The sequence below is a fragment of the Ahaetulla prasina genome, chromosome 7, assembly GCF_028640845.1.
Source record: "Ahaetulla prasina isolate Xishuangbanna chromosome 7, ASM2864084v1, whole genome shotgun sequence".
Lineage (NCBI taxonomy): Eukaryota > Metazoa > Chordata > Lepidosauria > Squamata > Colubridae > Ahaetulla > Ahaetulla prasina.
This window is the reverse complement of record NC_080545.1, coordinates 17,568,835-17,640,923: the sequence shown is the minus strand read 5'-3', so window position 1 is coordinate 17,640,923 and position 72,089 is coordinate 17,568,835. Positions and strand designations below refer to the sequence as shown.

The 72,089-nt window shown below is 41.2% G+C and overlaps 2 long non-coding RNA genes across 5 annotated transcripts; one reads left to right on the top strand and one right to left on the bottom strand.

Annotated features, from left to right (window-relative positions):
* Window positions 1-41,228: 41,228 nt before the first annotated feature.
* On the bottom strand, window positions 41,229-43,625 carry LOC131202514 (uncharacterized). The gene is made up of 7 exons (XR_009156167.1): window positions 43,511-43,625; window positions 43,243-43,345; window positions 43,034-43,140; window positions 42,828-42,908; window positions 42,494-42,575; window positions 41,890-42,011; window positions 41,229-41,799 (listed from the first exon to the last, which is right to left on the bottom strand). It is a non-coding gene; the product is annotated as an uncharacterized LOC131202514 (long non-coding RNA).
* Window positions 43,626-51,729: 8,104 nt separating this feature from the next.
* LOC131202513 (uncharacterized) lies at window positions 51,730-57,532 on the top strand. Of its 4 annotated transcripts, XR_009156166.1 has the most exons (8): window positions 51,730-51,995; window positions 53,271-53,367; window positions 53,737-54,007; window positions 54,655-54,750; window positions 54,948-55,029; window positions 55,249-55,377; window positions 56,083-56,215; window positions 56,877-57,532. It is a non-coding gene; the product is annotated as an uncharacterized LOC131202513 (long non-coding RNA). The 4 variants fall into 4 exon arrangements; XR_009156164.1 differs by lacking the exon at window positions 54,655-54,750 and having other exon boundaries at window positions 51,733-51,995; XR_009156165.1 differs by lacking the exon at window positions 55,249-55,377 and having other exon boundaries at window positions 51,734-51,995.
* Window positions 57,533-72,089: the final 14,557 nt, after the last annotated feature.

The window sequence follows — 72,089 nt, the reverse complement described above, 5'->3', positions numbered from 1 at the left end:
ATCTTGTTTTAGGTCTCTTTCATGGATGTTTTTTTATCGTGGGATCCATTCTATGACTCCCTTGGTACACCTGCCATCAGTTCTTCTTGCTCTGTGACCAGCCTATTTCCATTTCAATTCTTTTACTCTTGATGGCATCGTATCATATTTGTTTTCTAATCCATATGCAGGTCTTTCTATCTTGTCCTGTGATGCTGAGCATGTATCTATCCATGGCTCTTTGCACCACTCTTAGCTTTTGCATCGATTGTGAGGATAGTGTCCATAGTTAGTTAATAGAGAATAGTTAGTTAATTGGCTATATGTTTCTTTTGAGAATAGGTATCAGAATTTCTTTTTAATGGGTGCCATTGTGTACACTGAAAAGTGACAATACAAGTTATGTTATCTTATTTCAGCTTATTAAATGGGGTTCAATTTTTTAATATAACTTATTGCTCAGTTCCCAAAGTGAATTATACCGAGCACGTTATTCAGGAAAACTTCAAAATACCGGTACTTTGTGTCCTCTGATCTGCTTTTCCCACAATTCATTCTGTATATTTTTTTCTAGAATATTTTTAGTATAGCATCCTTCAAGGAATAATGACATAGAAGTATTCACTTAGGGAATGGAAGGATAATGTAAAGGTAATTCTGTTCTGCTTTTTAAAAAAAAGAAAGAATCCAGGTGATTTTTTAAAGTTTTGTAATGTACTCACCAAAGTGATACCTATAGGGCAAAACATGTCTACACATAGCAAATTACGAGCAATTAATACAGCCACTAATGTAGTAGTAGTAGTAACTCAATAGTAGTAACTGTAGTAACTGCTCAATAGTAGTAATTGTGAGAGGGATCTTGGATTCCTAGTGGACAATCATTTAAATATGAGCCAGCAATGTGCTGCAGTTGACAAAAAAGCCAACACACTTCTAGGATGCATAAACAGAGGGATAGAATCTAGATCACGTGAGGTGTTAATACCACTTTATAATGCCTTGGTATTATACTAGTACTGGCAAACTGGAAGTAAAAAAAATGCTTAAAAAGTAAAAAAAAAAAAGTTACAACAATCAGATGTGCGACAAACGGCTGTGCTGCACGTTCATCTGAACTTTTTAAAACTTTTTAAAGCATTTTTTTTTACTGCTGGTTCCGGCAAACCGGTAGTAAAAAAAATGATTTAACAGGTTTTTTTTAAAGTTGCAAGAATTAGCTGTGCCGCACGATCGTCAGAACTTTTTTTTTTTTACTTTTTTAAGCATCTTTTTTACTACCAGTTCCAGCGAACCAGTAGCACTTTTTACTACCGGTTTGGGCGAACTGGTCCGAACTGGTAGCATTTCACCCCTGCATTACCCACAGCTGCTGCTCTAACTCTTGAATATAAAACTCCCAAACAGATGTTTTCTCCTGACTCCCTACCTTACAATTGATTCACAATATGCACCTTCCAATTATGCTTCGTTTTTGCACGCTGTTGAAAGTAGAGGGCCTTTGCTGCATGTGAAAAGTTCCAAAAAAAAACCCTGGAAAAAAGAGGTACAGATAGTTCTTAACTTACAACTGTTCATTTAGCCACCGTTCAAAGTTACAATGGCACTGAAAAAATGTCCGTTTTGCTCAGTTTATGACCTTGGCAGCATTCCCCTCGATCATACAATCAAAATTCAGATGCTTGGCAACTTTTTCATATTTTTGATCATTGCTGTGTCCCAACGTCATGTGATCACCTTTTGCGACCTTCTGACAAGCAAAGTCAACGGGGAAGCCAGATTCACTTAATAGCCAGGTTACTAACTTAACAACTGCTATGATTCACTTAACAATTGTTGGAAGAAAGGTTGTAAAATGGGGCAAAACTCACTTAACCAATGTCTCCCTTAACAACAGAAATTTTGGGCACAACTGTGGTTGCATGTCAAAGATTACCTGTATCTCCCAGCTCTAGGTGCACGGTCTTCGAATCCCACCAAATTGATGTTGCTGAAATGCAGTGATGTGACTTTTTCTCAGGGTTTTGGAAGCAGTCCTGTTAAATCCTGTTAAGACTTCACGAGTCTATTTTGCAATTAGAGAAGTTCATATGCACGCACCCGGAAATACCTGACCCTTATCCCTCAAAAGATCCCTGAAAAATATAGCCTTGTGCCATCGGGGAATGTCATTATCTCATCGCAATGCCAATTGCAGCATTTTCTTTTTTCAGGGCAATTCCTAGAGAACACTTGGCTTATGTTCAGGATTACAGCTGTCAGAGTAAATCTTGATCACAATAGTATAATTTATTAGGGATTCAAGCATGCCCTTTGCCACATCCTTCTGCTCTGTCAATTTTTTCAGTTCTCCCCGACATTCAACATTCAAGATTCCTGGAAACCCAAGTTTATTCAGTTTCTACTAAAGTTTTATTTCTTTTTTTAGGGGCAGGAGGGGGAGGTAATCTTTATTTTCATTGCATGAGTTCATTACTCTTATATATTAAAGAAAGAGCAAGGGATAACTCAGACAGTCAAAGCAGTTGTATTTGGCTGCAAGCAACACCTTGCCTTGTTCTGGAGAGGAGTCATCCTGCCTAGCAGTCTAGTCATGAAGGTGGACTGCCTCTCTTATATAGCTGTAGCTTAGCTCTCTTAAACCACTCCTTGTAGTGATTAATTTTAACATTATAACAAAATAAACAGAGTTGGAAGGGACTTTGGAGGTCTTGTAGTTCAACCCCCTGCTCAAACAGGAGACCCTATACTTTTTTTGGACAAATGGCTGTCCAATCTCCTCCTAAAAAACCCTAGTGATGGATCACCCACAATTTCTGAAGGCAAGCTGTTCCATTGGTTAATTGTTCTCACTGTCAGGAAATTTCTTGTAGTATGCTTCTTTCCTTGATTAGTTTCCAGCCAATGCTTCTTGTCTTGCCTTCAGGTGCTTTGTAAAATAGGTTGACCTCCTCTTCTTTGTGGCAGCCCCTCAAATATTGGAACACTGCTATCATGTCAACCCTAGTCCTTTTTACTAGACTAGAGATATCCAATTCCTGCAACCGTTCTTCCTATGTTTTAGCCTCTAGCCCCCTAATCATCTTTGTTGCTCTTCTCTTAACTCTTTCTAGAATCTCAATTTTTTAAAAATATTATGATTACCAAAACTGGATGCAGTATTCCAAGTGTGGTCTTACCAAGGCATTATAAAGTGGTACTATCACTTCACATGATCTTGAGTATATCCCTCTGTTAATGCAGCCTAGGATTGCATTGGGTTTTTTTTGGCAGCTGCAGCACACTGCTGGCTCATATTTAAGTGATTGTCCACTAAGACTCAAAGATCCCTCTTGCAGTTGTTGCTATTGAGCCACGTCCCACATATTCTATACCTGTACATTTGATTTTTCTTCCCTAAGTGTAAAACCTTACTTTTCTCACCATTGAATTTCATTTTGTTACATAAGGCTCAGATGTAGTACTTTTAAAGACTCCATGTTGAGTGCAGTTTGTCAGCCAATTACGAATCCATCTGGTGGTGATGCGGTCTATCCCACAAGTTTCTAATTTACCAAGAAGTAGTTTTTGGTCTACTTGCTGAAATCCAAGTACACAGCATTTTGCTGATCCACTAATTTAGTCACTTTGTCAAAGAATGAAATACAATTTGTTTGGCACGATCTGTTTTTGACAAACCCATGTTGGATTCTGGTTATGACTTTGCTTGGTTCTAGCTGTTCTCCGATCTGCTGCTTGATTATCTTTTCCAGGATCTTCCCAGGTATTGATGTCAGGTTAATTGGTCTGTGGTTTTCTGGATCCATTCCCCCCACTTTTTTTTTTTGAAGATGGGGACCATGTCAGCTCTTTTCCAGTCCTCTGGTTGTTCCCCGGTGCTCCAGGATCATTGAAAGATATGGTCCAATGGTTTGCCAACTCCTTCAGAACTCTGGAATGTAATCAATCAGGTCCTAATGATTTGAACTCATTTAGAGTGGACAAGTTTTCTCTTACCATTTTCTTGTCTATTTTAATTTGAATTCCTTGTCTGCCTTTAATGGTTATGTTTTTGGTAGGTTGGGCTATAGTTTCTTTTTGAGTGAAGACAGATTCAAAATTAAGCATCTCTGCTTTCTCCTTGCTACCCATCACTTCTTTGCCATGTTTTCTCATTAGTGGCCAGACTTTTTTCTTGCTATTTACACTTATTCTGTTTATTTGAGTGTAATGGTTAAACTGTTGGACCTAGATTAAGAGACTAAAGTTCAAGATATCACTTGATTGCAGAGCTAATTAGGTGATTTGGGGCCAATTACTTTTTCTCGGCAAAAGCTATCTTTTATGGTGATGAAATGAAGAAGCCCTGTTCAATTTTAAGAAATGAGGCAGAAATATAAATTTACCAGTTGTGTTGGTGGATTAATTTTTTTTTTGATTTGTAGGTTTGAAAACTAAACGTTTTAGATATCTGAATATCTTACTTTGCACTTCATGTTCCAATTTCTGGAGTTGCTCCTGTCAGATGGCTGGCTAGGTGAATTATTTAAACAAAGAAGTTAATAAATATTACAAATAAAAATAAATAAATAAATAAATCTGATTGTTTCTATGTCACAGCTAAATGTCACACCTGGCTCAAAAACAGTAACTGTGAGAGGGGCACCTTGGAGTCCTAGTGGACGATCACTTAAATATGAGCCAGCAGTATGTGGTAGCAGCCAACAAAGCTAATGCAATCCTTGGTTGTATATTTATTTATTTATTTATTTATTGTTTAAATTTATATACCGCCCTATCTCCCAAAGGACTCAGGGCGGTTTACAGGCATTTAAAAAACAGGTAAATACAATCTAAAAACAGTTAAAAAACTTATTCTAAAAGCCTAAATTAAAAATATGAAAATAAAACCCAATTTAAAAACCGTAAATTAAAATCTAGCTCAGTCCTGCGCAATTAAATAAGTATGTTTTAAACAGAGGCATAGAATCAAAGTCTCATGAAGTATTAGTACCACTTTATAAAGCCTTATAAAGTAAGGCCACACCTGCAATACTACATTCAGTTTTGATCATGACATTACAAAAAAGACATTGAGACTTTGGAAAAAGTGCAAAGAGCAACTAAGATGGTTAAAGGCCTAGAGACTAAAACATATGAAGAATGGTTGCAGGATTTGGGTTTGGCTAGTCTAGAGAAAAGAAGGACTAGGGTGGACATGATAGCAGTATTCCAACGTTTGAAAAACTGCCACAAAGAGGAGGGGGTCAACTTATTTTCCAAAGCACCAGAGGACAGGACAAGAAACAATGGACGGAAACTAATCAAGGAGACAAGCAACCTGGAATTAAGGAGAAACTTCCCAACAGGGAGGACAATTAACCAATGGAATAGCTTGCTGTCAGAAGTTGTGGGTGCTTCATCACTGGAGGTTTCTAAGAAGAGACTGGACACAGCCACTTGTCTGAAATGGTATAGTGTCTCCTGCTTGAGCAGGGAATTGGACTAGAAGACCTCCAAGGTACCTTTCAGCTCTACTCAGATTGCTGGTGAGTTGAATTAGGTGGTGATGATAGTTGTATATATTTATTGTAAGGACTCAAGGCACCAAGAGTACATTTTATAGAATCATAAGGTTGAAAGAGATCTTGGTAATCTTCTAGTATCAAGACCTGCCCAAGGCAGGACTAAACATTCTAGTCAAATGGCTGTCTAATCTCATCTTCTCCTCCAATGAAGAAGCACCCACAACTTCAGGACGCAAGCCATTCCATGGATCAATTGTTCTCGCTGTCAGAAAATTTCTCCTTAGTACCAAGTAGTATCTCTCTTTAATGACCTTCTACCCGCTGCTTCTTGTTTCGCCTTCAGATGCTTTGGAGCAGTGGTTTCCAACCTTGGTCACTTTAAGACTTGTGAACTTCAACTCCCAGAATTCCTCAGCCAGGAAAGAATTCTGGGATGTGAAGTCCACAAGTCTTAAAGTGGCCAAAGTTGGAGACCATTGCTTTGGAGAATAAATCAACTCAATCTTCTTGTGGCTGGCCCTCAAGTATTGGATGACATTCCTGTCATTCCTAATCCTAGGTCCATTTATGGTATGATAAATTAGACTCAGGAACTCTTATAGTGTTCGTTGCTTTTCTCTGCATTCTTTCTAGAGCCTCAGCATGTTTTTTGAATTGTAGTGACCAGGACTGGATGTAGTGTTACCAGTGTAGTATAAAGCAGTACTAACACTTCAATTGAATTTGATAGTATGTCTCTATTGATGCAGCCTAGAACGCATAGGCTTTTTTGGCAGTTATAGTACACTGCTGACTCATACTTAAATAGTTGTCCACCAGAACATCATCATCCCTCTTACAATTGAGCCAGGTATTGCCTATTCTATATCTGTGCATTTGGTTTTTCCTGACCTTACTTTTCTCACCACTGAATTGCATCTGATTGGATAGGGCCCATGCTCTAGCCTGTCGCGACGATCCTTCTGAATCGCGAGTCTATCTTTGAAAGCATTAGCATTCCTTGCAGCTTGGTGTCATCTGCAAATGTGGTGAGGTCCACTTTTATCTCATCATCTCTAGATCATTTATGAAGGTTTTGAAGAGCACTAGGCCCAAGAAAGAACCTTGGGTTACCCCACTGTATGCTTCCTTCCATGTAGCTGTAGTTCCACTGAAAGCTGGTGAGCCAATTGTAATCCATTTGGTGGGGATATTGTCTATCACACTTTGTTCAATCTTATCAAGAAACAAGCTGTGGTCTATATACTTGTAGAACAGGGATGTCAAACTCACATCACCAGAGCGGCATCATGTGATGTATCGGGACTTTTTCCCCCTTCGCTAAACCGGGCATGGGCCATTCTTTTCATTTTCCAACTCTTAGCCATGACACCACTTTATCTTAGTAACAGTGGAAATAGTCTAGATCCCGGGTGAAACTCACTTACCTTCTCTACCGCTTCACAAATGTGTATGTGCCGCACACACAGAGGCTGAAAATCATCGCAAAAAAGGGATGTCATGACATCCACACGGGTGAGTGGGGCTTCATGCAGTTGGCCCTATCGTATCGCGCAATCCGGATAGAACCGGCTGAATTTCACCCCTGGTCTAGATCAGGGGTCTCCAACCTTGGCCACTTTAAGACTTGTGAACTTCAACTCCCAGAATTCCTCGGCCAGCAAAGCTGGCTGAAGAATTCTGGGAGGTGAAGTCCACAAGTCTTAAAATGGCCAAAGTTGGAGACCACTGCTTTGGAGAATAAATCAACTCAATCTTCTTGTGGCTGGCCCTCAAGTATTGGATGACATTCCTGTCATTCCTAATCCTAGGTCCATTTATGGTATGATAAATTAGACTCAGGAACTCTTATAGTCTTCGTTGCTTTTCTCTGCATTCTTTCTAGAGCCTCAGCATGTTTTTTGAATTGTAGTGACCAGGACTGGATGTAGTGTTACCAGTGTAGTATAAAGCAGTACTAATACTTCAATTGAATTTGATAGAATGTCTCTATTGATGCAGCCTAGAATGCATAGGCTTTTTTGGCAGTTATAGTACACTGCTGACTCATACTTAAATAGTTGTCCACCAGAACATCATCATCCCTCTTACAATTGAGCCAGGTATTGCCTATTCTATATCTGTGCATTTGGTTTTTCCTGACCTTACTTTTCTCACCACTGAATTGCATCTGATTGGATAGGGCCCATGCTCTAGCCTGTCGCGACGATCCTTCTGAATCGCGAGTCTATCTTTGAAAGCATTAGCATTCCTTGCAGCTTGGTGTCATCTGCAAATGTGGTGAGGTCCACTTTTATCTCATCATCTCTAGATCATTTATGAAGGTTTTGAAGAGCACTAGCCCAAGAAAGAACCTTGGGTTACCCCACTGTATGCTTCCTTCCATGTAGCTGTAGTTCCACTGAAAGCTGGTGAGCCAATTGTAATCCATTTGGTGGGGATATTGTCTATCACACTTTGTTCAATCTTATCAAGAAACAAGCTGTGGTCTATATACTTGTAGAACAGGGATGTCAAACTCACATCACCAGAGTGGCATCATGTGACGTATCGGGACTTTTTCCCCCTTCGCTAAACCGGGCATGGGCCATTCTTTTCATTTTCCAACTCTTAGCCATGACACCACTTTACCTTAGTAACAGTGGAAATAGTCTAGATCCCGGGTGAAACTCACTTACCTTCTCTACCGCTTCACAAATGTGTATGTGCCGCACACACAGAGGCTGAAAATCATCGCAAAAAAGGGATGTCATGACATCCACACGGGTGAGTGGGGCTTCATGCAGTTGGCCCTATCATATCGCGCAATCTGGATAGAACCGGCTGAATTTCACCCCTGGTCTAGATCAGGGGTCTCCAACCTTGGCAACTTTAAGCCTGGTGGACTTCAACTCCCAGGATTCCCCAGCCAGCAAAACAAAGCTTTGCTGGCTGGGAATTCTGGGAGTTGAAGTCCACCAGGCTTAAAGTTGCCAAGGTTGGAGACCCTTGGTCTAGATGACTATGATAGGCAACAATAGAAAGAAAATATAGTTTGCCCTAGTGGGAGGATTGAAACTCAGCTGTGAGGGACCAGTTGTCAGCATTACATATTACCACAGAAATTTGCATGTGATAATTGCAACTAAAATGAAATTGTCAAGAAGGAAAACGATTTCATAAATTAGTCTATAATCCAGTTCCACATGGAAGTAAGCTGTTAGCTAAGTGAATGTTTCTATGGAAATACTTCTCCACTAAGTAGATCTTTTATTTAAATATTACCACTATATATTTGGTTCAGCATGTTTAAGTACCCATATAATAAAGGACACAGAAAGATTTGCAGGTACACAACAGATTTGCAGCTCACATTCTTTAACTAGACAAAGTGGCCACAATCCTATTCAGATTCATTAAGTCCATTCATTTTGCTGGGTTTAAGTGTGTCTAATTCAAGTGCTTAATATGTTCTGTTGGAATTTGGTTCATAAAGAGCATTCAATTAGATTTAACTGCATTTGCCTTACTGTGAAGAGAGTATTTTATTGTGTTTGGGTGACTGATGGAATGAGAATGTATGACTAAAATGCCTAGCTGCGATTTTTTAAAACAGTAATATTTTTCCATGTGATGAAAATTAAAAATGGGAAAACATGTCTATTTTTAGTACTTCTCTGTAGTTTTTTTTCCTCTTAATTCCTTTCTTAGTCACAAGCTTCTCATTACATATGACATAAGTTCAGAATCCCTATAACAAAAAGGTCCCCCTTTCACAGCTGCAAAATTGTTCTAAATTGGCTTTAATTGTCTCCTGATTGCTTAATCTCTCTTTTGGCTTGATGTGGGGAATGTGCTTGCTGTATCTACACACAGATACACACACACATGGGGTGGGGGAAAGAAAGACAGAGACCGCTTCCCTCCCTCTATGGAAGCAGAAGTAATGCTCTGTACAATTTATTTTTGTCAAGGAAATTAATTGAAGTATGGATGGTCACGAATAATAGAAAATATTTAAAACTGCACCAATAAGATAATGCTATTTTTATTGTTGCTATTATTGATAATAATTGTGATAATTAAGAAAAATAAATAAATGCATGTCTATAATCTATTACACTATAAGTTGCTCAGGAGTGGAAACACAAAATTCAAGGTGCTTCATATACAACTATAGTGAAGCAAATATCTCCTAGGGTTACTGGCTGTCATATCTTGTGTGGTGTACAGGGATTATGTCTTTTTTCTGTCTGTTTTTTTAATGTGCATAGCACACTGAGATATATAAAGAAACCTGGCAAATGTTTGATCTCATTACCACAGCAACCATCTTGACTTTTCCCCCATATCCTATGGATACCCCTGTTGGATTCACTCCAATTTAAAGATTAAGACCATAGTTTAGTTTCATGTGGACCACTATCACCGAATGCATCTTTTCAATGAGGATAGGATTGTTAATAAATGTCAAACGCAATAACAGCCTTCATGACAAAACAATTATTTGGAAGGGGACATGCCAAACTCCGCTTTTAGACTTTTTCATTTTTGTCATTTGTGCAACTGGCAGTAACTGCATTGCAGATGGGCACACACAGGATGAAGACATGAGACTATCAGAGGTGGTATTTAGCTGGTTCAAACTGGTTCAGGTGAGCCTTGACTATACGCACTTTTGTTGGCAGGGTGATGTCTCTGCTTTTTAGTACGCTGTCTAGCTTTGCCATAGCTTTCCTCCCCAGGAGCAAGCGTCTTTTAATTTCTTGGCTGCAGTCCCCATCTGCGGTGATAAAATCTGTCACTACCTCCATTTCTTCCCCATTTATTTGCCAGGAATTGAGAGGGCCAGATGCCATCATCTTAGTTTTCTTAATGTTGAGTTTCAAGCCAACTTTTGCACTCTCCTTCTTCACCCGCATCAAGAGGCTCTTTAGTTCCTCTTCACTTTCTGCCATTATGTGCAATATAGGCAGTACTATTACTTCTCATAATCTTGATGCTATCCCTTTGTTGATGCAACATAGGATTGCATTGGCTTTTTTGGCAGCTGCAGCATACAGCTGGTTCATACTTTTTTTTTTTGCAAAACCATATTTATTTATTTATTTATCACAACATTATATACAGGAACATATATTGAAAGGAAACAATAGGACAGGAACGGTAGGCAGTTTTGTGCACTTATGCATGCCCCTTATAGTCCTCTTAGGAATGGGGTGAGGTCAATAGTAGACAGTTTTTGGTTAAAGCTTTTAGAAGTTGGAGAGGAGACCACTGAGTCAGGTAGTGTATTCCAAGCATTAACAACTCTGTTACTGAAGTCATATTTTCTGCAATCAAGATTGAAGCGGTTGACATTAAGTTTGAATCTGTTGTTTGCTCTTGTATTGTTGCTATTGAAGCTGAAGAAGTCTTTAACAGGAAGGACATTGCAATAGATGATTCTGTGTGTTAAACACAGGTCTTATCGGAGTCGCCGGAGTTCTAAATTCTCTAATCCCAGGTTTTCAAGTCTGGTGGAATGTGGTATTTTGTTGTTAAAATACTTAAATGGTGGTCCTTAATACTTAATACTTAAGTGATGGTCCACTAAGACACCAAGATCCCTTTCACAGTTACCACTATTGAGCCAAGTACTGCCTATTCTGTACCTGTGCATTTTCGTTTTTCCTGTCTAAGTGCAGGATCTTACTTTTCTCACCACTGAACTACATCTGATTAGATAGGGTCCATCGCTCTAGTCTGTCATGATCCTTCTGAATCTTTTATCTTAGTTTTTGCCTTTTTTTTTTTTTTAGCAACATGGTAGCTTTCAGGTCACTTAACGTAGCTGAATTACTGGAGCTATGCAAAACTCTAAAAGAAAAAGAGCCTTTGCTTCAGGGATCTTTGGAGTGAAAGATTTAGAAGGCAATTCACAAAGCAGTGTAGCTCACACTTCCCAACAGTAAAATAGACAGGTTTCTTTGGATTCCTGCTTTTTGTAGGCTGAACAATAGATGACCATCAGCCTCTTCAGGGGAAGTTGTCAGAGCAACACAGCCTCTCAATGAAGGAATACCATGGCCTCTGTAGCACAGAGCAATTCTGGCAGTTTTGCAGTGACCTGTTAGTGATGCTTCAAATGGGAATAGACTTCATGCATTTTATAAATATGTGAATGTATGTTTACAGTCAACTATAAGAAATATAATTTGACAAGGTGGCAAGAGAAAAATATCAACAACTAAGTCAGCTTATATAGAGCAGAGTATACAATATACTTTTGAGACCCCCAGAAAGCAAAATCATGTATTTTTCCAGTTAAAAGTTAATATGTTATATATTTTAAGAAATACATTCTCCAGAAATAACTGTGAGGTATTTGGTTGCAGCCCTCATCTGCTTCTATGAGATTTGTTCAAAAGAAACTTCCAGCCAATTGTTCTCTAAATGAACACTGCACATTTAACACCACATTTTTCAATGTACTTGGGAAATGTGGGATACACAATACAAGGGATGGAAGTCTTAGGGGTAAATATTAGAGGGAAAAGAAATGACTTTGCTATATGTATGTATTATAGGTCACCCAAGCAATGAGAGGAAATATATGAATTCTTTGTTAATCATTTAGCTGACTTATGCAGAACACACACCACTGCAGTAATGGAGACTTTTAACTGTTTTGACATCAACTGGAAAACAAACTGCAGCAAGTGGAAGTTCAAACACGTTCTTGATGTGCCTACCTGACAACTTTATCATACAAACAATAGAGGAGGGAACTAGAGGGTCAGCTATACTGGACTTCATTCTTACCAATAGAGATGAAATGGTCGAGGCAGTAGAAGATATAGAAATTTTGGGGGAGAATGATCATGTCATTCTTGAATTCATTATAATGCAACCAGGTAACGAAACCAAGTCAGACTAGTTCTAAAACAAAAAACAGTACAAGATACTTGGGAAATGCCAGAAAAATGAGATAACGAAGGCCTAAACAAAAACAGTACAACAGAGAAAGAAAAAAAAAAAAGACAGCAGACAAGACAAGTATTCGTCAAAGAAAACATCTTTGACAAATTGAGGGACAAAAATGTCACCTATGAAAAAATGGAAAGAGCTAAAACAGAATACCAACAAATAGCCCAAATCTGCAAGGGTGGAGTCAGGAAAGCTAAGGGCCCAGAACCAGCTGAGACTGGTAACTAATAACAAAAATAATTTTAAAAGTTTCTTTCAACATGTAAGAAACAAGAAGAAAGTTAAGGAAACAATAGGTCCAGTAATGGGAGCAGATGGCAAGAAGGTAACGCGCAGCAAGGAGAAAGCAGAACTGCTTAATTTCTTGTTTGCATCTGTTTTTACGCAAAAGGAAGAAATAGCCCAAGTTATCAAAAGCAGCACTGAGGGAGCTAGTACAGAAATAGAAGTCAAACTAGGTAAGGATTTAGTAAGAAAATACCTATCCACTCTGGACAAGCACAAATCACTTGGAACAGATGGTTTACATCCCAGGGTTTTGAAAGAGCAGGCAGACATAATATCAGAGCCATTGAATGCAATCTTTCAAGTCTCCTGTATCAGAGAATAATCAAGTGGAGGATCTGTGAATATCTAGAAACGAACAAAGTGATTTCTAGAAGCCAGCATGGGTTTGTTAAAAACAGATCATACCAGACAAACCTTATTGCCTTATTTGATAAATTGACTAAATTACTGGAGCTGCAAAATGCTATGGACGTAGTATACTTGGACTCCGGTAAGGCAATTGACAAAGTAGATCACAGCCTATTTCTTGGTAAGATAGAACAATGTGGGATAGACAGAACTACCACCGGATGGATTTGCAACTGACTGACCACTGCATTCAGACATGATAAAAAGGCTAGAGGCTAAATCATATGATGAACAATTGAGGGAGAATACCTCCAGAAGGATTAAGGGGACATGATAACTGTCTTCCAGTATTTGGTGGGCTGTCACAAAGAATAAGAGGATTTGCTTATTGTCAAAGCACCAGAGGGCAGGACAAGAAGCAATGGGTGGAAGGTTGCTAAAGAGAGATACAATCTAGAACAGTGATGGCTAACCTTTTTGCCATCGCGTGCCAGGAGGTGAGGGGGGGGGGTCACAGGATGGGTGGGAAGGCTGTTTTCGCCCTCCCCAGACTCGTAGAGAGGCTCTGGAGTCAGGTGAGACAGAAAAATGGGCCTTCCCTGATTCGTCCTGAGTGGGTGGACACAGACTGAGGCCAGACGGGCTACAAATAACAACCTTTATTAATGGCGCAATGTAGCGCCAACAAGAACATCTCAAATCATCAACAAGGCAGCCAGAACAGAACAGAGGGAAAAGCCATCTGACAGCTCTTTTATACGCGGGCTGTCAGATGGCTGCTCCAATAGCAGCGGCTTGGGTTTCCTGCTCTCCATCGTGTGCCAGGAGGTGAGGGGGTGACGTGGGGTCACAGGGTGGGGGGCAAGGCTGTTTTTACCCTCCCCAGACTCATAGAGAGGCTCTGGAGTCAGGTGAGACAGAAAAATGGGCCTTCCCCACCACTCCCCAGGCCCTCCTGAGGCAGGAAACAGCCTGTTTCCCTATTTCTAGTGGGCCCAGAAAGCCGAAAATAACATGAGCTCGCGTGCCCACTGATATGACTATGCATGACACCTGTGACAGTCATGCCATAGGTTTGCCATCACGGACCTAGAAGTTTTAAGTACTTCATCACTGGAGGTTTTTAAAAGTAGACTGGACAACCATTTGACCAAGATGGCCTTAGGCAGGAGATTGGACTAGAAAATCTCTGAGGTGCCTTCCAACCATATGATGATTCTAGGTTCTAGGTTTTACTTAGAAAATACAGCTTCTCTTTGGTGCATTTAAGACAAAGGATATTCTCAGTAACACATTTTTGTCTGAAAGTCAACACATTCAAAGCCAAACATGGCCAGGTTCCAAGTCGAACAATATTTTATCCAAACCAGAGAAATCTGCATACAGATGTCTTTTCTTTGTGGCTCTCAAGCAAGCTACAGCAGGCAGACGCTGATATATAGTGTTTCTAGGAAGCTAAAATTTGATAGCCGCACAAAATCCATCCTTCAGTTTATTATCAGACAGGGCCAGGCAACTGGCTCTGGCAAGAAGATAAACAAGCAAGGAACACAGCAAGGAAAACATTGGAAGCAATGTTTTCATACAATATGGTGTTTTAAAAGCGTCTAAAAATGGGAGAATTAGAATTGTGATATGAAACTGATAAAAGACACACTTTGCCACATTATTGCAATGATGTACTACTGTGCGTGGCATGTTGAGGATGGCAGAATGTGAATTTGCAGTAGTGTGCTTGAAGGGAAATAGTAATGAGGATATAATAAATAATACTAGACTGGAATACTAGAATTAGTAGAAACTTGTTATTCTGTAAACATTTGTTTCCTGCAACACATGTATGCTATATTATGCCTTTGTATTTGTATTTCTTCTAACTAACTTCCTGTAGCACACATATGCTGTATTAGACCTCTGTAAAGTATCTGGTATTTGTCAAACATATGTTCCTGCCATCGATCTGAATCCATACCAATCTTATTCCTGCTTTTCCTGTGCCATCCGGAGGCTAGCATTTATCTCGGGTTGAAGCTGCATACATCCTTCAGGGTTCACTCAGTGGATAATTTACACCTAATCTGTGTTGTTAGGTGCTCAGTTCCATTCTCTGCAGCACCAGGGAGCCCAGTGGCCAATTGGGAGAACAAAGGAATACTCAGGGATGTTGTTAGTTGTGAAGTTGTGTCTGACCCATGGACAACATTCCTCCAGGCCAAAATATTAGAACAAAGTATTACTAACTCAGAGGGAAGCATTATCTGTCATTATGGGAACAATCTCTCCTAAGCCCAAACTAACAATTACATCCAAATAATGAATGATGTTGCTATGGATTATTTTATTTATTGTACGTTTGTTGTGTTGTATAGATGTATGTTTATCTAATCCAGTGCTTCTCAATTATTTTCTGTCATGCCCCCCTAGGAAGAAGAAAACATTTTTCGCGCCCCCCGCGCGACTGTAAATAGTATCATAATAGTATGTAAATAGTGTTTGCCGAGGTCAAACGCACCCCCCTTTACGGAGCCTCGCGCCCCCCCTGGGGGGCGCGCCCCACTATTTGAGAAGCACTGATCTAATCCGATGCATTCTTTGATTTATTGTATTCTAGATCATAGAATCAAGTCAAACAATGAAACACAGCTAACTAAGACTAAACTTGGGCTTTCCGTTAAGAAAACAGAATGCACTAATCTCACACAAAAATATATATCTAAATAATGAGATTGAATTAAGGCTAGCAGGGTATGTCATTAACCAGTCCACTCAAATACTTAAGAAGATTCTTTCTTTGCTTGTAGGTTGCTATATGTAACAAATTTTGCTGTATGAATGAAATCAATGCTTAGTGGTGATTTAGTACTGCCACATTTCTGGAATGTATTAATTTTGGTTGCCATCACTAAAAAAGTGGCTGTTCTGCCTATATCCTGCTTTCTGAAGACTTCTTTGAGAACCTTCCAGACTCAAATGTATATTTTTCCAACCATGTTAAAATACCTTCGTAGAAAACATTATTGAATGGCATTAGGATCAAGTCAAAAAGTATGACTTGTCATTGCTGTAGCTGGATCTGGAAGTTTGGATAACTGATGACAAAACTAATTATTAAGATTTCTTGACACATGGGAGGTAGATTTGTGAGACTGTGATTTCGTATTAACAAAGGGCGTTTATGTTTGCTCACATTTTGCTCTCTTCAGAAGAGCTGCTGCCTTCAGATATTCTTAGAGTCCTTTTTGCTAGTTATGACATCTGTAACAGCAGGTTCTAAGAATTGTACGTGCTACACTATGTGATAGGCACGGAGATTGCTTCATGACTCATGCTATAATATTTCAACTGCTTTGGCTTGTCTAGTTTTTCTAATTTTCAGCTCAGAGAAAACAACAAAACGTCTGCTACATCTGATTAGTTGACAGATAGGGTCCTTTCCATCATCTCCAAAATGCTATCTTTGTTGATTGCAATTCCCTAGTTTCAAGAGACAGTCATCTCTACATATTTAAGAGACTTTGCTGGAGCTTTCAATTTCTACAAGCAAGAAGCAAATAAACATATGGTAACTTTATTATTTAGAGTTTGGACAAATAATGCTTGAGATGCCAAGGGCTTATTTGTCTGCATTCCCCAATCTTGAAAAACAACAGGTGTGGCTTGCGAGCCATGCAAAATCCAGCCAACTCCTGAACTGAAGGAGTCTTCACGGTGAGAAATAAGAGAAGTTGGCATTGTAGTGAGACACATTCGCTCCCTGAAGATCTTAAGAGGCCAACTTCCTTGCTTTGAGATAATCTCATGTATCCAAGGTTAAAGTCACTGAAGCACCATTTGTGTCCATGGCCACCTGACCAATCTGAGCATTCTTTATGGGAAGACATTGAGGAGGAATGTCATAGAAGCAGAGGTAACCTATTCAACTGTTCTTATAGAACAGAATAGAATAGAATAGAATAGAATAGAATAGAATAGAATAGAATAGAATAGAATAGAATAGAATAGAATAGAATAGAATAGAATAGAATTTTTTATTGGCCAAGTGTGAGTAGACACACAAGGAATTTGTTTTGGTGCATATGCTCTCATGTACATAAAAGAAAAAGAAAAAAAAGAAAAAAATACATCAAAGGTACAACATTTACAACACAAATGATGGTTATAGGTTGCAATTTAACCCTTAATGATAGCCACAAAAAGTTACAGTCATACAGTCATAAGTGGAAAGAGATTGGTGATGAAAACGATGAGAAGATTAATAGTAGTGTAGATTTAGTAAATAGTTTGACAGTGTTGAAGGAATTATTTGTTTAGCAGAGTGATGGCCTTCGGGAAAAAACTGTTCTTGTGTCTAGTTGTTCTGGTGTGCAATGCTCTGTAGCGTCGTTTGATGGTAGGAGTTGAAACAGTTTATGTCCTGGATGTGAGGGATCTGTAAATATTTTCACAGCCCTCTTCTTGATTCGTGAAGTATACAGGTCCTCAATGGAAGGCAGGTTGATAGCAATTATTTTTTCTGCAGTTCTAATTATCCTCTGAAGTCTGTGTCTTTCTTGTTGTGTTGTAGAACTTAACCAGACCGTTATAAAGGTGCAAGTGACAGATTCAGTAATTCCTCTGTAGAACTGGATCAGTAGCTCCTTGGGCAGTTTGAGCTTTCTGAGTTGGCGCAGAAAGAACATTCTTTGTTGTCCTTTTTTGATGATGTTTTTGATGTTAACTGTCCATTTTAGATCTTGCGATATGATAGAACCTAGAAATTTGAAGGTTTCTACTGTTGATACTGTGTTGTCAAGTATTGTGAGAGGTGGAAGTATGGAAGGGTTTCTTCTAAAGTCTACCACCATTTCTACAGTTTTGAGTGTGTTCAGTTCCAGATTGTTACGGTCGTATCACAAGGCTAGTCGTTCGACCTCACGTCTATATGTGGATTTGTCATTGTCTCGAATGAGACCAATCACTGTTGTGTCATCTGCGAACTTCAGTAGTTTAACAGATGGATCGTTGGAGATGCAGTCATTGATATACAGAGAGAAGAGAAGTGGGGAGAGCACACAGCCTTGGGGGGCTCCTGTGCTAATTGTACAGGTATCTGAAGTGATCCCACTTAGCTTTTCCTGCTGCTTCCTGTTTGTTAGGAAGCTTGTGATCCACTTACAAGTCTGTTCAGGTACTTGTAGTTGAATATATTAGTTATATTCTATAATATTCTAAACAATCTAGAGCTATATATAAATCTACTTCATTTCATCAAAAACAGTTATAAATTTATTAATATGCTGTGTATAGCAAGCTTTGCAATGTAGCTTCTTATAGCATCTATTATTGAGTTTTATGTTCAAGCTGTTTTTGCATTACCTGCTGTTCAGCAGATTATCCTGTTCTATATGCCTTTGAAATAAAGTGAGGGAGGTAAACATTAAGTAAATCACTCTTTCAAGAGAGGTTTGTTTAGGATCATTTTTATAATTCTTCAGGGCCAGCTGAAAATATCTATCTCAAATTAAAATCCATATTTTAATTGTCCTTTATTTTCCTATCATCTGTATTCATTAATTGCAACTTACACTTTGGGAAGTGTCCAGATAATGCTGAAGCTATGGTATAGTTTCAGAGAAAAAATACAGTTGGACTTGCTCTGTATGGGATATCGTGAATGATCCATATCCCACACAGAAAGAATGTGGAGACAAATTCCTTGCATATCTTATCACAAATAAAGTATTCTGTTCTATTCTATTCTATTCTGTTCTGTTCTGTTCTGTTCTGTTCTGTTCTGTTCTGTTCTGTTCTGTTCTATTCTATTCTATTCTATTCTATTCTATTCTATTCTACTCTACTCTACTCTACTCTACTCTACTTTACTCGTTTCTGTTTTAATTTAGTTCCGTTCCATTCCATTCCATTCCATTCCATTCCATTCCATTCTATTCTATTCTATTCTATTCTATTCTTTTATCTTGGAACAATTTAAAAATGCAATCAGCACATACCCTTTATCAAGTGTGCAATGTTGCAAAATATTCTGAAGTTTTCAGTGGGGATGTCCCTAACTGAGTTTGTATGAAACTAGATTTCAGCTTTATGGCATCAAATTGTCATCTGCGCCGAAAGGCCCTTTGTCCGTGAACTACCTACTTCTCTACAGCTACAGGAATAATTTCAAAACTTTTTAGTATCTATTTTCTTCTGAAAATCCTGTTTCCTTACAATCAAAGGCAATAGCTGTGGAAAAAGGCAATAGAATAGAATAGAATAGAATAGAATAGAATAGAATAGAATAGAATAGAATAGAATAGAATAGAATAGAATAGAATTTTTTATTGGCCAAGTGTGATTGGACACACAAGGAATTTGTCTTGGTGCATATGCTCTCAGTGTACATAAAAGAAAAGATACGTTCATCAAGGTACAACATTTACAACACAAATGATGGTCAATATATCAATATAAATCATAAGGATTGCCAGCAACAAAGTTACAGTCATACAGTCATAAGTGGAAAGAGATTGGTGATGGGAACAATGAGAAGATTAATAGTAGTGCAGATTTAGTAACCACATTTTGCATTTATATATGCCAAAACAACAATGTACCGAACAGAATATCTGTTAAATGAGAAATACATGAACAAGAATTTCAAAGGCCTTAAGTCATTTTTCTACACCCTGAGTGCAAATTCACAAATCACATTTGTACAGTTTTAGGAAATTTATTTTCAATTTCTATTATGAGGTTCAAGATGATAGGCTTTTATGTATCAGGCCTATTTCCATTCCATGTGAAACAAATTAAGGCAGTTTAATTTTAAAAAAATACAAGATTGTTTAAGCAGGCTAAGTTTGTTTTGATAGACTCACTCCTTAAACGTAGAAATAATTTTTAGGTTTTGCAGACATTTTATTTCTTAATATCTGGAGTTGCTAAAACCAGTCTGATCCTTAAAGTGACTAACCAATTATAGAAAAAATGTATAATACATAGAACATTTGACAAGATGCCACCAATATATACCAAAAATCTACCACCAGAGATGCTTCCTTTTGCTTAATGTTTGAATTTGCTCAATTTACAAATGCAACACTACACCATTGAATCAGCTCCATTAAATTTTGTAAGATTTACTTTTGTGTACACTTATGATATTACATTGTATGAAAACTATTGCATTTTTATTATAATACAGATTAAATTAAAGTCCAATTGAGAAGCTTTTTGGCTGCCTGGAGACAATCTATTGAGTATAGGGAGTCCTCAACGTACGACCACAACTGAACCCAAAATTTATGTTGGTAAGTGAGAAATTTGTTAAGCGAGTTTTGCCCCATTTTACAACTTTTTTTGCCATGTTTGTTAAGTGAATCACTGCAGTTGTTAAATTAGTAATACAGCTGTTAAGTGAATCTGGGTTCCCCATTGACTTTATTTATTTATTTATTATTTATTTATTTATTATTTAAATTTGTATACCGCCCTTCTCCCGGAGGACTCAGGGCGGTTCACAGCCAAGTAAAAATACAATACTATAAATACAAATTAAAATACAATTAAAAAACTTATTAAAATTGGCCAGAATTAAAATTTAGAGCTAAAACCCATTAAAACCCATTAAAACACTAACCCAGTCCAGCGCAGATGAATAAGTAAGTTTTAAGCTCGCGGCGAAAGGTTCGGAGGTCCGGAAGTTGACGAAGTCCTGGGGGGAGTTCGTTCCAGAGGGCGGGAGCCCCCACAGAGAAGGCCCTTCCCCTGGGTGTCGCCAGACGACACTGTCGCGACGATTGCACCCTGAGGAGCCCCTCTCTGTGAGAGCGCACGGGTCGGTGAGAGGTATTCGGTAGCAGCAGGCGGTCCCGTAAGTAAGACTTTGCTTGCCAGAAGGTTGAAAAGGGGATCACATGACCCCGGGAACCGTCACATGCAACCGTCATAAATATGAACCAGTTGTTAAGCATATGAATGTAAATCACATGACCACGGGGATGCTGCAACGGTTATAAGTGCGCAAAATGGTCACAACTTAATTTTTTTCAGTGCTGTTGTAACTACGAACGGTCACTAAATGAACTGTTGTAAGTCGAGGACTGCTAGTATTAAATAGCACAGCAATCACCTGCTGAAGCAGTGAAAACATTGACAACGTTTTTAGAAAAGACTGGGCAAAACATATATTTATGCTTTGGCCACTTCCCAAGTGCTATGCAATATGTAATATAGTAATATGGAAATAACAACATATGAAATATGTATTTGATTTAAGACAGAGGTGTTTTGTTAGTCTTCTCCATTGCTCTGAAGTCACTTGTGATATAATATATCTATATTCTTTTTTCTTTTTTTTTATTTTGTCACAACATTATGTACAAGCACATACAATGAAAGGAAACAATAGGACAGGAACGGTAGGCACTTTTGTGCACTTATGCACGCCCCTTATAGTCCTCTTAGGAATGGGATGAGATGAGGTCAATGGTAGACAGTTTTTGGTTAAAGCTTTTGGGAGTTTGAGAAGAGACCACAGAGTCAGGTAGTGTGTTCCAAGCGTTAACAACTCTGTTACAAAAGTCATATTTTCTGCAATCAAGATTGAAGCAGTTAACATTAAGTTTGAATCTATTGTTTGCTCTTGTATTATTGCGATTGAAGCTGAAGTAGTCTTTAACAGGAAGGACATTGCAATAGATGATTCTGTGTGTTAAATCTTGTCTTGTCGGAGTCGGCGGAGTTCTAAGTTTTCTAATCCCAGGATTTCAAGTCTGGTGGTATAAGGTATTTTATTATTTATTATTATTTATTATTATTTATTATTTATTATTATATATTTATTATTTATAAGGTACCTTGATGAACGTATCTTTTCTTTTATGTACACTGAGAGCATATGCACCAAGACAAATTCCTTGTGTGTCCAATCACACTTGGCCAATAAAATTCTATTCTATTCTATTCTATTGTTTACAGAAGAGCGGAGAACTCTTCTAGTAAAATATTTCTGGACTCATTCAATTGTATTAATGTCAGAGATGTGGTATGGGTTCCAGACAGGTGAGCTGTATTCAAGAATAGGTCTAGCAAATGTTTTGTATGCTCTGGTTAGAAGTGTAGAGTTTTTGGAAAAGAAGCTGCGCAAAATTAGGTTTACAACTCTAAGAGCCTTTTTTGCTATGTAGTTGCAATGGGCTTTGGCACTTAAATCATTTGATATGAAAACTCCATATTTCATATTCATATTGATATATGATATGATATTCTTATCATTTGATATGAAAACTGCAACCTGTTTGGAGTGTGCCATTGTTTTCCTGTCTGCATGGCAATTATGAAAGACATGTCTAATTTCTCTTGCTCGCTATCCATATTTCTTTTCAGCTGCTGTACTTCTATCTTTCTTTAGCTTAGATCAGGGGCATCAAACCTGTGTCACATGATGCATCATGACTTTTTCCCCCTTCGCTGAACCGGGCGTGGCCAGCACATGACGCACACGGGCCGTGAGTTTGACACCCATCTTTCCTCTCAGCACTTTAATTACCTTTTAAACTAAATCCATGCCACCCACAAGATACAACTTCCTGCACCCAGAAATTAGCATCTCAAGGAAACTGCCCTTTGTTCCCCATCTCCTGGAAGTGACACCTTAGTTACTTCTCTACTTGGCCATATAAAGCTAGATATTTTGGTACCTTTAGAGCACTGATGGCGAACCTTTTCGGCACCAAGAGCCAAAAAGGTCACACGGAAATGTCACACGCTCACGTGCACTCGTCGGGGCCGCGCTCTGGAAAAACTGAACTTCCGGGTTCTAGCACGCATGCGTGCCCAATGATCAGCTGGCCAGTGCACATGCACAGGCAGGTTTTCGGCACTGCCATGGGCGCAAAGGGATCACGCTCTGGAAAAGCCAAACTTCCAGGTTCTGGTGCGCATGCCCACTCAACAATTAGCTGGCCGACGCACATGCGCACACTGGTTTTTGTACTGCCGCGCGTGTGAAGGACAGCTGATCGTCACATGTACATGCGCATCAGAAGACAGACAGGCAAGGCTGCATGTGCCGGGCAACAGGCCTTTGTCTGCCACTTTAGGCACATGTGCCATAGGTTTGCCATCACGGCTTTAGAGAGTTTTAGAAGGAAAAGCTGAGAGCAGGCTCCGTTGAATTCTCTTTTTATCTTTGCACAGCACCTAGACTCATACCTACCACCCTCACCTACAGTAAGTCATATCTCTGAGTTTGGTTAACAGTCAACAGAATCAACTGAAGAACCAAAGGATAGTAGACATGCACAATGCATGCTTCTTGCAAGGTAGGTCCACAGGAAGGAGAAAAAAAATCCTTCCATGAAGTTTCTAATTTTATCAGTTGTTTAGCTGCTCGCAAAGCATTTTTTTCAGGTTGTAACTGACACAGTTGTAACTGACACTGAAATGGCTCCCACACTTGCTATTAATTTTTTAAAAAATTGTTTTAACAGATCAACGTGGCTGCAAAACGAAAACAAAATCCCAACCATCCTGTCAATTTACTGTGAAGTGACATCACGAATAATCTTATTGATTATAATTTTAAAGTTTGGAAGAAAGATGAATCCCAGAAATTAGAACAGTGGTAGTTTTGTAAAGTTCATCTAAGGGGTAACATGACGTTGTGGCCTGCCAGCGGCCAGCAGAGCTGGCAGCAGATTCGAACAGTGAGGGGGTTGGGGAGGAATGTGGACCAGTCCTGGAGTCTGGGAAAGGCTGGGACGAGGGCTGTGAGTCGGAGGCAGAGAGGGGGCCAAGGCCATCTGGTAGTTCTTTGCTGCCTCTGGAGTCTCCGGAGTCTGACATCAACGAGGCAGAAGAACAGTGTGAGCCTGTTCCCAGTGTGCGCATGCGCAGAGCTGCCAGGAGACAGGAACAATTAAGGAAACAGGGTTGGGAGTAAGTCTTGGAGATGATTGGCCCCTCCCATAAGACATAAAAGAGAAGCAAACAGGACATGAGCTTTTGCAGGAAGCAGTTAGTTCATTTGGCTGATTCAAGATTTGAAACTTCTGTTTGTGACTCTGTGCCAAGTTTGGCCTTGCCCTGCATCTGGAAATTAGGTCTTTGACAGCATTCCACGTGAGATAGGTGGGTGTTGATAACCTCCCTCTGAAAGACTTTTTTTTCAAGCCTTGCGGACTGTAAGTGAAAGTAATTTACAGCCGTATGAATTAAAGAGGTTTGCTGGGACTAAGTTTGTGCTGTTTAATTTCTAAGGAAGCCTAGGTCAGAACACATGGTAGCAGTGTTCCAGTATTTGATGGTCTGTCACAAAAAAGGGGGGACAACCTTTTCTCCAAAGTACCCAAGGGCAAGACAAGAAGTAACAGATGGAAACTTATCAAAGAGTGACCCAACCTAAAATTAAGAAGAAATTTCCTGACCGTGAAAACAATTAATCAGTGGAACCAGTTGCCTTCAGAAGATTTAGGTGCAACATTACTGGAGGTTTTTAAGAAGAGATCAGACATTGGTCTGAAGTGGTATAAGGTCTCCTACTTGAGCAGGGGATTGGATTAGAAGACCTCCAAGCTGCCTTCCAACTCTGTTATTCCATTTTATTCCATTATATTGTTCTGAATTGCAAATTGCATATCTGTGGATTAGAATTTTTATCAGACATTACATTAATAGACTCTTACCAGAGAGTTTTCCTATCTCATTTTCTCCCTATATTCACTATATTTGCTCTTGAAGATCCTGAACTCTGTCCAGGAAATTTAGAGAATATGGAAAGAGGAAAAAGAGAAAGGAAGTAAACAAAACTACTACTACAGTAGGCTGTAATCATATACTGTGTATTTACTTAATTAAGAGTTCATTCCATTGGATTCCGCTGGACTTTAATCATTCTCTAATATGTAAATTCAATATCTAACAAATTGGCTAATGATAGTTTATTATAGTTGACCTAAATAAAAAAGCATATGCATATCCGCATATAGACGAGAGGTCGAACGACTAGCCTTGTGGTGCAACCAAAACAATCTGGAACTGAACACACTCAAAACCGTAGAAATGGTGGTAGACTTTAGGAAAAACCCTTCCATACTTCCACCTCTCACAATACTTGACAACACAGTATCAACAGTAGAAACCTTCAAATTTCTGGGTTCTATCATATCGCAAGATCTCAAATGGACAGCTAACATCAAAAACATCATTAAAAAAGGACAACAAAGACTGTTCTTTCTGCGCCAACTCAGTAAGCTCAAACTGCCCAAGGAGCTGCTGATCCAGTTCTACGGAGGAATTATTGAGTCTGTCATTTGCACCTCTATAACTGTCTGGTTCGGTTCTGCAACCCAACAAGAAAAACACAGACTTCAGAGGATAATTAGAACTGCAGAAAAAATAATTGCTACCAACCTGCCTTCCATTGAGGACCTGTATACTGCACGAATCAAGAAGAGGGCCGTGAAAATATTTGCAGATCCCTCGCATCCTGGACATAAACTGTTTCAACTCCTACCCTCAAAACGACGCTATAGAGCATTGCACACCAGAACAACTAGACACAAGAACAGTTTTTCCCCGAAGGCCATCACTCTGCTAAACAAATAATTCCCTCAACACTGTCAGACTATTTACTGAATCTGCACTACTATTAATCGTTTCATAGTTCCCATCACCAATCTCTTTCCACTTATGACTGTATGACTATAACTTGTTGCTGGCAATCCTTATGACTTATATTGATATATTGATCATCAATTGTGTTGTAAATGTTGTACCTTGATGAACGTATCTTTTCTTTTATGTACACTGAGAGCATATGCACCAAGACAAATTCCTTGTGTGTCCAATCACACTTGGCCAATAAAAAAAATTCTATTCTATTCTATGTATTAATCTAAGCAAAAGAGCTTATGGCTCTTGTATGCCACTTAGGAATTGAATAAATGAATGAATGAAACACAGAAAATTATTTTTTTAATATACTGTATGTAAAATGAAATTTTACTTATCTTTTAAATAAAAGACACTTTCATGATTATCTCCAGATGCACTGATCAAGAGATTAAAATGCACATATGCTATTCACAGCTGATGCCATTTAGATGTATTTTATACTTGGATATCCAAGTATCTGGCAAGAAAAATATGTCATAAGGGTGGATTCTAAAAAGCAAAATAAAATCCTTAAATACATCAAGTGAGCATCATTTGGCCCAATCCCTTTCTTTCACTCACTGAAGTTTGAGCTTTATTTAAAAGCTTTTACCTTAGGGGCAGAGAAATAAAGTAGGAATCTTCAAACTAACTGGTTTACCAAGGAGCCAAGTGAATAATGCAAGTAGGGCTACATAAATTAAACATTTCAAAGTATCTTGCACTGATGTTTGTTTTAAAAAGGTAAATATATTTCTTCTTCAATTTTTCCAGCAACGGAAGCACAAAAGAGAGTGGCTTTCAAACTGAATATTTATTCTAACTGGGTTGGGGAAATGCTACTCTTGACCGTAGATGACATTAATATTTAAGCCTGATCTGCTTGCCAAATAACTTCTATAGTTCTTTGGAATGAGTGCCAATGTAAACAAACCATCATAAATCCTATCCTGTGTATAGTACTGTAATTATGAGTTGATCTTTTGTTCTTGCTTTATGGAAAACTGGTTTTGGTTATACTGCATGGGAGAAAAATTTATCAGAGCAACACTGCTTTGGTTAACATTGCCAGTTTCCTCAAGGAAAAAAATCCAGATTACCACTGAGTGGCAGCAAAGAGAAGCAGAAAGCTATAACTCTTCAATTGCCATTTTATGATAATCTTGATTTTTTAATTATTATTTTTTTTGCAATCCAAAATGTTAAGTTCGGGAAGTAACGAGGCTGGAGACCAGGGTAGTGACAACAGCTCTTTAATATATGGTGAACCCAGCAACCAGGCTGGGGAAAAACCTCTCCTTATATACAGTTCAACCGGCGGCTTCAACCAATCAGCAACGTGCTTGTTTCCCGCCAAAACATTTAAAGATACATTACACTCCTTCCCTCCCAGAAAACACTTTACCCATATTTACATGATATTTACATATTATTTTTCAACGTAATCACGCAAATAGACTGGGTGTCTCCTGACTCTTTCGGACCTGCGCAGTACATTCCCTGGGAGTGGGTCGAGCTGACCGGAGGGGCTATTTGCTCCTTTCAGCTCCTCCTCTAGGCCATCCGGCCCTGGATTATTAGCAGAGTTGTCCCTGCTGTTTTCTACTGGAACCTGTGGGCGTCGCTGGACCTCCGGAAACTCAGATAAGTCCTGCGATTTTTCCGGGTTTGAGTCAGCTGTGGAATCAAACATTGTATGGTCAGGGCCTGTTTCGACTAATTCGGATTGTTCGGCTATGCGTTTTCGTATTTGGTCTATGTGGCGCCTCCATACTCGGCCGTCCTTTAACTCCACCAAGTATGATTTTGGACCTGTTCTGTTTAGGATTTGTCCTGCTATCCAGGTTGGGCCTTCCCCATAGTTGTGTGCCCACACTCGGTCTCCTATGTCCATTTCTCTTGTTTTTCCGATTTCCCCCTTGTAACCCTCCGGCGTATAGTAATGAGCTTTCGGCCCATTAATAATTCGGCTGGGCTTCTGCCGGTTGTGACACAGGGGGTTCTGTGTTGGACGGCCAGGAAAACATCGATTTTTGTTTGCCAGTCGCCTGGCTTAAGTCTGGACAATGCCTCTTTTGCGCTCCGGACGGAACGCTCTGCAAGGCCATTCGTCGCAGGGTGGAAGGGCGCCGAGAGGGCATGTCGGATGCCCTCTTCTGCCAAGTACTCCTCAAATTGGGTTGCCGTGAATTGCGGGCCGTTATCGGAAACTAGCGTGTCGGGCAACCCATGGGTTACAAATAGGTGCCGTAGGACTGAGATCACGGCCTCGGCTGTCATGGATCTCATGAGAATGATTTCCAGCCATTTGGAGTAGGCATCTACTACTACCAGGAAGGTTTGGCCGTGGAAGGGGCCGGCAAAATCAATGTGTATTCTAGACCAGGGCCCCTGGGGTCTCTCCCATTCCCGAACCGGGGCCGTTGGGGGTAGCGGTCTGGACTCCTGGCAGGCCTGACATTTCCCTACCCTTTCAGCAATTTCTGAGTCCATTAAGGCCACCACATAGCTTCTCGCTAGACCCTTCATCCTTACGATCCTGGGTGACCCTCGTGGAGGAGATCCAACACCCTTTTCCTCAATTTCTCTGGGATCACCACTGATCCCCCATAGCAGGCACCCCCCTTGAGCCGACAGTTCCCCACGTTTCTTTACAAACTCTTTAAAACGCTCGCCCGGCGCAGCGGGCCACCCTCTTTGTACCCAACCAAGTACAGTTCTCAAAATAATGTCCCGGTATGACGCCCGAGCCACCTCCTTAGACGTGACTGGGCCAGAGTCCAGAGAGTCAATTAACAGAATGGGCGTCCCCGGAGTGGGGTCCTCGATCGCCCCTGGTAGTGGGCATCTGCTTAATGCGTCCGCATGCCCCAACTCTTTTCCTGGCCGATGCTGCAGTTTGTAGGAGTAGGCGGCTAAAAAGATAGTCCATCGGGTCAATCGGGGCGAAAGTGCCACAGGCGTTGGGCGGTCGCCAGCCAGTAGCCCTAATAGTGGTCTATGGTCTGTCACAATTTCAAAATCTCTACCAAAGACGTACTCGTGAAACTTTTTTACCCCTGACACTATAGCTAGAGCTTCCTTATCCAACTGGCTATAGTTCCTCTCTGTTGAGGACATCGTTCTGGAGTAGAAAGCTATTGGGGCTTCTGTGCCATTTGGAAGCCTGTGGCTGAGCACAGCCCCCACCCCGTAAGGGGAAGCATCGCAAACTAATACCAATGGCATTTTGCTATGATACTGAATCAGTAAGCTATCGCTCGAGAGTAGGTTTTTTACTGCTTCGAAAGCCCTAGCTTCCGACTTTCCCCAAGACCAAACAGTATTCTTTCCCAGTAACTTATGTAGCGGCTCGGCAACGGTTGCCTTGTTTTTTAAAAAGACCGCGTAAAAGACCCAGGAATGCCTGTAGCTCTGTTTTGTTTTTGGGCGCTGGAGCCTTTCTTATTGCCTTGACCTTGCTCTCAGTGGGGTGGATTCCTTCCTTGTCTATTCTGTAACCCAAGAACTCTACGGATTCTACCCCTATTTGGCATTTGTTCACTTTAACCTTTAGACCGGCTGACCGGAAAATGCCCAGAACCTTTCTCAAACGTTCCCCCAATTCTTCTAAAGTTTCGGCTGATACCAATACATCATCGAAATAGGGGACTACCCCCGGGAGCCCTTGCAGAAGTCGCTCCATTAAATTTTGAAATAGACCAGGAGCCACACTCACCCCAAACTGTAACCGGGTACACTTGAAAGCACCTCTGTGAGTCACAATTGTCTGGGCTTCGGCTGTGTTGGCGTCTACGGGCAGTTGTTGATAGGCTTGGGCCAAATCTAATTTGGCAAAAACGTGCCCTTGCCCCAGCGAGTGCAGCAAGTGTTGCACCACGGGGACCGGGTAAGCGCTTTTTTGCAAGGCTTTGTTTAACGTTGCCTTGTAATCAGCGCAGATTCTAACTGACCCATCTGGTTTCACTGGGGTGACGATTGGCGTCTCCCACTTTGCATGATCGACTGGCACCAGTATCCCCTGACTGATGAGCTTGTCTATCTCCCTGTCGATCTTGGGTTTAAGGGCAAAAGGGACCCTCCTTGCCTTTAACCGAATGGGGGCTACCTGGGGGTCTAAATTGAAGGAAATAGGGGTCCCCTTGTACTTGCCCAGGCAGTCCTTGAAGACATCTTCGAACTCGTTCATGAGTGTGTCTTTTAGGTTAAAGTCACTTCTGTAGATGCCAGTCACTCCCATGCCCAATGCACGGAACCAGTCTAGTCCCAACAAACTTGGCAGGGTCCCTTCGACTATCGTGATGGGCAGGGTCTTCTTGTGTGGTCCGTACTCGGCGCGGACGGAGGTGGGCCCTCGAACAGGGATGCGGTTCCCTTGGTAGTCGTGAACTCGTAGCCGCTGTGTTTGCAGTTTGCGTTTGGCGATTCTCGCCAAAGCTTTCGCAAAAGTGTCCCAGGACATGATTGTGATCGCTGACCCTGTGTCCACTTCTAGTCGGCACGGCACTCCTTCGATTTTCGGTTTTGTGAAGATTTTCTTCTCGACGCGGGTTGCTGCACGGCCTATTATCACGGTCGTTCGATTTGAATTCGCGCCCTTTTTGTTTTGACCAATTGCGGGTCGCCTTGCCGATCCTGCGCTCTGATTGGTTGGTTTGAATTTTCGGCGGGAAGGTTGGGGTGCTCGACAGACTTGAGCCAGGTGCCCCTTCTTCTCGCACCGCCGACATGTAGCGTCCTTGAACTTGCATCGTTGACGCTGGTGTTGCCCTCCGCAACTTCCGCATTCATCCCGGTCTTCTTTGCCCCTTCTCGGTGAGGCAAACTCCTTCCTCACCCTCGCCGTCTGATTCGGTCTGGATTTCTTCGTTGTGGACCGGGGTTGATTTCGCGCTCGCCGTTGGCGTGAGTGGCTTTTGTAGGGTTTCCGCCGCTTGGGTGGACATCTCATGAGCTCTGGCTTCGTCCAGAGCGTTTGCCAGCGTTAGATTGCTTTTTGATAGCAGCCGCCTCCGCAAACGAATGTCTCTGACCCCCCGGATGAGTTGCTCTAACAGCTCCTCATCCAAGTCTCGGTACCCACAATCCTTGGAGGCTTTTCTCAGGGCGGCCATGTAATCGCTGATGGATTCGCCCTCTTGCTGTCTGCGCTCTCCAAATTCAAAACGCCTACGTATTTAGACGGTGTTGGCGCGAAATGGTTCTTCAATAGATTTTGCAGAGTTTGCCACGATACCGATTGTACCAGCGTTGGCTCTGCCAGGGCTTCCGCGATGTCGATGACCTCGGGACCGCAGTGGCTCAGGAAATATGCCCTTTTGCGGTTGTCTGGAACTCCTTGCAGTTCGTTTGCCTCGAGGAAGCTCTCGAAACGGGTCATGTACGTTCCCCATTTCTCCCTGGATGGGTCAAACGGTGCGGGCGGAGTGTAGCTGGCCATCTCCGCGTTTCTGCCCTGAGTTTGCTGGGTTCGGTTCTTCCGTGCGTTCAGCTCGTTCCTGGTGCTCTTTAGCCTCGAGATCCCACCTTCGTCGCCAGTGTTAAGTTCGGGAAGTAACGAGGTTGGAGACCAGGGTAGTGACAACAGCTCTTTAATATATGGTGAACCCAGCAACCAGGCTGGGGAAAAACCTCTCCTTATATACAGTTCAACCGGCGGCTTCAACCAATCAGCAACGTGCTTGTTTCCCGCCAAAACATTTAAAGATACATTACACAAAAAATTTAAATGCCAAAACTGGATTGCAAAAAAATAAAAAAATCAAGGTTATGATAATAATCTTATGATAATTACTATTAATAACTACTATTAATCTTTTAATAGTACTATTAATAGTTCCCATCACCAATCTCTTTCCATTTATGACTGTATGACTATAACTTGTTGCTGGCAATCCTTATGATTTATATTGATTTATTGACCATCAATTGTGTTGTAAATGTTGTACCTTGATGAACGTATCTTTTTTTTTTATGTACACTGACAGCATACGCACCAAGACAAATTCCTTGTGTGTCCAATCACACTTGGCCAATAAAAATTCTATTCTATTCTATTCTATAACGGTTGGACAACGTATAGAGTTCAAGCCAGAATTATTTATATTAGGCATTATAACAGATAGATATGATAAAGGAACAATATACCAGTGGTGGGTTTCAAATTTTTTTACTATCGGTTTTGTGGGTGTGGCTTGGTGGACGTGGCATGGCTTGGTAGGCATGGCTTGGTGGGTGTGGCAGGAGAAGGATACTATAAAATCTCCATTCCCTCCCCACTCCAGGGGAAGGATACTGCAAAATCCCCATTTCCTCCCGATCAGCAGGAGGCAGAGAATAGATGGGGGTGGGGCCAGTCAGAATTTTTACTACCAGTTCGCCGAACTACTCAAAATTTCCACTACCGGTTCTCCAGAACTGGTCAGAACCTGCTAAAACCCATCTCTGCAATATACCTAATACTACACATCCTGACCGCAGCAAGAATGGTGTATGCGCAGCAGTGGCAAAGTGACAACACCCCTTCAGAAGAGGAGATAATAAGGAAGATATTAGTCTGCGCAGAAATGGACAGACTAACGTTAAAAATAAAAGACAAAGGAGAGACAGAATATTATGACACATGGAATAGATTCTATCAATGGCTAGAAGCACAAGGTGGAAGTCGGAATACGAAAAAATTAGGCTAGGCAAACCTGGAATGAGATACTATATATGTGTATTAGAATGGATGTGATGGTCAAAAATAATTGTAGCATATATGTTATTTGTCTTCACTTTGGTTTTTATGGCAAGTGAAATGTCAGGACAGTCACACTGTATTCAATATATTTATGTGTAAATAATAAAAATATATTTTAAAAAAAGAGGCCTGCCACAAAATGGCACAAGAACGATATTGTTCAGTGACTTGTTCAGCCAACTTAACATGTACTGTATAAGTTTGCTTGAAGGGCAATCGTCATCAAAAATAATATCAGGGGTCATTGCAGAAACAGTCCTATGTGAACTAGAACAGGGGTCTCCAACCTTGGCAACTTTAAGACTTGTGAACTTCAACTCCCAAAGCTGGCTGAGGAACTCTTGGAGTTGAAGTCCACAAGTCTTAAAGTTGCCAAGGTTGGAGGCCTCTGAACTAGAACATTGTGACTTTCAAAGCTACACACCTCAATTTTGGCACCACTGTGTGGATGACGCATATGTTGTCATCAAAAGAAATGCTCTGGGAGAATTTCATACCCTACTGCAGGGGTGTCAGGATCGATTTCATTGAGGGCCACATCAAGGTTGTGTTTGACCTCAGCAGAGCGGAGGAGGCAGGCCAGGGTGGGCATGGCCAGCTCGTCCTCACTCATGTCGGGGGCTCCTGTGGTGGCCCAAGCACTCTGCCAGCAGCCCTCCCAAGCTCTGTTTTAGCTGGCAAAGGCATCACTGCTGTTTCCAGGGCAGCCCCACAGGACAGATCTAAGCATCCCATGGAGCAGATCTGGCTCATGGGCCTTGAGTTTGACACCCCTGCCCTACTGAATCCATCTTCCTGGACATACTGTTCACAGCGGAGGAAGAAACAGCTAAACAATTGCCGTCTTTAGATGTCCTTATCAACAGATGGAAGCCTAGAAACCATAGTATATCACAAGTCTACCAACACTCACCCATTCGGAGCTTCAACACTAACCATCCATGGGGGAAGTTAGGATTTGAGAAGAAGGGGAGGATTATAATTTGTGTTAGGGAAAATTTAGCGTATGATTGTTTTTTCTTTTGAACTATATCTTGTGTTTGTTCTGGGAAGTCGGGGAGGGGAGGGAGGAGGGTGGTTTTGGAGGGAGGGGAAGGGGATGGAGGGGGAGGGGGGAAAAAGGGGGGTGAAAATTTTTGTAAAAACTTTTTCAATTAAAAAAAAAAACACTAACCATCCACTGTCACATAAAAATAGTTGCATCAGATGAGAACACACTTAGTTCCCAGCAAGCAAAACAACTGGAGAGCAAGTACCTACAGGAACAATTTAGGCAGAATAGGTACTCAGAAGAGTTTATCACAAGATTCCTGCGTAATATGCTGGAGAGAGAAAGGAAGAAAGAAGGTACAAGACTAACTACATGGCACACCCTGCCATATATTACAAAACATTTCAGAAGCAGCAGAACTTTTGTGATCTTCAAGTGGGCATCACCCACTACACAAAGGCTACCATACAAAGACAAATCATGCACTACAAAGATCATTTGTAGGTGAAAGAAACTTTAAATGTAATTTGCTAGATTCCTTGCATGAATTGTCCCTGCAACTACGTGGGATAGACAGGGAGGAAGTTAACCACCAGATTGTGAGAACCTGAGCCAGCAGTTAGACAAGGAAACCTGAATTGATTGGTAGCTTCACATTACAATGAAAAAGGACATGCATTCAATTTCACAGCTACTACTATTGTTGGCCAAGCAGGGACAAAAATAGCTAGAGAAATTATTGAAGCCTGGAAAATGGGCTCCTTGCAAGAAGTGTTAATTTCTCCCAACCCATCAAGTACCTAGGAGCCTAGGTCATTGAGGAAGAAAGAAATAATAATTAATGACTTAATAGCCAGCTATTACCATCCTAATTAACACTAAAAGCCACACACAACCAGGAACTGTATAAGTACAACACGTAGAACAGCAATAACAACCGAAAGAACATTCAATCTCCTTCCACCACCCTTTTTGAGAAATGACAATATTTGTTGCACCAGGTTTGGTTTCTGTACTGAACTTAATTCCAGCAAATGACATCTGAGCCATGCAGCAAGCTTTCCTGAAGAAGCACTGTAAACACAATCTATCCAATCCTTCTTGGCCCAGGGTAGCTCTGTTCCAATATTGTTGTTCCTTGGGACAAAAAAAAAAAAAGCTTCCTAGGCTAAAAAAATGCTTCCTAGGGAATACTTGCTAGTGGCTCATTAACTTCCACAAATGCTTCTTTAAAAAATAAAGGCGTAATAACCAATGATGAAGAACATCATGGTTCAAATCAAGCTCTGCTCATTTCCAATAACGGTTAATTAGACAGCTGGGTTTTCTATTTCCAAAAATGAGAACGCCGTCATTGGTTTATTTCTTCATTCTAGCACAGCGTTCTGAGCACAGCCTAGTATTAAATCTGTACCTGAGGAAAAACAAATTTGCCCATCTGCAGCTTGATTCCACATTCATCCAAGAACTTTCTTCCAGCATTGCAGATAAGGATTGTTCAATATGATTTAACCTTGTTGGTTTCCTGACATCATATTAGAAATATATATTTTCACCTCAGTAGGAGAGAAGCTACCCCAACTACAGCTGTATTCAGGTTGATGCCTTTGAAATCCAGATCTGAGTCATAATTGTGCCTGAATTGTTCCATAACATTCAGGATCCTAACTCAAAGGGAAGCTAGTTATACCCAGATGGCTTCTCCGGTACAAATGTTTGTGTTAAAAGCACGAATGTCCCAAAGGTGCTTTTCAAAAGGCAACTGGACTTTTTTTATTTTTTCCTTGAAGATGTTTCGCTTTTCATCCTACAAGCTTCTTGGATGAGAAGCAAAACATCTTCAAGGAAAAACAACAACAAGAAAATCCAATTGTCTTTTGAAAGGCACCTTTGAGACAACCATCAGCTCAATGACCAAGAATCTCCATCGACATAAAAACACGAATGTTTGCAGGAAAATTGGCATCTCTGCAGCAACGTTGGAAGTAAATAAGGATCAGTTACAACACTCCCATCATGAGCATCCCACATTTCTGATGTCTAAATAGAACTATTATTGGTGTGACCACATTTATTTTTGCCAAGACTGTTGTGGTCCACCAGCAGACTGCGGAGCTGGCAACTGAGTCGGACAGTGATGAGGCTGAAGTGAGGCCAAGGCCATCGGGGAGTGAGGTGCGGACTCCAGAGAACTCCAGAGACTGATAGTAGTGAGGCAGAGGAACAGGAGGAGCCTATTCCTAATGCACACATGAGAAGAGTTGCCAGAAGACAAGAGCAGCTCAAGCAAAAAGGGCAACTCAGGAGTAGGGCCAAGAGATGATTGGCCCCTCCCATAAAGGCTTAAAACAGACCAGCAATGATGTTTGGGCTTTGCCGGAAAACAACATTGGTAGCTTCGTCTTCTGCTTCATCTATGTCTTGCATTTATTTTTGTGACTTCTGAACGTTTGCCAAGAAAGAACTTTGGCAGTTTGCCTAATTGGCCCAAGGTTTGCGATAGGACTTAGGAATTTGTGTTGGGAGGAATTTGTTTTAATTTAGTTGAACTACTCTGGGAATGAAGTAATTCTCAGCTGTTCGAATAAAGTTTGTTTCTTCACAGACTGAGTTTCCTACTACCTATTTGGGCCTGGGTCACAACAAAGACATGATAGTCATCTTTTGTTTGTTTATTCTTTTCCACCAGTATTTTTTAATGGCTGTGAGAAAATTTATTGTAGCGATAGGCTTCAATTATGAAATATTTTGCATGACTCTGGACCTGAAGATTGGTGGCTGACTGCAATAAAAAAGCAGGATAAAATGGAAGAAAGGATACCTGTGTGAAGAAAAGGAATGCATAGCAAATGGTTCAATGGTGAACAGAAGTAATACGAGGAGACACAAAATCTTTTTGGTTGCTATGATATTTGTGTATAAATGTATAAGAGATGCTTGTGGTGATATTTGAGACCTATTGACTGGGGATATGACTGTTCCTGTGCTTTCGGATACAAATGATGTTATGTTGTTATCTGCTAATTGAACTGATATGCGGCAAATATTGGCCTGTAAAAGGAATGGGATCTGCAAATCAATACCTCAAAGACCAGGGAACATATATTTGACAGGGAAACAAGTTACATATAAACAGCAAAGCAGTGCAGCCAGTAAAATGTTTTTTGTATCTTTGTTGAACGGATAGTAAAAATGGATAAAGATTTTTCAAAATGCAAATGAACAATCATGGGAAGTGTTGTTTTGTTGCAAGGCAAAAGAAGCAAAAATGGCTGTGTATAGGAAACACACTTCTACCTGCTTTGTTAATGGATGAGAGTTGGATATCTCACAAAAAACCAACTTTTAAGTAAGTTCAGCTTGGTGGGATTGCATTATAAGAGATTTCATTAATCATGAATGTCTGTTAAGTCTGAATGCACAGTATATCATCCACTCCTGTTGCACCATTCAGTTCTAACTATCTAAAAATCAGACCTAACTTAGAAAAAAATTGTACTAACCCACCCTACAGATAGTCCTCGACTTACAACTCCAATGGAGCCCAAACTTTCTGTTGCTAAGTGAGATAGTTATTAAGTGAATTTTGCCCCATTTTATGACCTTTCTTGCCACAGTTGTTAAGTCAATCACTGCAGTTGTTAAGTTAGTAACATGGTTGCTAAGTGAATCTGGCTTCTCCATTGACTTTGCTTTCCCAATTGATGGGAAACTGCCACCGTCATAAATATGAACCAGTTTGCCGAGTATCTGAATTTTGATCATTTGGCCATGGGGATGCTGCAAACAGTCATAACTGTGAAAAATATCATAAGTCACATTTTCCAGTGCTGTTGTAACTTCAAAGGTCATTAAATGAATCATAATTCGAGGACTGCTTGTAATAGAAGCAAAGAGAGATACTGTAAAAATGGCACAGAAGCAGCCATCAAATAAAAACAGACTCCCTGGGAAATATAAAAGTGTGCCTATTTTTTTCTGTATTACTTCTTCAGAAATTTGCTATATACCAGATGCAGAAAACTACTCTAATTTTTACCTTACTTTTCAGTTGTCTTTAAGACAACAAGATAAAAGCCCAGTCAAGAAAGAGAAGAGCAAGAACCTTAGCAGTGGGAAGAAAAGCATCTACTGTATTACAGCAAATATATGACCTTAGTCTCTGTAGAGATAATCATACAGAAAAATAGTCATTGCTCTTCCCTAATCTGTTAATGGTGTTGTTGGAAGCAAGAAGTACGAAATAGCAATAGCAATAGCAATAGCACTTAGACTTATATACCACTTTACAGTGCTTTACAGCCAGAGGTGGTATTCAGCCGGTTTCGACTAGTTCGGGCGAACCAGTAATGGAAATTGCGGGTGGGCCTCTCCCCCCCAGCCCTATGCCGTCCTATTTAGGCATGTTTTTGAGGCTGGGCACATGCTGTTCTGTTTCCCTCCCCGCAATACTCCCAGCAAAGAGTCAGTCAGAGGCCTTCTTTTCTCCTTTTATTTACATAGATATATGTCCTGGCCACGTCTACCCACGGGCCTGCCAAGTTTCTGGAGATAACGAGGAAATTATAGATAAGGCCAGAATTACTCACGAATATATTCTTCCCTCCATTGAGACAGTTAGCCTGCGCCAATTCATTGCTTTGTCCAAGACAAAAAACCAGGAAGTCCCGCCTCCTATTTATAGTCTCTGCAGATGTCACTGCATGACAATTATGACTTGGCTTTCCCCCAACACTCCTTCTGCTGCGCACGCCGATCACGTCTGCGCAGTCTTGCATCACTCCAAAACTGTTCTTGGGGCGTTGCCAAATCAGAAGAAGGCTCCAGGGAATCAGGTCTTGCCGGCCCCTCCTCCTCCCTTTGAGTGGGTGCCAGGGAGGGAAAGGGCTCAAGAGAAACAGGGCTTGCCAGGTCTTCTCCCTCACTTTCTGAATCATCCGAGTCCAGGAGTCCGGGTCCAGGAACCTGGGTCACAACACATGCATGGAAGATGTGCACATGAGCAAAGCACATCTGCAGAAGGCCGGGCGCATGCGGGGAAGGCGCATGCATACACAAAATGAATGTGCATGTGCGGGGCGAACCATTGGTAACAAAATGTGAAACCCACCACTGTTTACATCCCTTTTTAAGCGGTTTACAGAGTCAGCCTATTGCCCCCAACAATCTGGGTCCTCATTTTACCCATCTAGGGAGGATGGAAGGCTGAGTCAACCTTGAGCCTGCTGAGATTTGAACTGCCGGACCTCAGCTAGCAGTCAGCTGAGGTAGCCTGCAGTGCTGCACTCTAACCACTGCGCCACCACAACAATATTAATGTTTCTTTCTTAGTTAATGCTTAGTTATTAATTGCATAGTTCTGGAACTGAAATGCCAGCAGTCTACTTTGGGGAATGAAAAATCTTAATACTCTCCTCAGCAGAAAAACTCCGTTGAGGCATGAGGCTGACATGAAAAAGCACTCCGACTGGGCCCCTTTTTGTCAGAAAATAATTCAGCAGTTTTAAACATTCAGATTTTTTTTTCTGCAGATAAAAATAAGCAAACATTACATGTGCTGGAATATAGCAACCCTGGTACTTATTGCTTAGTGGATTTCTCAGATAAGCTGCTCAGTGAAGGAGCATTGGAGATTAATATTTTGTAATAAATGGCTTTATTTACAAATGCAACCTATACTTATTTTTTTACATATCTGTGTCAGAGGTGGGTTTCAGCAGGTTCTGACCAGTTCTGGAGAACCGGTAGTGGAAATTTTGAGTAGTTCGGAGAACTGGTAGTAAAAATTCTGACTGGCCTCGCCTCCATTTATACTCTGCCTCCCGAGTCCCAGCTGATCAGGAGGAAATGGGGATTTTGCAGTAACCTTCCTCTGGATTGGGGTGGGAATGGACATTTTACAGTATCCTTCCCCTGCCACGCCCACCAAGCCACGCCCACCAAGCCACACCCACAAAACCGGTAGTAAACTTTTTTGAAACCCACCACTGATCTATGTCATCTATTTTCTTTCTCCAGTCAACTTTTTTTTTCTTTGTCCTATTATGATGTCATCTTTTTCTTCTTGTCCTCATGATGTCTGTAAAGTTTGCCTTTGTTTGCCTCCAATTTTTTTAAAAATAAAACTCTCAATTTCTTTACATTTTTCTTTCTTTCTTATGCAGGGAGTCAGCAAACACCCACCCACCCCAGAAGAATGAGAAATGAAAAAAACTTAAGGGAGGCAGAAACCTAGCACCAACCTCCCTTCCCCTGAGCAGAAACTGAGGAGGCAGCTTTTAGAAATGCAGATTTGGTAATCCATTCAAGACAGGATATTTTGAAACAAAGGCAGAATGGTAGGGTTAGAAAGCAACCTCACTCAAGATCCAAAAGCAGGACGAAAGTCATTACGCCACAATAGGAATTGTCCAACACCCTTTCAGAAGACAAGCCCCTTCATTGCACCATCCCAGAGCAGTCCAAACTTCACCTGAGCGCTCAGATAAGCAACAAACAAAAGGTTGACAAATTAGCCCAGGCAAGCACCTAGGATTTGCATTCCCTCTTTTGCCTATAGAGCCAATTATGATCCTTACTTAACCCCTACATGGCCCTATAAGAATCTGATAATAGCCAATAGAAAATTAAAGGACATGTTCTTGCACAGGAACAGGAAGCTCAAATACAAAGCCCAAAGCAGATATAAAATCCCACCCACCCTCAATTCCATTTTGTCAGCTGGCCAGAATCACATGTGGTTCTGCTTCATCAATAAACCATCTTTCCAATCAGCCTCCATGTTTCCAGTGTCTTTCTCCCAGCTTAGAACTGAACCAGATGGAAATTTCTTCTGACAAGTTGTTTAGCAGAGTGATGGCATGTGGGGAGTGGGGGGAATGTCCTTGTGTCTAGTTTCTCTGGTGTGCAATGCCCTATAACATTGTTTTGAGGGTAGGAGTTGAAACAATTTATGCCCAGGATGTGAGGGGACTGTAGATATTTTCACAGTCCTCTTTTTGACTCGTGCAGTATACAGATCCTCAATGGAAGGCAGGTTGGTAGCCATTGTTTTTTCTGCAGTTCTAATTATTCCTTGAAGTCTGTGTTGGTCTTGTTTGGTTACAGAGTCAAACCAGACAGTTATAGAGATGCAGATGACAGAGTCAATACTTCCTCTATAGAACTGTATCAGCAGCTCCTTGGGCAGTTTAAGTTTTCTGAGTTGGCACAGAAAGAACATGCTTTTTTGATGACGTTTTTAATGTTAGGTGTCCATTTTAAGTCATGAGATATGATAGAACCTAGAAACTTGAAGGTCTCTACTGTTGATACTGTGTTGTCTAGTATTGTAAGAAGTGGTAATATAAGAGGGTTAATAATAAACCTAAAGCATTCTTTAGGTTTATTACAATCTTACTCTTTTGGGGGATAGATATACCATAGAAAGCTTTTAAAACAAACAAACGAACAAGTGTTTGTTCCTTTACAAATTGTTATAAAATATTCCTTAGAGTTATTAAGTCCTTACAAAAAAAAAAGGATCATTTATCACCATCCTGGGATCTCAATGAATTGATGGGCTTATTTTTCCTGATTCTTTAAAACTTCAGTTCAGTTATAATATTCTATTCTATTCTATTCTATTCTAATCAAAGGTTTGATGGACAGAAGGTCCCCTAGATGGATGCAATAAAGAATTTTCTGCAAAAGACAGACTTACATTGTACCTTTATTTATATTTGGAAATCAGATAAGCAAACAAATACAGATTTAACAAAATAATGAAATAAAGAAAAGAGTACAGGTTCGTTAGGAAAACCAGTGAAGGAAAAATATTCAAAGTATACTTATTTATTTATCCAATATGTACAGGGGCCCATGTCAAACAAGTGACAATGGGTGGCAAGCAACCATAAAATCAATTATACAATTAAAAACAGAATATGACAAACAAAATAAATACATAAACATATACATATAGATACATAAACATAAACATAAACATTCTGTCTATGAGACATTTATATGCCACCCATTTAAGGAAACTATCCTGAGAAGATGTTGATCCAGATGGATGATGGTCCAAGCAAAGAGGTCAGTTACAGGCATGGCATGGAATTCAGTCCAAGCTTCTACACAGCCTAAGAAGAGCCAAATCACAGGGCAGAAAGCAGAATCAAGCATATGCTTGATAGAAGAAAGACTACATTTGCAGAAACTGAACCATCTCTTAGTCCAACCTTCCACACTACCAACCTGCTGAAGCATATTAAAAACGATTATGGTTGGCGTCTGCTCCACAACATATTCAGCCCCAGTGCCATCTTCCAAACTCCAAGGGGAACTTCAGCAGTAGGGAGTTCTGCCCTTCCAGTGATCTAGAAACACAGATACCAACAGTTGTCATCAGTTGTTATACAGTCAGAAGTTATAACAGATCAAATTCAACTATTATATATAACTCATACAATTTATAGAAGGAAGAAACAAAGGGCCATTTCCTGCGATGGAGTAGAACTTCATCCATCCTTGAATATAGGTGGATCAATGGTGGAGGGTGGAGGTCACAACTCCTCTACTTCTAGGTTACCTGCATGGAAAAAAAGGTGAGAAAAATTGAAAGAAAGAGATATTGAAATTTGATCTGTTTGCTACACAGGTGGAAAACATATATAGGTTTTCCATCTATGGGAGTGGGTCCTCAACTTATGACAACAAGGGAGCTCAAATTCTGCATTACCAATCATTACAGTTTTAAATCAAGTCGCCACATGTCCAAATTCGATTTTACAATCGTTTTTACAACAGTTGTTAAATTAATCACATGGTGGTAAGTCCAAAAGCAGATTATCCAGTGGCTGGTTCATCCCCCTCCCCCCACCTTTTTTTTGCCTTAAAACAATGAACATATCTCAAACTGCAATCATGTAACCATAGGATTGTAAATTTGAGCTTCTTGCCAACTCCCCGAAATGTGATGACATTAGTGAACGGTTGGTGTGACTGTCGTAAGTAAGAGGACAAGCCATAAGTAACCCTCCTCCCTCCCCTTAGTGTTCTCAATAAAATTACCTTCATTGATGTTTTCATAGGTCATTCCAGCCTGCCAGATTTCTCTGGGAACATCAGGGAAAGCTTGCTGGACTTCATCAAGCTGTAAGATAAAGAAATGGCTCACCCTGTTGCCAAGGTTCTTGGAGAGTAATTCTCCTTCCCTTGGACCATCACTCACATATTACTAGCACGCCATCGTTCCCAGAATTTCCACAAGTGGAATGAGAGGAAAAAGACACACACACCTTGCACTCTCTCTGGCTCCATGAGGGAGGTTATTTGAGGGTGGGGTCCCAAGAGCTGCGGGGGACTCAAAGGCTACAATTCATGTTAATTTAGTTTTGCTACTTACATCGATCCTGGGATGATGGTTCCCACAATAGAGGAGCTGGTTGAGCACTGGCAAGAAGAGTCTCCCATCTGGGTCCAAATGCTGTGAAATCAAAAGAAAAGATATGTTTTCTCATTTCTGAGAATCAAGAATGTCGCTGCCAAAACACACATGAGCAATTTATGATGGTGTTCCTTTGAGCTGCCATGGGATTTCTGGACCCTTACCTTCAGAATGAAAACGAACCGCTGTGTGGTGGGAGACTGCCGGAGAAGGCTCCTCAGTGTCAGGCCAAAGGCTTCCTCCAACAACTTCTTCTCCAACAACTTCTTTCCTGAAAGGAAAGATAAGAGATGGTGCTATTTCTTTTGGAGAACATTTTCCCATCCAGGCAACACCAGAAAGGAAATCCCAGAAATGTTGGTTAAAGTGGTACCTCAAAAACATTGTCCTCTGTCTTTAGGATAGCCGTCCAATAAAAAATGGAAAGGTCCATCAGCATGGATTCTATCGGTTCGTCCATTTCTGGTGTGATCTTGCTGTAGGATTAGAAGAAGGAAGAGACATCAGTGCCCATATTAGTGAGCAAGCCTAAATTTTATTTTCCTCATAAACTGGCTCAGCTGAATGGCCTTCCCCTTCTTACTGGCTGAGTACCCCAAACAGACTTTCCTCACCCACTATAAAAGAAACAAAAGATTGACCTGAGATCGTATGTTTCTAACAAGGCAGCTAATCCTGTCACGAAGCTGTGCTCCTGCAACAGAGCCTGCCAGGAAATAAAAGAGGAGAGAATCAGGAAATTCAAGCTCAACCAAGTTGCACTGAGGACCTGGATTAGGCGATGCAAGAGTCTGGCTGTCAGCCAGGGCAGCTGACTCTCCCAGAGTTCCCAGTGCTCTTCCTTTTACAAGGAAAGCTTGAAACCCTTCTGAGACTCTGTCCATCCTAAGGAATCCTTTGCCCCACACTGAGATTGGGCAAAAAAGGCTGGGATTGAAACCTGGAGGCAAAGCCCAGCAAAAGAAACCTTTCCAAGGGGTACCTACTATTTGCGGTGTCTCTGTCCTCTGCTCAGATACCACTTGCCGCAAGTATTATTTCATCTCTTGGTCTCTTCTTATACAGGCAGGCTCTGATTGTGCTACTTGGGGAAGGTCCTGCCTCTCGAAGAGGATCTTCTCTTTCCCTCGGCTGTCCTTTGTAGGGAAATCTGGGAAAGGAGACACAGAGGGTGGAATCATAGCAAAGTTTTAGATCTCCTCCAGATGAAGAAAAGACACTAAAATCAGCCCTTTGCAGCATCCTTCCCTCAGAGACCCAATTCAAAGGCTTTTGTGGCTGTGTCTATTTTAGGGGAAAGACCAATTGCATTCTCTACATCCTCCCTCCCCAATTCCCAGTATATAGATAGGTTCCACTGAGCAAATGTGAAGTTTCCCAGAAGAGTCTCATGGAAGCATAACAACTTGTGGAAAGTTAATATGAATTCAGAAGCTTCAAGAGGAGGGGTGCTTAGAGCTTCATGAGGAGGGGTGCTTAGAGGGTCAGGAGCAACTTGGTTCTGCCCAGCCTTTAAGTGCAAGAGGCAGAATTGGCTTCTCTAGATGCCTACGTAGAGGAGTCCACTCCTAAAGGAGCTCCTTCAGGGGTGAAATGCGGTTTGGACCGGATCGGGCCATCCGGTAGCAATGGGGGCAGTAGTTCGGAGAACTGGTAGCAAAAATCCCTGCCCCCACACCCATGCCCACCCAAACTCCTGGTCCCCACTTGCCTACTTGGCAGCTTGCTGCTTCTTTCCGGCTGGCTCGCTCGCTTTTCCAGCCTTGCTTCAGCTGCTGCAATCAATTGCATCAGCTAGCAACTCAATCTGCCTGCCTGCAATCCATCTCATTGGTGAGCAATTCAATCTGCCTGCCTTTTCCCTTGAATTAGGTAAGTATGGAGCGGGGGGAGCTTTGAAAAAATAGTTAATTGGGGTTTTTTTAGGAGTTTTATTTTTTTTAGACATAGCAATTTAAAGTTAAGAAAGTTTTAAAGTTAAGGAAGTTTTAAATTTAGCTGCTTTTATCTAAAAATATAAATAAAATAAAATAAAATAAAATATTTGTGCAGCTTTCTAAGATTTGGTGTATTTCTGTAGTGTTTCACTCTAACTACACAAACACACAAAATCTCACAAAGCTGTATGTGGCATTTTGTGTGTGTGTGTGAGTGTGTGTTAGTTGTGTTGTGTTGTGTTGTGTGTGTGTAAAATGTGTAAGTTGCTTTTTGAGCTTTTTGTGGCTGTGTGAGGTTCCTGCTTGTTGCAGGGGCCATTTTGGGTGAAGTGCAGCTGCTTTTACATTTTGTGTGAGTCGGTTGTGTTGTGTGTATGTAAAGTGTGAAAGTTGGTTTTTGAGCTTTTTGCGGCTGTGTAAGGGTAAAGTGCAGCTGCTTTTACATTTCGGTGAAGTGCAGCTGCTTTTACATTGTGTGTTAGTCAGTTGTGTTGTGTTGTGTTGTGTTGTGTTCTGTGTGTGTAAAGTGTGAAAGTTGGTTTTTGAGCTTTTTGTGGCTGTGTGAGGTTCCTGCTTGTTGCAGGGGCCCTTTTGGGTGAAGTGCAGCTGCTTTTACATCGTGTGTGAGTCAGTTATGTTGTGTTGTGTTGTGTGTGTGTAAAGTGTGAAAGTTGGTTTTTGAGCTTTTTGTGGCTGTGTGAGGTTCCTGCTTGTTGCAGGGGCCCTTTTGGGTGAAGTGCAGCTGCTTTTACATCGTGTGTGAGTCAGTTATGTTGTGTTGTGTTGTGTGTGTGTAAAGTGTGAAAGTTGGTTTTTGAGCTTTTTGTGGCTGTGTGAGGTTCCTGCTTGTTGCAGGGGCCTTTTTGGGTGAAGTGCAGCTGCTTTTACATCATGTGTGAGTCAGTTATGTTGTGTTGTGTTGTGTTGTGTGTGCGTAAAGTATGAAAGTTGGTTTTTGAGCTTTTTGTGGCTGTGTGAGGTTCCTGCTTGTTGCAGGGGCCATTTTGGGTGAAGTGCAGCTGCTTTTACTTTGTGTGTGAGTCAGTTGTGCTGTGTTGTGTCGTGTGTGTGTAAAGTGTGAAAGTTGGGTTTTGGTACCTCTTTATTGTTTTGTGTACTTTTATTATTTTTATTATTTAGTGTTATTGGCCACGCCCACCCGGTTAACTGACCACCAAGCCACGCCCACCAATTAAGCCCCGCCCACAGAACCGGTAGGGAGAATTTTTAAATTTCACCCCTGGGCTCCTTCCCTTCCCCCCCTCCATCCCCTTCAACCCAAAGTGTCTACTCACCATGCTGCTCCACTTTGTAGAACTCAATTTCGATGGTCATTTTTTTCTTTTCTTTTTTGTGTGTGAGAAAGTCTTGTCGTTTCCTCCAAGGTGGAGGTTGAAGGAGTTGCAGGGCTGCCATTCCTTCTCTTTCTCCTCCAGCAGCATCGGGAGATTTCCCTGCATCGTTCCAGTAATCTCAGGAATCTAAGAAAAGGAAGGGAATGGAGTGAAAGCCCTTTTCCAGACTCCACCTGCTCTACCTGCTCTGTGTCTGGGACAGAGAGAGAAGCTCCTTCTGGGTCAACCTCTGTGAAGGAGCCCAGTCCTGAGGGCCTCCCTTCCCCACCTTCCCCCTCTCCGTTTCCCCATCCCAGGGCAAAGGCTCCTAGACAGACCTTCCACCTCCCAAGCAAGGAGAGAAACGAAGGAGAAGCTCTTTAGAGCAGCCCTTCTGAAGACCTACTTACGTCTTCCTCAACATCTTGGCTCTGCTCGGTGACAGCTGGCAGTTGGTGACCTTTGACCCTGGATGGATGACGTCATACAACCAATAGAATTCCCAGAGAATTCCCTTTGGGATCTACCGCAGGTGATCTGCATACACTGTTGGCAGCCAAAGATCTCTAGGAACCTACTAACAAATCTCTCAAGCTGCCTCTTTCTCACCTTTTGGTACAGAAGCCAAAGCTCTTTGTATGTAGCCTGCCTTTCTCTAGAGCAGTGATACAGTTTTAATGAATAGTTTGACAGTGTTGTGGGAATTAACAACTACCCCTTCAGAAGAATGAAATATTTGGGAAATATTAAAAAGGCAGAATATTATATTTCCCTAAATGAGAAATGGAGAAACATGTTTATTAGAGGCAAGAAGCAGCCCCCCTCCAAGTCTTTCTTAATAGCCCCCAGCAGATGCCAGTACTTAAGAGATTATTGAAAGAAGAACCCAACTATTTAGATGCCTCTATTCATAAGCAAAGCAAATACTGCAGCAATCCGAGACAGGATATTTTCAAAACTGCTTGCAGCAAAATTTGACAGCTAACAAAGGCAGAATGACAGGATTAGAAGCAGCCCCTCACCCACGATCCAACACAGGACGAAAGTCATTAGGCACAATAGGAATTGCCCAACACCCTTTCAGAAGACAAGCCCCTTCATTGTGCCATCTCAGAGCAGTTCAAACTTCACCTGGGAGCTCAGATAAACAATAAACCAAATTATCTCAGACAAGCACCTAGGATTTGCATTTCCTCTTTTGCCTATGGAGCCAGCTATGACTCCATAGGAATCTGACAACAGCCAATAGAATACATGTTCTTGCACAGGAACAGGAAGGTCAAATACAAAGCCCAAAGAAGGTATAACCGCCCCCAACCTCAAATCCATTTTGTCAGCTGCCAGAATCACATGTGCTTGGTGGTTCTGCTTCACCAAGAAATGGACTTTCTTTCCACTCAACCTCCGGCCTCCATTTTCTTTCCAGTGCCTTTCTCCTGGCTTGGAACTGAACCAGGTGGATATTTCTTCCCACACTTAGATATAATGCTATGTTCCCTTCTTGCTCTTCTTGGACTTCAGCGCTAGACAATTTTTCTCCGTCTCTGTTGCCATTTGTTCTTTGACCATTTTTAGGCTGCTTTCAGTGAATCAGCAGACAGCTGCTTTTCTTTTCTTTTCTTTTTTGCATTTTGTAAAAAAAACCAAAAATGTAAATTTTTGAAGAATTTTGTGAGATGGGCTAAAGAAAGAATGAAAAGAAATCAAGTTCTGCAACATAATGGGCTAAAGATTAAGAACGTTAGAAGTAAAAGGAAATTGTTTCAAAAGCCATCCCATAAGTCAGGGGTCTCCAACCTTAGTAACTTTAAGGCTTGTGGACTTCAACTCCCAGAGTTCCTCAGCCAGCAAACTGGCTGAGGATCCTGGGAGTTGAAGTCCACAAGCCTTAAAGTTACTAAGGTTGGAGACCCCTGCCATAAGTCATATGTTGGTGGCGCAATAAATACAGGCACCATGTACATATGACTGGTTCTCAGATTGCAGAACTCAAAATGAATATACCAGGGATGGTATTCACTTACCTTTGCTACCGGTTCGCAAATGTGATGCACACAGAGCATCAAAAACGGAATGTGATGACGTCCGGGAGGGCGGGCGGAGCCTCCCCCTGCCGCCACTGCTACCAGTTCACCCGAACTGGATAGAACCGGCTGAATACCACCACTGGAATATACCTACTGGTTCAAAATCTTATGGGATTTGGTTTTTTTTACCAAAACTGCTATGATCTACAAGATTTTGGCAGGTTTTTTTTTAAAAAAATAGGGACCGCCTTGACCAGGGACTATCTATGGTAATATTGTCGATTTATTTCTATTTATTCACCCTGTTTGTTATTTTGTGGAGTATAATGTCCCCAGACTACCAACTGGGAACTATGGCTTTATAGCTGAGAAGCAGATGTTGAACATACGAGATAAAAGATTTAAACTTCTGTAGACTCAAATATTATCCTATTTCAGACACATTATGCATAGGAGCTGGGGCAAGGAGCTAGGGCAAGCTGCACAATGTGTCTGAAATAGGATAATATTTGAGTTTACAGAAGTTTAAATCTGTCATCTTGTACTTTCGACATCTGCTTCTCAGCTATAAAACCATGGTTCCCAATTGGTAGTCTGGGGACACTGTAGTCCACAAAATAATAAATGGAGTGAATAAATGTTTTTTTTCTTTCCAAAAGTCTATAAAAATATACTGTAAGTGATATATTCCCAAAAGCTACATTTCAGATTTGGGGGTGGGGAGATACGCAGCTTTGATTGAAGATACGCAGCTCTAAAACCTTGACTGGTATATTTAGGATTCTATAAGCAAAACAGATCCACAAATCTGAGAGTTTTTGAAAAACTTCTGCAATAATAAGACACTCAATAGTAAGGAAGAGATTAAGTTACAAATAGGTCCCCATCTAATTTGGTTAACACTGCTCCAGTGAGGTTCAGCATCATTAAGCTATGCAGTATTTTGCTATGGCAAAATCTGTTCTGTGAATACAAGATTGGGGGTTTTTCAGCCCTGAATTGCTGTATGAGAAATGATTTCTCACATACCCCTCTCTCTTTCTGTCCTTAAACTCAGCACCATAGAATCATAAGCTAGAATGGATTTCGGAGGTTGTCCACTAACCTCCAGCAGCAGAGCACCCAAAACTCTGGGAAGCAAGCTATTCCATTGATTAATTGTTCTCGTTGTCAGGAAATTTCTCCTCACTTCTAGGTAGGATCACCCTTTAACAAGCTTCCACCCATTACTTTTTGTCCTGCCTTCTGATGTCTTGGACAATAAGTCAATCCCCTCCACTCAGAGTCACCTGAACTACAAGATTGGCTACAAGTAAATATGATAAATAAGTACATACATACATACATACATACATACATACATACATACATACATACATACACTAGAAGACAGTCATCATGTCTCCTTTAATCATTTTCTTCAATAGGCCAGATATTCCTAGCTCAATCAACAGTTCATCCTACGATTTAACCTCCACAATCTTTATTATTGTTGCTGCTCTTCTTTGCACATATTCTAGGATCTCAACATGGGTTTCTGTATTGTGGTGACCAGAACTGAGTGTAGTATTCCAAGTGTGGCCTCCAAGTGCCGTATAAAGTGGTATTATCACTTCTCATTATCTTGATGCTATCCTTGTGCTGATGCAACCTAGGACTTCATTGGCTTTTTTGACATCTGCAGCACACTGCTTGCTCAGACACAACTAGTGGTCCACTAGGATACCTAGATCCTCTCACAGTTACTACTGATGAGCCAGTACTGTCTATCCTGTTCCTATGCATCATCTAATACCATACATTATTAATACATTATTATATATATTATATATAATATATACTATAATTACATTATAATATAATATATAATGTAAGTATAATATATTATATATATTTTAATATATCATATACATCTATTATATTGAAGGGACATAATAATAATAATAGAATAGGTAGAATTAGTGGGACATAATAGCAGAGTCAGTAGAATTAGTTTGACTTGTTGTTTTGCTTCTGTAAGAATTGCTTTGTTAAGAATTGGAATTGCCTCTGCCATTTGCTTCTACCAGTGATCTAACTTCTGTTATCTTGTTTTTTTGTATAACTCTGTGCCTGGCGGATATCTCAAGAAGCGGGGTATATCATGGTTTGGTAAGGTTACATCGGGCAAATACCTGTGTTGCTAAGCACCTAGCCCCTCTGTTGCTAAGCACTTAGCCCCCCCCCCCAGGTTCCTTGCTGCATGGCCAGTGCAGAGCTACAAGGAAGGCATGGGCCAGGGGCCCAGAATTGGATACTAAGCTGATGTCTGAAGGTATAAAAGGACGCCATATTTTCCCCAAGGTGTAAGGCTATTCCTTACATGCATTGTGCCTATATGTTCTGGATATAGTTTCACCCAGTATCTTGTTTTGGCCAATGTAAAAGCACAGGCCAAACCTTTCCTGAAGCCCTTCCTCTTCTGACCACCCTTCCTTCCCTGGAAGTTTTCTGCCTTCCCTGGAAGCCTTTTGGGAAACCTCTCAATTCTTTGCCAGAAATCTTAAATTCGCATTGGCATATTTAAGAGACTGCAATTTGCCTGAGGTTTTGATAAACCATAACTAAACCAAAGAGACTTATATAAAGCTACAAAGACAGGCCTGATTTCAGTGGGTTTTCTTCAGCCAGAGGAGACCTAAACATTTGCTGAGCTCACAGCCCTGTCTCTCCTCTTCCAGATTTTTCCCAGGAAAGTCCTCTTCATAAAAACAAAACCTCAGCGAGCACCTAAGGCCCCAATGTGAGGCTGCCTATCTCAGGTCTGACCAGCGGACCAGCCAAAAGCTTTGGCAAGAGGTCCACGAGAGGAATACAGAGGCAGCTTCAAAAGTAGACCTTCCTTGGGCATAGAGGTTGCTATGGCTGGGTTTGGACCCCATGTTTGAACCCCAGTCCATTTTGCCCAAACTCAACGTGGTGCAAATTGATTCCTCAGGATGGAGAGTCTCAGAAGGTTTTCAAAAGGAGACCATTAGGGGCTTATTCAGGGCAAGAAGCGTTACAGTCCCCCTGACTTACAACCTGGATTTTTGTTAGAATGGAGGTAGTTCTCGACTTACAACGCTTCATTTAGTGACCGTTCAAAGGTACAACAGCACCGTAAAAAAGTGACTCATGGCCATTTTTCACACTTAGAGCCGTTGCAGCATCCCTATGGTCACGTGACCAGAATTCAGAGGCTTGACAACCGACTCATATTTATGACGGTTGTAGTGTCCTGGGTTTGTGGATCGCCTTTTGTGACCTTCTGACAAGCAATGTCAATGGCTCACTCAGCAAAATTAATTCAGTTGTGAATTTGTTCCTAAATTAACAACTGAAGTGATTCACTTAGCAAATGTGGCAAGAAAGGTCGTAAAATGGGACAAAGTTCACTTAACAAATGTCTCACTTAAACAACAGAAATGTAGGGCTCAATTGTGGTCGTAAGTCAAGGCCTACTTGTACAGTTTTCTTGCATTTTTTGCAGCAACTACAGCAGTAGCCGACCAGTAGAAGGCAGTGTTCGTAAGTCTGCATCTATGGTTATACTCTATGTCCTTTTGTTCTGAGGAAAAGTTTCCTCCCACAGTTACTAACATTTAAGCGGCAAGGCCCATGGTTGCTATACACTGTATTTGATCTGTAGGGCTATATATAAACAGAATTTCTTACACAATTTTGCTTTGCAGCAAGGCCACAGCATCATTCAGGGCCTGCATTCCATCTGTTTCAGATGAAGCCGAGTGGGGAACTGAAAGTCCCAGTTCCCTGGAATAAGAGCCTCTAAAGAGCCTTGCTGTCGTGGTAAGTAAGTGGGAGAGAATAGAATAGAATAGAATAGAATAGAATAGAATAGAATAGAATAGAATAGAATAGAATAGAATAGAATTCTTTATTGGACAAGTGTGATTGGACACACAAGGAATTTATCTTTGGTGTATATGCTCTCAATGTACATAAGGAGAATAAAATACTTTTTAAAAATTTATTTACATTTATACCCCGCCCTTCTCCGAAGACTCAGGGCGGCTTACACTATGTTAAGCAATAGTCTTCATCCTATTTGTATATTATATACAAAGTCAACTTACTGCCCCCAACAATCTGGGTCCTCATTTTACCTACCTTATAAAGGATGGAAGGCTGAGTCAACCTTGGCCCTGGTGGGACTTGAACCTGCAATAATTGCAGGCAGCTGTTGTTAATAACAGACTGTCTTAGCAGTCTGCACCACTCAAGGACCTGAAATACATTCATCAAGAATAAAAAGATACAATACTTAGTGATAGTCAAGGTTACTAATAAGCTATCAAATCATACTAATAAACAAAACTATAAATTGAAAGATACAAGCAACATGGTTATACTAATAAGTGGGAAGAGATAGATACTAGTAAGGAATAGAAGATTAATAATCAGGCAGATTTAGTAACTAGTTTAACAGTGTTGAGGGAATTATTTGTTTAGCAGAGCGATGGCGTTTGGGAAAAAACTGTTCTTGTGTCTAGTCCTGGTGTGGAATGCTCTATAGCGTCATTTTGAGGGTAGGAGTTGAAACAATTTATGTCCAGGATGTAAATATTTTCACAGCCCTCTTTTTGACTCGTGCAGTATACAGGTCCTCAATGGAAGGCAGGTTGGTAGCAATTGTTTTTTCTGCAGTTCTAATTATCCTCTGAATTCTGTGTCTGTCTTGTTGGGTTGCAGAGCCAAACCAGACAGTTATAGAGGTGCAGATGACAAGACTCAATAATTCCTCTGTAGAACTGAATCAGCAGCTCTTTGGGCAGTTTGAACTTAATTGTGGGCAAGCAAAAGAGTATGGAGAGAAAATAGCAGCAGAGGGAGAGAAGAAGCTACCCCTGTATTTTCAGCTTTAGTCTGTTAGAGAAACAGAATGACACTTTCAAAAACAGGCCCATGCAATGGGTTCTTAACCTGGGGATAATTTTTCCTTTGGACTAAGAGACAAGCCGTAGCATAATAGCAAGTCAAATGCGGCTGGGACAAAGAAGAAGGGCTGGAGCAGCCTGGTTGACCTTGAATTCTTTGTTTCTCTCCACTCTTGTTTCCTGCCAGGCTCTGTTGGAGGACAACCAGTTTAGCTGCTTCACTGTGAAACTAGCTACACTGCTTACATTATATAAGATCAGGCCAATCTCTTGTTTCTTTTGTGGTGAATAGGGAAAATTTGTTTGCAATACTTAGAGAGTAAGGAGGGGGAAAAATAGAAAACAAAAGAAAAAAAAGTTAAAGGCACAGCTTCATCTGGTATATCAGTTATGCCCCCTCCTAGGTCAAGAGGCCTTTCAGATAGTCACTCATGCCATGGTCAACTTGCAGCTTGACTACTGCAACAAACTCCACATAGGGCTGCTCTTGAACCTAAGCCAGAAGCTTTACTTAGGCTCATTGCCATTTTGGATACTTTCTGCTGGGGCAGCCAAATCAAAGGAAAAGTTTTCCTTGTAAACTGGACAGAAGAGAGGGTAGCTTGATCCAGCTGGCCACTGATATCTTTTCCTTCTTTTGCTCCTACAACAAGGTCCCATCAGCCATGGACTCACATTCTAGGAGCGCTGACTTGTGGAAGTCACGTTCATAGATGACTGCAGCTTCCTGTGGATGACATTCATGGAGAAAAAAAGATGAGGATGTCCCAGAGATACCATCTTCAGCAATATTTCTAGGAGTTCCAGAAAAGTGCACATCATTTCTGTGTTTCCTTGCAGGTGGAGAAGAAGTTGCTGGAGCTAGGCCTCAGAGGCCTTCTTCGGCAGTCTCCCACTTCAAAGCACCTCCTTTTTATTTTGAAGGTAAGGGTGTAGAAGTCCTGGGAGGAGCCTGAAGGTACACTTGGCCATTGTAAACACTCAGAGAATCAAGAGTTAAACCTCCTGTTAAATGCCCCACTCTGGACAATAAGTGTGGGATCAAGTATTGTGAGAACATTGGCTTGTCACAAGTTTTTCCTCATATGGGGATCTCTTCACGAAGATGCCTACTTAACTGTAATGTTCCAATGCCAAAATTGCAGATGAGAAAAAAGTGCTTATAGTAACCTTGAATTAGAATAGAATAGAATAACAAGAGTTGGAAAGGACCTTGGAGGTCTTCTAGTCCAACTCCCTGCTTAGGCAGAAAACCCTACACCATTTCAGACAAATGGTTATCCAACATCTTCTTCTATCAACAATTCTATCCAACATTTAATCAATGGAACAACTTGCCTCCAGAAGTTGTGAATGCTCCAACACTGGAAGTTTTTTCTTTGATAGAAATGCCATACCAAGCTTTCCTCCTTCCAAAGGAATTGGGATTTAGGAAGTGTGGGGAATGTTAGAGGGAGAAGATAGCTCCAGAGGCCTAGAGAAGGATTTACTATAAATGGCATACACATGTGTTTTTGCCAATGAGATTTTTGATTCAAGGAAACAAAGCAAACACGTTCTCTCTTGGTCAGTTCCACAGAGCTTTGAGTCACATGGCTGGAGATGTTTCTCCTCAGTCTTGAACCAGCTCCTCTACTGTGGAAATCATCAGCCTAGGATCAATATAGGTAGCAAACCTAAAATAATATGGATTGGAAGTGTTGGGTGCCCACCCCTCTGCTCTTGGGACTGCAGCCTGATATAACACCTCTCTTGGGACAAAAGGGCAGGGAGGATTTTTCCTTTCATTCCACTTGATGGTGGACTAAGGTATCCCTGGAGAAACTTGGCAACAGTGTAATGGACTCCTTTCTATCTCCTCCAGATTATTAGAGTCCATCAAGCATTTCCGGAAGTTCTTGAGGAAGTCTGGGATGCTGGAAAAACATATGGTTTCATTAATGAAGGTAATTTCATTTAGAGCATCAAGGGAAAGAGATAAGGATGAAAAGAAAGATCCCACTCTTTGTATCTCAAATGGGGTAGACATTTACCCAATAGATTAAACTTCAACATCTTTGTGTCGTTCAATTGTACTCACTGAGTAAAATTGGTGTAAGGTTCCCTACCATTTGCCAACTTCTCTCTCTTTTTTTTCTTGTTCTCATTATTTCTTTTCTATGCAGATGACCTAGAAATAAAGAGCTGTGATCTTCTCACCCACCCACCCAGTATTGAACAAGTTAAGCTGGTGGGGGATCTAAAGCAATAGGGAGAATAGGGAGCTGGATCATCAGTTTGCCTGTTCATTCAAGGTGATCGTTGGTTTTTCACTGGCAGTGACTAATTTGATGGACATTTAAGAGGATGGGTAGCTCCTCCCCATAGGATCCATCTTGTGAAGGACTCAGGATGTGCACTTAGGATTTTAAATTTCCACCAGATATAAGAAAACATAGTAAAAACACCACACACTGCTTGTTGTGTGCCTCTGGAGAAACGGGTCAGCTGCATCTGGTTGAAAGCCCCTGTGATCCAACATACAATACGGAAGTTCTTTGAAAGGGCTAACCCAGAATATGGGGGGAAACAGGTTCCTCGATTCCCAGTTCACTTTCTTCAGAAAAAAGGACTGTGAATTATTGTGTTTTGTTTTTCTTGTTAGGTCCTGACATAAACATAGAAGGAAAAACTGTCCAAAGTTGTTTTCTAGTTTGGGGAAACAAATTACTGCCTGATATTCTTTGTTTCATGAGTTCTTTTGACTTGACTAGATGTCAAGGGGTGTGTGTACGTGTGTGTAAGTTGTTTATGTACATGCATACTACTCATGAAACTGGCACATATGGTAAGATATTGACCACTAAAAATTAAAGTTCAATAATAATAATTCCTCTCTGTCATAGGAAAAGGCCCTTAGTTTGTTCCACCTACAACTTTCAAACATTACAACTAATGGCTATATCTGTTCTGTTGTACACTTCTAACTTTATAATAAACCCTTCCCTTTGGGCTTTTAGATCATTGGACCATCCTCAGTCATTTCAAGAATGGACCTCTCTGCTATTCAACTTCTTTTTCAAAGATGGCACCGAGGCAAGATGTGTTGTGGAACAGGTTCCAACAGTAGCCACTTTTAGTACGTTGCAGCAGGTAGGTGGTCTAGACCAGGGGTCTCCAACCTTGGCAACTTTAAGGCTGGAAGATTCAACTCCCAGAATTCCCCAGCCAGCAACTCCCAGAATTCCCCAGCCAGCAACTCCCAGAATTCCCCACCCTGAAACTCCCAGATTCCCCAGCCAGCAAAGCAAAGCTGGCTAAGGAATTCTGAGAGTTGAAGTCCTCCAGCCTTAAAGTTGCCAAGGTTGGAGACCCTTGATCTAGAAAGATGACCTAAGACAGTGATGGTTAACCTTTTCGGCACTGAATGCCAAAACTGGAGCCCACATGTGCCCCAGAGCACCAGAACCCAGAAGAGAGCAGCTGGCCGACGTGTATGCGTGTGGCAGCCAGATGCATTTCCAGTTGGCTGGTGCGCATACGTGTGCTGGAACCCAGAAGACAGCAGCTGACTGCCATTCGCATGTGTGCTGGACCAGCTGTCTAGCGCACATGTGCATGATGGAACCCAGGAGAGCAGCTGGCGGTGGCGCACGTGCCCACAGAGGGGGCTCTGCGTGCCAACTCTAGCACGCGTGCCATAGGTTCGCCATCACAGGACTAAGAATTGGTAGAGTTTCTGCAAATGTGGGGTTTTGCTCTACTGAACCTCATCACTGATGCTTTTTACCATACAATTTGTCTCTCTTGTTAGACTGTGTAGCAGCTTCGGATAGAATCGCATGTGGTGCCTGGAACTCACCTTGGCTGGACCATCGCCTTTCCAAGACCTGGCAGTTGGCTGATTGGATTATTGGATGCACCAGGCATATGGAGCAGCTTTGGCATGTGGATAAGTTGTTATGCACTGTCTGGTGTACTTGGAAAGGCTGACAGTGTGTCTGGAGGCTATAGGGTGGGGCACATAGCCCCTCCCCTCTGGAACATCCTCCCTCCTGAGATTAGAATTGTCCGGATCCTATTGGCCTTTCAGAAGACCTTCAAGATCTGGTTCTGGGTTTTCAGTTCCGAGTGTGTGAAGTCCCCATTGCAGTGATGGGTTGCTACCGGTTTGCCCCGGATCGGACGAACTGGTAGCGGTGGTGGCAGGAGGCTCTGCCCACCTGCCCAGACATCTCTGCGCATGCACAGAAGCAAGCGCACCCACGACCACGAGCAAACCGGTAGCGACAGATTTGAAACCCACTACTTTGCCCCATTGATGTTAACAACTATGGATTAAATTATCTTCTGGTTGCTCTTTGTATTTGTTTGTGTGTTCTGTTTTTAAGTTGTTCAAATTATTTCACGATTGTTTCCTGCTCAGAATCATTTGTTTCAGATGGATGGCTATACGAACTGAATAAATAAATTAACTATGGATGCTATTCCTTTGCTTTTATTCCCCCTAAAGACCATATGCTTCCTTTCTATATTTCCTTTTAAAAAAAAAACTTGCATGAATTTAGTTATCTGATCCCCAATCATAAATTCTGTTACCAAATAAAACCCTGCTTTGTAGAAAACCTTGCACTGGGTCCAATTAGGGCACCTCCTGTCCCTCAAAACTTTGCAGGAAAATTACACCCACACAAAAAACCTCACAAAATATCAGGGGATTGACAGATTTCAGTGATTTTGTGCAGTTTTCATCTCATGCCAACATTACAGTTTTTTGCATTTCTTTACAAAATCAGCTCCGATGCATAAACTTGATTGTACATGACATTTACATTTGAAGAAGAAAGGGGTACAGCTCCTCAAAGCCTCTCGGGTCGGGGTGTGGGGGGCACTGGTCCCTTAACCAAATGTCGCCCCACAGTTACGACACATTTGTTGTCTCAAGGCGAGGCAAAAGATGATCCCAGCGGGGGGAAAAAATGATGGCGCAAAGGATGCCAAGACAGGTAAAGGTGTCTTCCAGCATGCCAACTCTGCAAGCCAGGCAGCTGCCCACAACTATGACAGATGTGCTTGCAGGGGGCTGCTGGATTATTGTATATGTAGTATTGGGATAGTTGTGTGGCTGTGAACCAGCCGGAGCGGTATATCCTGGTCCGGTCCCCGTGGGGAATGGGTAGGGCGGTGGTGGCAGGATGGCCCCATAGGTGTGGGCTGCATAGTTGCCCGCTGGCTCATTAGGGCTGTACGGCAGCAGCCGGTCCTGCAGCAGCGGCTTGCTGTCCATCATGATGGAGTCAGACCGGAGAGAAGACTGGAACTGGGATTCTTTTTTGAGAGTGGGGTGTGGGAAGGAGGCTCAGACTGGGAGAGCTTCTGGGTCCCGACTGCAGGCAGTAAGAGAATTTGCATAGACTTGGTGTTCACAATCCATGCATAATTTGAAAACAGATGGTGCGACAGTGCTGCTGAGGTTATAAAGAAAAGTTAGGAGAAACTGAGGGAGAAGCAAAGAACAGGACAAAAAAACCTGTCCATCCTATCTTGATTCCTAAAGTAATTGATACCCAGGAGGTCATACAATGAGCAGAGCAAATGTGCTTGAGGCCTTTCTTTGGGCATCCTTTATTTGACTGTATGGCAAAATAGGTTTCGCTATAAAACATTCCACTTTCCCATTTATTCCATGCAAATAAGGAGCACACTTTTAGAGTTTGATTTGCATGAATAAAAAAATAGTCATTTGTGAAACATACTTTCAGAGTTAATGTGGTAAGTTTAACTTTTGGCTTCCATTCTATGTTTTATTCCTTCCCTGCTTCCCAAAAACAAATGGCAAATAAAATCTGCTTTAGAGGCAACCATTGCACATTTGCTCATTGTAAGGCAATTTCTAGTTGCTGATAAATAGATTGTCAACTTCGAGTCGAACCTGGCAGAAGCCATTTTTCTATTCCTCAGTTGCCACACAGAGCGGGGTGGGGGAAGGAGGATGAAATGCGTTGCGAGATAAAACACAGAACTTGCTCGTGGGAACCAAGATCATCTCTACAGTTGGTAGATAGAGGCGGGGAGGAGTTCCTGGAGAGCCCACCAATTAACCTAATTGGTCAACATGATCAGTCACTTTTGGGGAGGAAGTTATTTCCTATTGTAATTATACTGAAACCGCAGGAAGTATTTAGAGTTGGTTTTCCATTTGATCATGCCGATACGATGCACCCAATAAAAAAGTTCTTAGAGGAAGACCTCAGCCCCAGAGTTCTGATTTGCTTGGGTTCGTTAGTCTGGATCCTGACATAGATGCTTTAAATAGACATGTATAGGCAGTCCCTACTTATGGTAGACATTTTGTCATACTGAGATGTCATTCGTGTCTGGGGTTTGTTTGTTTTTTGCAAATCCAACAAGCATAAACAGTTTGCATAGTTCTTGCCTTGTGTGGGCAGTGGTCCAGTGGAGCACATGGGAAATGGGCCCTTTCCTGCCTTCTCCTGCCATGGCCCAGGATTCGCTAGAGCCATCGGGTTTTGCTGCAATGCTACTGCATGCTTGGGGTAAGAACTGTGCTGTGTTTGTCTGCAACTCCAGCTTAAAGGGTCCAGACGGTTGTGAGAGAACAGGAGGGAACTGGTTTCCAGTCCACCGCATATGTATGTAGCACAACAGAAGCTGGCCTTGTCCCAACTTCTCCTGACTTCTGGGCATGGACAGGCTTGTTTGTATTGGCAAAAGTTCAAATATATCGAAAGTTAGTTAGTGGAGTAATTTCTGTGCATCAAACTAACACCAGGGTTCCCAAAGTTTGAAATGTCATGCCCTTTTAAAAAGAAAAATGAATTTGTGCATTGCCCTTCGATAAAACCAAGTCATAATTTCTTTTTCGGATAGTTGGCAGATGATTTTGACACATGGCTAGGCCCTTGGGCCTGACTAGCTCAAGAGTGGGTCCAGAGTTTGAGTCTGCTTTGCCAGGGAAGACTGCTGTAGGCATGCCCAGGCAAAACTGAAATAATTTTTGACATCCTTCCCATTTTGCCTACTCAAACTTCATCATACTTTTTTTTTAAAGCTTCCTATCCGAGCTGAGACCCAATGTTGCAACCCACAGTTTGATAACGCCTGATAACATTGCTGTTAACGCTGACATGAATCTACTTTCCTCTCTGGGCAGATTATTTGTCATCAACAATTCGCAACACAATTCTTGAATAAAAGAGTAAGTTACTGTATGTATTGGAGATTTCGTGGCATAAAAGCTCCCTTGAATTTTGGTGCATTTATCCCATAGGTATAATTTCAAAAGACTCCTGGTGTCCTCTGAGTTTGTTTTCTTCTTGTAGATGTTTCATTATCATGCTAGGTAGCATCATCAGTGCATTGAGAAGTGACATTTGCTGACTGGGAGCAAAACCCATAGTTTACACCCCTCTGCACTGATGAGGTTACCTAGTTTGGTATCTCTTCTTACCAGAGAGCACCAAGAACCCAACAATTCAATTTTAAGCTTCATGTCATGTCCCTTCGGAGCCTGAATCTGCAGGGGAAGACGAGTTGAGCCAACAGAGATTGAGGGGGCGGCTTCATTGGCTTTGGAGGAAAATGGGGAAGGGCAGGGCCAGTCAGGCCAGAGCCTTTCAGGATTAGAACAGCTGGTAGAAAGGGAGGAACAGGGGCAACAGGATGAACATGAGAGACAGAGCTCAGGCGAGGAGCAAGGACCACCCCCTCCTGATCTGAGAGCACGAAGAGTGGAGAGAAGACAAGAACAGTGCAGGCTGAGCAGGCTACTCTGGAGAAGAGTGCCCCTCCCATCTTCACAAGGCACACCTGGGGAATGAGACTTAAGGAGTTGCTGTGGGGAGGGGCATTTGTCGGGAACAAACGCTAAGTTCCTGAAGTATTAAGTGCCAATGTTTGAACTTTCCAAGTCCTTGCGTTCTTTCTGACTTTCTGGACTAATTAACTGGATCCTTTGCTTTCTGAACACCTTGATTTGCCCTGCTGGATTTATTGCTGTGCAGCCTTGGTGTACCCAGCGCTGGGCTGGACTATTTGCAGCCAGAAGCTGCTTGAGGTATGTGTGTGGGTTTGTCATCACTTTGCTCTGGGACTTGCCAGAAACATGGGAGCATATGGGAAAATTTGGAGCAATAAAGGGGCAGGTTGAACTGCCAGCTGCCTGTGTTATCTCTGTGCCATGCCCCAGGTCATCACACTACATATATTGTCCATTATTGCAAAATTTAAAATCTCAAGACTATCAAAGAGATTTAATTTAGCGTAACTTGGTAATACAATTACATCTACATGGAGGGAAGCATGCAGTGGGGTACCTCAAAATTCTGCCTTGTGCCTGAGTGCTCAGTTAGGTGATGAGGGAGTCATCAAAGAAACCTAGTTAATACCGTTAATATTCAGTTGCAAAGTTTTAATGACACTTTTATGGAACTAGTAATTTTCTGATTTACTAACTGGATGATAAAACAATAGTCAGTTTCCCCCAAGCAGCTGATTTTCACTTTCCTCTCTGTGTGATAAAATTGTGAGGATCATTTTGAGAAAGAAAAAGAAGAAAGGAAATGAGAGCTAGCTTCCTCCCTCTTTTCTGTAGTGAATTTGGATTATAGCCTGAAATCCAACATTGTTTTCAAGCAAATTTCCTTAAATACATTTACTTATATTTGCTATAATGATTTTATCTGGAACACTGCATGTGAGACTGTTCTCTTCTTTTGGCTATCATATATTACCTTTTCTTTTTTTAAAAAAAAAAACAAGGACCTTCTTTTCCTCCTTTGGAAATGTAGCTTCCCTGGTTTAATAAAAGAATTTCTCATTAAAGCATGGTTGCATAGTTACCTAACTCTCGTGGCATGATTTGTTGCGTTCTACATTTCTCCATCTTAAGAAGGAAAATCTACATTATGGCCTATTTTTCTTAGAGCTGGGCTGAACTGGGCTGAAATCCTAATAACTCCTAAGCTGATCATCTTTTTAAGAGGAATATTTTAAAGAATTCAGTCACTGAAATTTAAATACTTATTTTCCACAGTTTCTAGCCCAATTGTTTTATTGAAGTTTATTCATTCCAACCATCGAGGAACCAAGAATCAATCCTAAATCCTCCAACCTCCTGTCATGGATGTCAACAGAACCTTACAGGAATTTATTGTGGAAACCCTTGCTAGGGATATTTTGTGTGTTATAACTTCACCTCTACTAGAGGAATAGGCAGATTTCAGGTTTGTGCAATTTGTTTTTTTTTTACTAGCCACAGATAGAAACTGTCTTGGGAGGAAACGAAAGGAAAAGGAAAGGAAAGGAAAGGAAAGGAAAGGAAAGGAAAGGGAAGGGAAGGGAAGGGAAGGGAAGGAAAGGAAGGAAAGGAAAAGGAAAAGGAAGAAGGAGGGAGGAAAGGGAATCTATTTGGCAACTTCAAATTTTGATTAATAAATGCTCTGTCCTACATATTGGTAAATGTAATCAGAAGTATAAGATGGTATTGATCTAGCAGATGACCCTCATTTTCCAAATATAAAATTTAGGTGCAGCAGTGAAATCCACTTACCTTCGCTACCGGTTCGGGAATGGGAACGTGCATATATTGATCATCAATTGTGTTGTAAATGTTGTACCTTGATGAACGTATCTTTTCTTTTATGTACACTGAGAGCATATGCACCAAGACAAATTCCTTGTGTGTCCAATCACACTTGGCCAATAAAAAATTCTATTCTATTCTATTCTATTCTATTAAGTTGTAAACTTAATTTTGCGAAGCTTTTCTGCTGGAAACATTGTATTGCTAATTAGAGCATATCAAACTTATGCTAGACCGATTTTAAAGTATTGTTCAACTGTTTGGAATCCCTACCATATATCTGACATCAGTATAATCGAGCGGGTTCAGTACAAGAAAAGTCTTGCACTCTTCTGTACACAATAGAATTCCCTATGCTTCTAAGCTTGAAATTCTCGGTTTGGATAAGTTAGAACTGTGTTGCTTGTGGTCAGACCTAGTATTGCATACAAAATTATACCTAGTAATGTTTTACCTGTAAATGACTTTTTCTGTTTTAATTGCAATAATATGTGCTTTAAACTCAATGTAAATCGTTTTAAACCTGACTGTAAAAAATACGATTTCTGTAATAGAGTTGTCAAAGTCTGGAATGTGATCCAGTTGTCTCAGCTATGAATTTTCACAGTTTCAGTCACAAATGGACTTCCGTGGACCTTACCTCACACTTAAGTGGTCAGTAGAGGGGGCGTGCATAAATGCACTAACGTGCCTATCGTCCCTGTCATTGTATTTTTCTTCTCTTATTCTTGTTCTCGTTTTTCTTTGACAAATTCCAATAAACAAATAAAATAAATAAATAAGGAAGATTTCCAATGCACTGTTTCCCAGAAAGGAAACAGTGAGGAAACTGACAAGAAGTTGGACATTGCTCCCAATTATTATTATTGTTGTTGTCACCCAAGGTCTTTCTGCAAAGTAAAGAAATATCAGGGCAACAATTACCTGATCGATCATGGGTTGTCTGGTTGGAATACTGAATGTATCGTCCTTCTGTATAAATTGCTAATTATGCCAAGATCTGTTCATCTCAAAAATATAATTGAGGAGAGGAGAAAAATATTGTTTTGATTTAGCTATCAAAAACTCTTTAACTGATCTATTGCATATCAGCAAAGATCATGTTGTAGATTGTTATCTAGCCTGCAGTTATCTTGGGGGTGGGGGGAAGGAAGAAAAAAAGGGAATTTCCTAATTTTAGAGCATCTGGTGATTTGCATTCATTATCCTGCTGCATAGCAAAATATTTTAGCAGTGAAGCTCTGGTGATTTATTTATTTATTTATTAGTCACTGGATGATTGTTTTAATAATTTGAATGATAATTCACCAAAAAATTCTCTGGACTTCCTATGAGAAGTTAAAATCAATTTTAAAAACCGAAACAATATAACTTCAAATGATGGGGTCCTGGAAAGGGGGTCTTTGAAGACAGTACTGTATGCAAAGATGCAGATGGAAAAAATGTCTTTTTAAATATCTCAATCATAAGCTATAAAGGTGTGATGCCCTAGATCAATAAGGGCTAACCTTTTCCGGACCGAGTACCCAAAGCGTGCCCAAACCCCTAAAATGCAATGCACGCAGAGCCCCCTTTCATGCCCCCTGCCACTCGCGCATGCGTGTCCCCGCGCATGCCCCACCCCGCGCATGCACGTGCAGCCCCTGTGCATGCACATGTGCCCCCCCGCACACATCCACCCCCCCACGCATGCATGCCCCCCTGCACATGTGCCCCTGCACATGTGCCCCTGCACATGTGCCCCCCTGCACACATCCTACCCCCCACGCATGCATGCCCCCCTGCACATGTGCAGCAGAAACGCGAAGACCAGCTGGCTGGCAGGAGGTGTGTATGCATGTGCTGCAGAGCTGAACTGGGGCGATGGCTTGTGTGCCCACAGAGAGAGCACTGCGTGCCACCTCTGGCATGCATGCCATAGGTTCACTATCCCGGCCCCAGATCCAACAAAGAGGATAAGCCAGAATCGGGGCCATCAGGCAGGAGTACCATGAGTCGCCAGGAGCACCCAGAGAGCCCAGTAGCTCATGAAGGACCACTGAGCATCAAGGGAATTGATTGATCAGACGGACACCTGTCTATGCAAGCAAAAGAAGGGGAGGCACAGCTGCTGCGGGTTATCTCTGAAGCGCAGGCTGCCTCCGATGAGGAACAGCTGCCACTCCTGCCCGATCTGCTGATGTGAAAAGTGGAATGAACAGAAGCACAGAGGAGGTCGGCGAGGCTACTCACAAGGAAGCAGCCTCTCCTCTGGTAGTAAGAAAGTCTGTTGAGAATGACATCATTACATTCTAGATCTGGTGACATTAAAAGTATGGATCGGAACTGCCAGGGGAATGAATCATGAGACATGATAAGGAGGAACCTCTCCTAACCCAAATGTATCTGTTATGTACCATATAAGGAGTGAGCTATAGGTTTCACTCAGGTCCTCCAAAAAGGCGGGAAAATACTTAAAGCTCATTGGTTGAGCCATCTGGCAGCCCCCTATAAAAGAGGACACTGCCAGACAAGCCCTCTGTTGGGTTGTACTGGTCTACTAATAAAGAGCTGTTGTTACTGAAAGACCTGTGTCCGACTCTTCCATCATCGAATCTAACAGTATCAATGTTCGATTTGGAACTATTTTACTCACAGTGATTTTAGTGATGTAGCGTTTAGACCGACGGCATCTTCCTGTGTTTCTTGAGAAGCTTTGTAAAATAGTTTTCTTCCAGGTTGCAATTGTAGAGTGATTTAAAATAAAGGCTCTCCTTGCAAGTAGAGTTGTCCATGAAAAAATGCCTCCACATCAACCAAATCCAGAATATAGTTTGTAAAAAAAGTGTTTTCATCCGTTAGTCTGGAAATTGAAAACAAAAGGAGAACATAGCGTATTGCAGACGTCAAATATTCAAAAGCTACCATTCTTTTGTTTTGGATTTCCTGTTGTAGCAGGACCCAGTCATTTTGCTGTGGAATTTTCTTCGATGGCTACATGTTCTTTTTTCCATTCAGGGGAATGCAGAGAATAATCTTAAGAATGCATACATAAGAATGGTTCAGTGGTAGGTTTCAAATTTTTTTATTACTGGTTCTGTGGGTGTGGCTTGGTGGGCGTGGCTTGGTGGGCATGGCAGGGGAAGGATGCTGTAAAATCTCCATTCCCACCCCACTCCAGGGGAAGGTTATTATAAAATCCCCATTTTCTCCTGATCAGCTGGGATTTGGGAGGCAGAGACTAGATGGGGGTGGGGCCAGTCAGAATTCTTACTACCGGTTCTCCGAACTATTCAAAATTTCCACTAGCGGTTCTCCAGAACTGGTCAGAACCTGCTGAAACCCACCTCTGGAATGGTTGTTCTCAGACTTTCAAAATGAAGCAAGATAAGAAACAGACATCAAAAATGCTACTTTTTTGTTGTAGGGCCTATTGGCAGAATCTTGAAAGCTTGTCCAAAACTTTTATTACCCTCTTTTTAAGGACAACAAGGGGCTGAAAATGTGGCCTTTTTCATACTGGCAGCCTTACCAGGTAGACCAGACAAGAAATGTTGTTTTGATGAAGATATCTTTATGTACACTGAGAGCATATGCACCAAGACAAATTCCTTGTGTGTCCAATCACACTTGGCCAATAAAGAATTCTATTCTATTCTATTCTATTCTATTCTATTCTATTCTATTCTATTCTATTCTAAATATGACCAAATATGCTAATTCTACTTTATTGTAAGGCTACATTAACAGAATCTTGAAAGTCTAAAGCTACAAAACTCCGTCGCCTTCGGCATGACCTGAGTATAACCCATAAAATCATCTGCTACAATGTCCTTCCTGTTGAAGACTACTTCAGCTTCAATCGCAACAATACACAAGCACACAATAGATTTAAACTTAAAGTGAACCGCTCCAATCTTGATTGTAGAAAATATGACTTCAGTAACAGAGTTGTTAATGCCTGGAATGCACTACCTGACTCTGTGGTCTCTTCCCAAAATCCCCAAAGCTTTAACCAAAGGCTATCTACTATTGACCTCACCCCATTCCTAAGAGGTTTGTAAGGGGCGTGCATAAGAGCACCAGCATGCCTACCATTCCTGTCCTAATGTTCCCTTGATTGTATCTAATTTGTATGATTATTTCATGCTTATACTTATATATACTGTTGTGTTTGACAAATAAAATAAATAAAATAAAAAATAAATAAATCCCCCTGTTTTCCAAGAAACTAAGGGGAGTCCCTCTGAGCCCTTGTGCTCACATAGCTTTGAGCTATGCTTTCCCTTATCTGACCATTCCCTAGATTAAGGATGTCAAACTTGCCATGTCATGTTGCTGTCACGCGACGTATCGTGACATTTTTTCCCTTCACGGAGCTGGAGTAGACATGGCCTGCAGGTGATGCACCTGGACTGCGGGCCGAGAGTTTGACACTTCTGCCCTAGACCAGTGGTCTCCAACTTTGGCCCCTTTAAGACTTGTGGACTTCAACTCCCAGAGTTCCTCAGCCAGCTGCCAAGGTTGAAGACCCCTGGTCTAGACAACATCTCTTTGTCCATCTCCCAAGGTTTTCCACACATACCTTCACACATATTTTGTACTTTCTCAGAGCTGTTTTGCCTCCCCCACTCCCTTCTCAATGCCAAATCTGCATTCTTCTATACTCGCTTTACACAAGATCAAATAATTTAGGTGGATTGACTGTGATACACAACAAAATAATAGCAAACAAATGAGAGCATTATCTCTCCCTGTATTGACATAAGCTTCACTTTTCAATGTGATTCTATTTAACTGATATGTATATTGTTAACTGACAAAGAAATTCTCAATTAAGAGACAACAGAAACTGCTTCTATTCAATTTCTAGGAGTTGGGTCATTGATTGCATTTATACAATACCTGATTTGTTTAAAAATATTATGGCAGCTTAGCATTTACATTTCAATATTACATACGAAAGGGGTAAGTTTCAAATCCAGATATTTTATGTATAATCAGAAACAGCTCCTATGTCTAACTTCTTTCTGTCTTGTTTATAATTACTGTATATCAACTTCAAAAGTTTCTCTTTCAATAGATGCTGTATTTGCAAAGATTGTCACATTTTTTTCAGGTGTTAATTTCACATTCTGTTCCTCCAGTTCCCGAAAACTTTCCATGCAGATCAGATGGAGCTCCCATTTACAATCAGAACATTCAACAATTGAAAAATCTCTTTTGACTTGGAAGACATATGTGGCATTTTGAGAATGTGCCTTAAGAATTATCACTAACACCACCATTTTGTAACTGGGACACCACCATTTTATAATTCCACAGGATATTCTTTACTACCCTGCCTTAATTTTGTTTTGTTTCCTGGGAATGGCTATATATACCGTATAAACAAAGCCTAGATTCCTATATGAGGCAAGAGGCATTCTTTCAATGAAATTATGACATGAAAGAAATACTCGTTTCCTGTATGAAAACAGTGTGTAGATATAATGGATTTCTAAAGCAGTAGTAGCAGAAGCTGTTGAAAATGAAAGAATTAGACAGAAGATGAATGCTTCTGAGGATCATGACTGCTTGGGAGGATCTGTGTGACACAAAGGCAACACAGCCAGAGAACCTATATGAGTTCCTTTATTATCACCAACTGTGCTCCCAATGTCCCTTTCAAGCCTGGAGAGAGAGCTCTTCCACCAATCTGTAATAGTCTTTGGCTGGCAATACTTCAGTCTCAAATGTTGTAAGCAGAAAACTTCTAACAAAAAATCCAAAGGCAAGACAAGGTAATTAATCCGGCAGGGCAAGCAAGATAAAGAATTCCACAAGTAAGGTGGCACGGCAGTAAATCAAACCCAGATTCAAAGAAACACCAGATAAACCCAGCATTTGTTCCTGATAAACACCCCTCCCATTTGCCTTTCCTTTTAAACTCCAGCAGCACCTGTGTCTTGTAAAGAGGATCGGGTCCCTTTCCTCCCTTGTAAGCCACGCAACCCACATTGCTCTCTTCTCCATTCCTCCCTGCGCTGCCTAGGATGAGAAGAGGGTGGGCCTTGGTCTTCATCTGAACCCCCTCTCCCTTGTTCTACCTCTCCCCTGCTCTGCCCAGCCTGATTTTGCTCTTCCCCAGTTTTTTCCACAGCCAATGGATCCACTCTCTCACTCTCTATCAGCCATTTCTCTTCCCCTTCGGATTTAGACTCCGACAGGGGCATGACAATCTGTTCCTATCATGGCCTCAAGACCAGGCTCCAAAACATGGCAGTGCAGGGACCCTATCTGCCCACGCTTGGAATTCTAATTGTGAGGCAATGACCTCTAGTGAAAATAATCAATTTCTTTCCATTCCTGCTGTGCTCGGTCGCCTCCTCTTTTTGCACCCTTGCCATCCAAATTTCCCCTCTGTAAAGTAGTCATCTATTCTTTTTTACTGTCTCCATCCCGTTTTGATTTTTTTCTAACTCAACAGAATGTTTCACACTGAGGAAAAAACTCTGTCCACCTGCGCATTTGAAACCGGTATAGGGTGAAAACAACTTTGCCATTAGGAGATACAACCAGTAATATAAAAACTGAGCTTGAAAAATGGATTAGAATCTGTGTTTTTCATTTGGAAGTATGGACTTCAGCTCCAGAATCCCCCAGCCAGCATGAGGTAGCTTAGAATGCTGTTAACTATTACTATACTTCTTTCTAAGATGCCTCCCTCTTTGTCACATAATCCAGAATAAAGCTGGAAAGAATTCTAAAGGCCAGAATTATATGCTTGTTTTTTTTGCTTTTGTGTGTTATTTCTGGAAGGAGTGGGGATGAATATTTGTGAGTCTATGAATGTGTGTACTTCTCTGTTTTCCTGCGAGTAACTGTGTGTGGGAGAATGGCTAGTGCACACTGATGGAAATCGGTTAATTTTCTGAATGGGGTAACTTAATTGGGAAATTCATAACATAACATAACATAACATCAGAGTTGGAAGGGACCTTGGAGGCCTTCTAGTCCAACCTCCTGCCCAGGCAGGAAACCCTACACCATCTCAGTCAGATGGTTATCCAACATTTTCTTAAAAATTTCCAGTGTTGGAGCATTCACAACTTCTGAAGGCAAGTCGTTCCACTTATTAATTGTTCTAACTGTCAGGAAATTTCTCCTTAGTTCTAAGTTGCTTCTTTCTTTGACCAGTTTCCACCCATTGCTTCTTGTTCTACCCTCAGGTGCTTTGGTGAACAGCCTTTTGGTGTTGTTTTGGTGTTGTTTTGGTGAACATTCATTGCATGTGTACATAACAATCAATCAACTTATAGTTAAAAAAAATAAAATCACAATGATAAAGCCACAGCGCAACCACAATTTTTAAAAATACAACAGTGAAAGTTGTAGTTAGTTGATTATTACAGTTTAGGTCCTTTTTTTAGTGGCTTCTGTTACATATAATAAATGCACACATACACAGGCACATACTTCTATATAGTGGCTATCACAGATAAGGATTACTCTTGGCTTTTATTAGCCTTTGTAAGGTCCCAAAATTTACTTGAGTCACCAGAATGCCAAAGGAGGGACCCAAGAAGAGACTTGGAAAAAATATCAGCTTTTATTTGTACAAAGAACTGGGTAGACATTCCACAACATACAGACAAAGAGCATACAGTGAAAGGGGAAGGTATGACATCCTTTTAGACCTTCAGAGATATTAGCTTAGTACCCAATTCTGCCCCCCGGCCCATGCCTTCCTTTGGCAGTGCAGCAAGGAACAGGGAGGTTGAGTGCTTAGCAACAGAGGCGCTGGGTGCTTAGCAACAGAGGTATTTGTCCGATGTAACCATGCCAATCAGTGGTGGGTTTCAAAAATTTTTACTACCAGTTCTGTGGGTGTGGCTTGGTGGGCATGGCACTGGAAGGATACTGTAAAATCTCCATTCCCTCCCCAATCCAGGGGAAGGTTACTGCAAAATCCCCATTTCCGCCCGATCAGCTGGGAGGCAGAGAATAGATGGGGGCGGGGCTAGTCAGAATTTTTACTATCGGTTCTCTGAACTACTCAAAATTTCTGCTACCGGTTCTCCAGAACTGGTCAGAACCTGCTGAAACCCACCTCTGCTCCATGACATACCCCACTTCATGAGATATGCACCAGGCACCGAGTTATACAAAAAAACCCCACAAGATAACAGAAGTTAGATCACTAGTAGAAGCAAACGGCAGAGGCAATTCCAATTCTTAGCAAAGCAATTCTTACAGAAGCAAAACAGCAAGTCAAACCAATTCTACTGACTCTACTATTATGTCCCACTAATTCTACCTATTCTATTATTATCATGTCCCTTCATTATTTTCTTCTTCTACCTACTCTTTCTCTGAAGTGAGATCTTTGAAATACAGAATCATCTTTCTTCTGGGCATGTATGGTATTTAACGGGTGACATATTTTCTTCACCACTCACCTTTATTTGTACTGCAAATGCATGCTCCTGTCCTGTTGCCTCATCTTAAATCCTGAGTGTAAGCAGGTGGACATGAGAAAATACATCAAGGGCAGGAAGGCATTTCCCCCCCCTTCCTTTGATGTTTCCAGGAGGAGGCCATCTTGTGCTTCAGTCTCAACCAACGCCTTTCTGGGAGGACTAGAAAAAGAGTGATGCCAGATTAGAAACCATATGGCTTCTTCTTAGCTGCATCCAGACGGAAAGGAGAAAAATGCAGCCGTGCAAAAGCACCAGAGGGTTACAAATGGAAGATAATGAATTAAATGTTCTCCTTTAATGGCCATCTTATCTTTTCCAAAAGATTTTTTAGCTTTTCTGAAAGGGGGAAGATCGAGGTATAAATTAAACACATTTTGCCGTTGAAAATGATTTCACTCATAAAATGAACTTTGCTTTGTCCGTGTGTCAGATAAGGCTTCTTAAACATATTCTCTCTTTTTTCCCTGCTCTTTCTCTCTCTCTTTTGCTAAAAATGTGGATAAGGAATGAATCTCTCTTTTTTCAAAACTGCTGCAATTAAAAACTATGTTAGAACCTAAAAAAGCTGTCTACTGCAATGAACCACAGATTAGCTGAGCAGATTTGTTTTGCCAACATGCAAACGTCTATGTACATTTGCTCATTTAGTAACCACAATTGGGACAGACAACTTGGTTGTTAAGTGAAGCAGTCGCTGCCGTAAATGAAATTGCAACTGTGCTTATGATCTTACTTCAGCTTTCTTTTGCTTTACAGACCTGCAAAGATCATAAATGAAAGGATTGGTCATAAAATAGCAATATTAATATTAAGGATTAAAATATTAATCCTTCAACATAGTCAGGACGAAAACCACTACCAGAAATATCAGCATAATATTTATTGTAAAGTTAAACAGAATCTTGCCAAACTGAAAGGATTTCTCCCAGTGGTGGGTTTCAGATCATCTTACTACCGGTTCGCCGCACAAGCACATGCTCGC